Genomic DNA, 72,089 nt, shown 5'->3' on the forward strand with positions numbered 1-72,089 from the left:
ATGTGGAAACGTAGCCAAGGAATCCTTCTGATTACTATGGATGCTGCATTTAATGGCAATTTAAAATCACGATGGTCTGATAAGAGGAAGAAAAGGAAAGAGTGACATTTTGGTTAGCTTTATTGTAGGATGAATCCTGGGATAATTGATATAGTATCTCCTCTCTTTTCACATAGGACTTAACCAAGACTCTCAGTGGATCCCCAAGACTTAGTCTTACACATACTGTTTCATCCATTATGCGATAAAATGTATTAAAATGAGACAAGTTGAGGTGTTTTCTGTAACTGGTCAAAAGGAGAATAATCACAAAATCTGTTTGGTATAGTTGTTATGGGACTATGGCTGATCTCTCCTTCTATCCTCATTAGCATCACTCTGTATGTCTTATTTTCTACTGTCATCCATCCTGGGATTATTTGAAATGATGTAATGCCCGTGTGATGAGATGAAGTGGGGCTGACTTCCTGTTAGGTTACTGAGTCTTCTAGTCTGATTTTTAGTTATACTGATAAATCGCTGACTAAAACATTTTGGCGAGAAAAACTTTCCTTTAGGAGGCCAGGGCAGAAGCTCAAAGCAGAAATGTGGAGGAAGGAACTGAAGTAGAGACTGTAAAGAAACATTGCTTACCAGCTTGCTTCCTCTGACTTGCTCAGCCCCCTATCTTCTACACCCCAGGCCCACCTGCCTGGGAATGGCACTGATGACAGCCACCTGCCTCCTCCTTCCATAAGAAAATATTACATAGTCATATCCACAGAAAAATAAAGTTTCTGTATCAGGATTCCTTCTTCCAGGTATGCCAAATTAGTCACTAAAACTATGACACAAAGATGTAAGGCTTATTTGAACAGAATCTGTGTATTACTGTAAAGGCTTGATTTAGGGGTTATAACAGTTACCAATGGGTAGCTAGTATATACAATATGAATTTATTAATAAAGACACCATTAAGTTACCAGCAAGCAGAGCAGTTTAGCTGGAAATTTAATTATACTTTTGGGACTGATACTCCAATTTAAAATCTGTGAGTTGTTTGTGGAACTAAAAAAAAAATATTTTCATGTTTAAATTTATCTCAAGGGTCTGAAACCATGGAAAGGAAAATGATAAATGGGGGGGTCATTACAACCATAGCCAAAAGCAAAGGTCACCAATCATTTCCTGAGTGATTACTCTATGACTGATTTGTGCTGTGCTATGTGGCTTGGAGCTTGTCTCAGTTTTCCATGGCAACCTTGTCAGGGGAAGCAGGTGGGTTCCCCTTTGCAAATGATAAAACCAATGTTTACAGCGACTAGTTGGTGGGTCTAAGGTAAAAACCAGTAAATATTTGAACTTAAGCTTGTGCTTTTAGAATTCAAAATCTTACCATTGCATTTCAATCCTTGCCTAATTGCAGTCAAAATAGTCATTTCTTTGCTCTCTGTTTTCCTTCTTGACAATAGGTAGAAATTGCACATGCAATTAAACATTTCTTCAGCTTGCTAATTGTCTGCCCAATTGCATACTCCAACTGAAAGCACTGGCAATTAGCAGGCACTGATTAGATGCTTATACAATGTCCAAAAGGATAACGAATAGTATGCACAAAAAGGGGCCAACTTTTAACAAGTCACCTGTTGCTGGTATAAATTTGGAAGGTCCAAATGAAGAGAAAAAAAACCTGTCAATTCAAATACAGTATGAAGCTGCTTTTTCTAAAAGCATCTAAAACACTTGCACCAGTGACAGGATTCTGTGTAAATGTTTATCATATTAAAGCAAAACTATGACAGGGAAGCATTTCTACAGGAGAACAGGAGTGTCATAGTCTAGATGAGATGGCACACACGGCACTAACAAGATGAAAAACACAATGTGCCTATTACCGCAAGGATAGTTATATTGTTGTCCCTACTAGGTAAAGTATTTGAGAGCCAGTGGTTCTAGGAGAATTCTCCACACACATTATTAGATGGGTTTTAGGACTTTAAATTCTAGGTCACTGGTTTGAATCTAACCTGAGCCACTGCCATTTAAAGGCTATCCTTTCCTTTAAAGGCCATTACCATGAAACTATTTTTTCACTCTCTCTGACTCTGAGTAGTGCTAAGTTTGCACCTCTAACTTTTTTTTTAATTCAAGTTCATGTTTTCATTGCATTGACACAGAGATCAAAGATGAATGGACAGAAGGGGGAGATAGTAGATTGCAGAAAGCTGACTCTAATAAATTTTTGTTGAGCATAGAAAAGTGGGAATATACAACACAACCTCCATTACCTCCTAAATAGTCTACATGTTTTGGGTTTGATTTTCCTTTTTTTTTTCCTTTTATTGAAAATGGAATCTTTTCTCAAACAAGATATCAAGACGACAGTTTCTCCTCCCTCTACTCCTCCCAGTTCCCCTACACTTTTCCACCCTCCAGATCTGTGTCTGTTTCTCATTACAACAAAAGAAGCTTCTAAGAGATAACAACCAAACATAACATAAAAATAAGATAAAACAAAAGAAAAATGTCACATTGAAGTTAGACAAAGCAAACCAAGAGAAGGAAAAGTGCCCCAAGAGAAGGCACAAGAATAAGAGACTCATTCATTCACACACTCAGGAGTTTCAGAGAAACACTAAACTGAAAACTAAAACACATATGCAGAAGACCCTGTGCCACCCTGTGTTGGTATTGTGCCTTTTGCCTCAGTCTCTGTGAGTTCATATGAGCCTTGCTCAGTTGAGTCAGAGGGTCTTCTATCCCCTCTGGCTCTCATACTCTTTCTGCCTTGTCTTCTGTGGGGTTCCCTGAGCTCTGAGGGGAGGGATTTGAAGGAGACTCCATTTAGAGCTGTGCATTCTAAGCACTCTCCCCGTCTCTCTAATGTCTGTCTCTGGGTCTCTAAATCTGGTACCATGGGTTGTAGGAGAAAGCTTCTATGATGATGACTGAATAAAGCTCTGATCTATGAATATGACAGAGTACCATTAGGGATGATTTTATTGTTACTTTTCCCTTTGAGTCCAATAGTTACTTTGCTTTACCCTAGGACTCTGGGCTATCTATCTCTGGTACTTTGTCACTGTTGCATAGTTGGGTATGGGTTCTACCTTTTGGAGTGGGCCTTAATTCAAATCAGACATTAGTTGGCTATTCCATAAGTTCTTTGCCAATATTGCCTTAGTGTATCTTGAAGGCAGGACAGATTTGTGGTTGGGCTTTTGTTTACATTTCTCTTTTGGTAGAATGTAGGGGTGGAGGTCTATATAGGCACCAACTAAACTTCATGTTCAATGAGTTGTGTGATCATTGTCCTCATAATTGAGCATCACTGTCAGCTTTTGAACAGTAACCCATTGTCTTGGCAACAGGATGGTTTGTTTTAGGATCTTAATAGGACCCTCTTGGCTTAGAACTCTACCTACTGAGTATATTGCTTAGAAAGGAAAGAAAAAAATTAGAATTGCAATTACTCTCTCAGCATTTCATTAAAGGACTTGATTAGGCAGTGGAAATATTAAGTAGAGAAACATTTTATGTTAAAATAGGAATTATCTGCATATAATTAAGAAGTTATATGCATGCACATATATCTGCATCACATATCACGTAGCTATTGATTTTGGAAAATTATAAGGCACAGAAATAAGGGATAGATGCATTTTTCCAAAAAATACAATAATCAGAGGGCAATTTATGCAACTACTCTATAATGCCCAGAAGATAAATGTTTCCTTTCAATAACCCACCGTCTCTGGCAGTTGCAATCTTACTGGTTTCTCTACTGCAATGACCTTCAGTATAGTAAGAAATTACCAGTACGGAGTCAGGTAGAAATATAAGGGTATTTAATAGGGAAAAGCCTTACTTACAGAGCGAACCAGCCAGCCGGTGGTAGTCTGTACAGCAAGAAGCAAAGAGAAACCGAAACCGAAAACTCAGTCCCCCTACTCACTCTGACCACGCCCTCACAAGCCCTCAGGTACTCTTGTAGCCAGCCCCTAAGAAGGCGTGGCTACAGCTTCCCCTACAATTCCCCTTTTAGTCTAAAAGAGGATTAAAACTTAAGAAGATAACTATCTATTTTAACTAAACCCTAAAGTCATAAACAATAGGAAGCTATTCCTAACTAGGTATATACACTATCCTAAGTGACAACAATGGGGAAAGGGGGCGTAGCATTTTCCAAGTTACTTCCTGCTGAAATGGGACGATGATAGTCATGTGGGGTCCTGTAGAAAGAAAATGTTAGTATCCAGTCCATGTTAGATGGGATTCACTTGATTGAAGATCTCGCTTGAAATCCTCAACTTGATTGAAGTCAGTACCCGAACCTCTGGCCGGAGTGTCAGCTGAAATGGAGCAAGTTGGATCCAGTGCAGTCGAGGAGATGTGGCCCATTTTCTTTCCAGGGTGTCCAGGGATTGCTGTCAGGCAGGTCTTCATTGGCTGTGTGGGACTCAAACATAAACAGTTAGCAGAGAAATGTTTGTTTGTGTATGTACACATGCTAGGGAATGCAACCATGAGAGCATAACAATTATGAAAGGGTGTACACCTTGAGAGAAAGATCCAAGAAAAGACAAAGACAGTCCCCAAATTCTTCTTTTATTCTGTATTACATCAATTGGCTTCTTGATACAACATAGAAACACTAAAGCTTAGTTAAATAATGTGCTTGGATCTTAGAGGAGGAAAGCCAAATCCACCTCTAAGTCCAGCATTGGTTTAATTGAATAGGGACTAGGATATAGAGAGTTTTTTGAGAGACAGCTGTAAAGTTTACCGTATGGCACATTTCTTCTATTTGATGGTTATAGCTACCTTGTCTTCTTAAGTATCTACCCATGTAGTGTCCTTTGCCTTTTGAAGATGAGTTTTCCTGTGAAGATAAAAGTAAAACATTTCCCTTTCCTTTGGGAGGTTTCTATTTAGTTTATAAGATATACCTTAGTAGAATACCTGTCATTTGTCCTTGTCGAGAGGTTTTTCCTTTTCTAGTCGAATCTTGATCAACTTTGATGGTATCTAAAGTTTTTCTTCTCCTGTAGAAACCAATGCAAAACCCCTACCCCAACGTAATACATGTCCTGGTTTCCATGTAGAGGTTAGTACATCTTTGAAGTATACTGGCTGATTGAGTTTAGCAGTTTTTTTTGTAGTCCAGTGTCTTTCTGTAGCTGTTTGTCCTTTTTTATTGGCATTAAGAAAGTTTAGTGTTAATAAAGTATTATGTAACCTATGTTTGGGGGGTTTAGTCTTCCAAGCTTGTTTGTTGAGCATCTCCTTAAGTGTTCTATTAGATCTCTCAACCACTGTTTGTCCTGTAGGATTGTGTGGTATACCAGTAACATGCTTTATGTTATAATATTTGAAAAATTGTTCCAATTTCGTAGAGACATATGCTGGAGCATTGTCAGTTTTTATTTGTGCAGGTATACCCATAACTGCCATCACCTCTAGCAGGTGTATAATAACAGAATTAGCTTTTTCAGAGTTAAGAGTAGTAGCCCATTGGAACCCTGAGAATGTGTCTATGGTATGAGGGGCGTATACAGATGCACCACTAGGGTTGAACATTTCACAGTCTATTTTTCTTTCTATCTGAACCAGTTGTGAGACTCTGTGTTAATTACTATCTTCTTCAAATGGAGGCTTTTCTGAACTGAAAGATGCTCTTACCCAAGGGTTTAATGATAAGAGTTGGTTTTATTCCATGTCCATTTAGGAGAACACAAGGTTCTCCCCAGAGGTCAATGTCCTGTCAAACCACAAGTTCTTGACTCTTATAATGGTGCAATGTTTCAGATTCATCTTGTAGATACGGACTTAAATCCAAGCAGAAAATGTATGCTTACATGTATGATATTCATGCTGCAATTACACAGGTGGGAATGTCTTGTCTGTCAGGTTATTATTGTAGGTCTCAGGGTTTACTGTTGGGTAAGACTGAAGGTTGATTTTCTAACCCTGGCAGTAACCATACTACCTTCCAGAACTATGTAATCTAGTTATTAGCGATGAAGCTTCCAGGTCAGTACCTACTTGATTTCTCCATGTTCTAAAACACTATTTCACACCAATATTAATTACTTTTCTGTTGCTGGGAAAAATAACATGAATAAGGCAATTTACAAAAGGAAGTAATTTGGGGGCTTATAATTCCAGGGGACTAGGGTTCAATTGTGTGTGGTACGGAAGCATGGCACCAAGCAGGAGGCATGGCTGTAGACTATAGTGATATCTCTCATTCAAACAATGACATCTTCCTATATGGAGCCTGTCATATTTGCACACTTAATGCTTCAATAACATTACATTGAACTAGCCTTTAGTTTCCCATTTTAGATAGACCAAAATGAAAAGGTATGTTTACATGATAAGCTACAGTTTATTCACATAAAGGACTCTAGAAAATAATTCAACTTCATAGGAACAATTTTGACTTTCCAAAGATGAATATATTCTTGAGTTGTCTCCTCCACTGCTACAGCTCTTTATCAGTTTTTTTTTTTAAATAACAGCACTACTGTTCAGTTTGTTACATTTCATCAGCTGTGAGATTCAGTTAGTGCAAAGTAAAAGACAGACTTTAAAATGGATTACTAAAATCTTCTAATGATACAAAGTGAATGCCAGATGTAATTATAGAGGAGCAACAGATAAATGAAAGATTCTCAAGGACATCGGGGATTTATTATTTGGAACTACAGGCCAAGTACTTCCAAGGGAAGTCTTTTGTGATTGCACACCTCTCCATCTTTTTGTTTCTTTCCTTTCTTTGGAAAATTCAGGGAGCTCCTAACCTATGGTGATCTGATGGTCTAATGACATATTCATTAAAATCTAACATTAACAGCTCTCCAAATATAGCACCAAAATATGCACAAGAATTTTGTGGGAATCCTTGGTTCATTATGCCTATTCCATTTGGTTTGGGTGTTCAGATCATTTCATAGAGATCAAAATCTCTATGTAATTATTAAATGAAGTGAGTTGCTCAAGGTTGTCTTCTTATAACAGGACAAGTAAAAAACTGTAAAAAATGTTTATTTTTCTTTGAAAAGTTTAATTATGCTTTTTTATTTATTTTGCGTGTGCATATGTGTGGTAGCACACATGCCATGTCGTACATTGGGATTTTAGAGGAGAACTAGGAGACGTGAGCTCTGTCTCCCCACTATATGTGATCATGGGCTTGGGCTTGCACTCATGTTGTCAGTATCAGCAATGGAGAAATAGTGTTTGCATACTTAGCATCCTGTTGAGCCATCTTGGCAGCCCAATATTTGTATTTCAAATTGTTAAATCCATTTCTTATATATAATTGTACCTCTTAAATTCCAAATGGATTTTCAGTAAAGTCATGTAATGGCATTTTCGAAACACCATTTACATTTGCTTTGATTTTTGAAAAACCATAACATGAGCTATATACAAATATAAAAGTTATGAATATGGAAAGCATACAAGCTAATGTCTTACTGCTGCACAGTTTAGTTTGCTTATCAAAAAATCTTATACATGCATGCACGAATCAGCTAATAAGAATGATCACTAACTGATGAAGAGCTTGGGTTTCCTTCCTACTATAATTAGGACATGCATTAATAGTGTCTTCCTTCTTCATTTTTATGCCATCTCCTGGCAATATTTCCAAATTGGTTTGCAATAAAATGACGATACACTAATTGTTACAGATTTCAAAGTCGAACTTGTGGTGGAATACTTCTTATGACTGTTGCCACGTTATGGTGTGAGTTCACTCTGATTAGCTTCATTATAGAAAATAGCATCAAAATTAACAGTGATTGGAGTATTATTTCAAATTAGTGCTAATTGTAAATGAAACTCTTAGTTGCAAAGGTCGTGTTTCACACTGTCTTTTTGACACTGCCGTATTCCCTCTCCACTGGGAGCTGGAAATAGCATGAGAAACAAAAAACAAAGTTTCTTCTTGGTAATTTCATTAACTTAAGATATTTAGTCCTATTTCAATTTTCAGTACCTTTTAATATCTAACAGATGAACCATTTTGTGTCCTTATTCTAAAAGAATTTGTGTAACTGAGCCAGAGAGATGCCCCTGTGGGTAAAGGCACTTGCCACAAAGGCTGATTTACTGAGTTTGAATGCAGGAAACACCCGGTGAAAAGAGAAGAGTGACTATTGCACATGGCCTCTGACCTGCGCAAGCACACAATGGTACCTGTGCATGCACACACATGCACATGTACACATGGCCATGTGCACCCATGCACACATGTGCACACACACATGCACACACATGTGCACGCGCACACTCACTCAAACATACAGTAAATAAAAACATTAACACACGTAACACGAGTTGAAACAAGAAAAATCACAACTGTTGTTGCAAGAACTAAAACCAGGAATCATGCATATGAGAACTAGCAGATAGCTGTAAGTTCTAATATACTCCAGTGCTATGGTGAAACATGATAAAGATAAGTAAATGCTGCTCATGAGTTTGATGGTGCCAACTGTATCTGACATCTGACAGTGCTCAGATACTGTTTCCTGTAAGCCTTGTACTAACCTTATGGATTTAATGCATTTTAGTCATGTTTTGCATATTAGAATATTAAAGTATGGGTGATTATCTTGTTCAAGATCACTATGTAGGAAATGCTTGTCTGAGAAGTTGCCCTGGACAGTCCAAAGAGTTTAGGGTTTTAGCTAATAGCCAGATACTAGCAAATCTTCAGGACTATGAGTGTGATACATGCCAGACAAGTGCTTGACGATTAAACTATATCCTTAACCCCTTAGGCACTGCGTAAATCTGTGTCTTTGGAGAACTAAGCACAGAAATACTAACTTCTAAAGACACTGGCCTCTTGAGAAATGAGACATTTTCCTCAGTGAAAATTTCACAGTTAAGTGAGGAAATTGACAATATTGATCTCTCAGATAAATCGTATATTTCAGATGAAAACCATTAGTTAATACAATATCCACATATTTCTATGTGCTTGTTTTAGTTACATGAATTAAACTAGCTCAGATTGCAAAAGATGTTAGTTGTTTCAAGCAGTGCATTTTATAGACAAAGTTATTTGAAAAAATATATTCTATATGATAGTTCATCTTCCCAGTACAGCATTACTTTACACTTGCTGTCTATGTTACATTTGGATAGTCTTTGTGTTTTCTTTAAAACAATGCATTTTTAAAAGTTATAAATGTCATAATTATGAAAATAAATGTGCCATTTATGTCTGCATGGACGTACATTCATGGACATTATTCAATCACATATCAGAAATAGTAAAACCAATTTGTAGTCTCTCCTACATCATTAAAGTATTTTTTAAAATATATATACATTAAATTATGAGAAAATATCATATGCCAAATGTAACAAAGTACATATTTTTATTTGGATAAGACTGTAGCCAGCCCTTAAGTATGCGTGGCTATGAACTCAATCAGCCCATATACTTCAAAGATGTACTAACCTCTGTATGGAAACCAGGACATGTGTTACGTTAGGGTAGACGTTTTGCATTGGATTTTACAGGAGAAGAAAAACTTTGGATACCATCAAAGTTGATCAAGATTCGAGTGGAAAAGGAAAAACCTCTCGATGAGGTATATCTTATAAACTAAATAGAAACCTCTCAAAGGAAAGGGAAGTAAGTGTTTTGCTTTTATCTTCACAGGAAAACTCATCTCCAGAAAGCAAAGGATACTGCATGGGTAGATGCTTAAGAAGAAAAGGTAGCTATAACCATCAAACAAAAGGAACGTGCCATATGGTAAAATTTACAGCTGTCTTCTCAGAGAACTCTACTACTCTTTCATTTCCTAGTCCCTATTCAATTAAACCAATGCTGGATTTAGAGGTGGATTTGGCTTTCCTCCTCTAAAATCCAAGCACGTTAACTAAACTTTACTGTTTCTGTATTGTATCAAGAAGCCAATTGATGTAATACAGAATAAAAGAAGAATTTGGGGACTGTCTTTGTCTTTTCTTGGATCTTTCAAGGTGTACACCCTCTCATAATTGTTATGCTCCCATGGTTGCATTCCCCAGCATGTGTACATACACAAGCAAACATTTCTCTGCTAACTGTTTATGTTTGAGTCCCACACAGCCAATGAAGACCTGCCTGTCAGCAATCCCTGGACACCCTGGAAAGAAAATGGGCCACACTTTCTTTGGATCCTAGACTTCACTGGATCCAACTTGCTCCCTTTCAACTGACACTCCTGCCAGAGGTTTGGGTACTGACTTCAATCAAGTTGAGGATTTCAAGCAGGATCTTCAATCAAGCGAATCCCATCTAACATGGACTGGATACAATCCATTCAAGGCTGTCACTATACTAACATTTTCTTCCTACAGGACGCCACATGACTATCGTCCCATTTCAACAGGAAGTAACTTGGAGGATGCTATGTCCCCTTTCCCCATTGTTGTCACTTAAGATAGTGTATATACCTAGTTAGGGATAGCTTCCTATTGTTTATGGTTGGGATTGGAAAGAGGTGTTTAGGCTTGGACACCTCTTTCAGATGACTTTAGGATTTAGTTAAAATAGATAGTTAGGGTGTGACATAAGCAGATTGTTGTATCTTCTTATATTTCACCTTTATGATTGTTAATTTTGGATCTTTACACTGCTAAGTTTTAATCCTCTTTTAGACTAAAAGGGGAATTGTAGGGGAAGCTGTAGTCACGCCTACTTAGGGGCTGGTCAGGGTGACATAGAGGACACTTTCAGGGTACTGAGTTTCTCTTTCGGTTTCACTTTTGTACTTGTGGTACAGACTGCTGCCACACTGGCTTGCTAGGTTGTTCTGTAAGTAAGCTTTTCCCTATTAAATACCCTTATATTTCTACCTGACTCCGTATTGGTAATTTCCCACTATATAAGACAAAGAATAGTTTTATAACATCATTACAGGGCTATGTTATAATATTTTATGAAAAATATTACAGGAAAATATAGATTATGTAATTCAAGATACAACTCTAAAAGCATTAGAGCCAATATATTTAGGAGAACTTCACTTTAAAAGGCTATGACTGAAGTAGTGTAACCATTAAGGATCAATTTGAGCTTCTTGGTATCTCAGTCGAGTAGAAGGTAGCACTGGTAGTTCAATTTTGTTGTACAAAAGAAGAATGTGTAAAGAAAATATATCCAGTGACTAAATCCAAAGTGAAACAAGTAGTTTGGGGCATTATTTGCATGGAGATAAAGTTCAAAGCTTGACTACATGACCTGCAGTGGTAAAGACCTGGGCTACCTCCATCAAAACTTACCATGTCTGGGGGTAAAGCTTAAAGGCATTTGTGATTTATAGGCAAGGCTCCATATTATAGAGGACATTGTATTCCACAGCAGGCATTCTTATGACTCATTTATGTAAGAATGTTGCAAAGATAATAGTGCAATGATTTGTACCAAGAAATATGTGCAGTAAATTATTCTCACATGTACCTTCACTCAGTATGCATCAACTCAGATAATGTCCTGTGTACTCACACAAAGGCTACTAGTAGCCTTCACTTATTCAACCAGGGATGTTTCTCATATCCATTATAGTCTAAGCACATAGGACTCTAACTTAAGGTGAGGGGACTGAGACATGAGAGGCTAACACAGCCAATTCTCTGGTAGGGTGAGACCTTGCCCTCAGGCTGTTGTTCTCCACAGACTGAGTTCTAAATTCTAAGCTGGGTATGTTTTCCATGTCCAAGTATCTGTTTATAGCATTGTAAGGTCATTAGCCATAAAATCTTAATTTTCTCTGATCAATTTGGAAAAACATGCAGCTAGCCATGAAAAGAAATGGTGAGGTGACAGGGGACATCCTTCTGTACGATGTGAATATGTTTCTCTTATTGGTTGATGAATAAAGCTGTTTTGGCCAATTAACAGCCAGGTTGTAGGCAGGCAGGAAGTGTAGGCAACAAGACCAGACTAGGAGAAGGTTGGGAAGAGGAATCCAGAGAATGAGTGGCAGGAAAGCTGCCACATATCTGCCAAGAAAGCAAGAGGCCTGGCCATCACTGGTAAGCCAAGACCATGTGGAGATACACAAATTAATAGAAATGGGTTAATAATTAAGAGAGAGCTACTTAATAAGAAGCCTAATCCATCAGACAAACAGTTGTAATTAATATAAACCTCTGTGTGTTTATTTGGGACTAAATGGCAGAGGGACCTGGCAGGACAGAAACTTCTGTCTACAGTGAGGACAAAGCCAATCTGCAATGAAAACAATCTCCCTCAAACCAAAACTGATTCACTTCACATTTCCTGATTTTTATATTTTATTTTGTTTTTTTTTTTTCTCTAACATCTATAAAGTGTGTGCTCTGCATAGTAACAAACTCCAGGGACAGGCTGATAGCTAAGATCTGCCCTTTGAATTTCCAGAGTCATAGTCTTTCTGGCTTAGGATGAGGACATCCTAATAAGCCACATCTAAACACATCACATTAGCATAAGAAATAATTTGAGTTGAGGTCAATTAAGAAACAGTGAACCAAGGAAGTATTCTCTGCTCTATTTTTTTGCTTAAAATCTAGACGTAAGTGTCCCTTCCTGAAGGAATTCCATCTGTCAAGGTGTCTTCTGTAAGACCAGGAAGGAGACAACACAGTCTCCAAGGTGACTAGAGAAGATAGAGATTACAGAGCCAACTTCACAGGACTGTGTCCTTTTGTCCTGTTCTTCCTAGTCCCTTATGTAACTACCCCATGGTTCTCTCTTACTTTCATTTGTCATGTCTCTTCTCCATGCCTAATTATCTACTACTCTAGTATGAAAGGCCCTGTTACTTCTCACGGCCCTCTTGCTCATAATAATGAAATAAACCTCTCCCTATTTTCAAATCTACTTGAAGGCTGTTTACCTCACAGGCCCAAACAACAGTGTCCACAAATTACAGAAGCTCTTTATTTTTTTTCTTTCTTTATTTCTCTTCATCTCCTGTATGGGGTTAAGTGACTGGGAAAGTGGAAATTCAATGAAGAAAATACCAGGATATCTGATTGCTCTGTACATTGAAACACAAGGAAGGGCCCAATCCTTCCTTGAGATAACCCTGGACATGTTAAGGTCTGTGTCCATATCATAATAATCATAAATATATAAACACATGCTTGTGTGTATACAGATTCAGATGTAGTTAGATCAACAGCAAAATAGTAAGTAAACAAAAGCAAGCAAATCAGTTTGCTAAATTTGTCACAGAAAATAAAAACAGATGAGGGAAAGAGTGAGTTGGGTGGAGAGGCTGAGAGAGAAAGCCTATAAAAGCAGCTGGGCACTGGGACTGCTGCAGACCAGTTGCTTTCCATTTGTAAATGTGTCTCCATTCAGCTGCATTTTTCTACTTGAACTACATACATTAAAATCCTTTTTTAAAATGCTTTTCATATTTTTTCTTCCCTTCTAAATTACTTGCAAGCCTGTACTGACAAGAAATCTTGATTTTATTCATTAGTTCCTTTTTCCAATCTAGTTTTGCTTCAGTTCCCACAAATGAACAACCTCATTAAAAATGTAACCTTGGTGTTACTACAGTGGTTTGAGAACTTTCCTCCTAAAAGTACCACGTGCACAAAAGTAATAAAAATGGCTTGATACTTGATACTTGTCAGGCAACATGGCTTGGGTTTTTCTCATATGTATATGACTTACAGGTTTTGTCTCATAAGTGTTAATTGCTTATCTTGTCCTTTTTTTACCTTGAAATGTCAGTAAATTTTTGGTGTTGTTCTTTAGGTTTTTACTGAAAGAATAACTGAATAGTTGCTTTCCATATGCATTGTCACTCTTCAAGAGTTTATACACCGTTCCAGCCACTCTAAACACATCTATCCTTTTCTTCTCTAAACATTCTACTTTTCTTCCTGTTTTCAGTCCCTATAATATATTTCTATGGCTATATTATTTCTAATATTCCTGCCTGAAAATATGATCTACACTTCTTCCAGAATGCGATGATTTATAGATGATTGTCTCTTTCATAACTTTACCAGTAAAAAGTCCAGAATATGAGTGACTTAAAAAAGCCAAGACATATGAATGAGAAATTTCAAGTCACTTTTACTTTAACATTTCAGACATGGAGTACTGAATACTGCTAAGGAATGATGAACAGCTAATATACGTCACCGTCCCTAATAATGTTGTGTATATTTATATATTTTCTATCTGTTCTATATATTTTAATAAATAATATGAAGTTTGATTAGCCAAAATGGTGCACAATTCCAGACAATTAGACTAGTGACACAGAGAGAGGTTCCTCAGTAGATCTACAGGGAGCATAGTCTTCCAATATAACTAACACACTTAACTATTGACCTGTTAAATGGAAAATCATTTATAGAAGATCAAAATCAGAAGTTCGTTATCATCATTCAATAGAATTAATATGTTTCTTATTTTCTTTAAACCTATTTCTCTCTTTCTTTTCATTTTTTTTTTTGAGTCAATGTTCCTCTGTTTAGAATTGGCTGTCCTGAAACTAGCTCTGTAGACCAGGATGGCCTAGAACTCAAGAGATTCACCAGCCTCTGCCTCCCGAGTGTTGGGATTAAAGGCATGTGGCATCACCACCTAGCTTTAACATTTTCTTTTGCTCCATGTCAAAAACATTTCCCAAGCTATTGTTGATGGTTTTGCTCTTTCAGCTTTTTTTGTCCTTTATGAGGGGCCCGCCAACCAGCTTCCCAGTGAATCATACATGGAGGTTTATTCTTACTTATGAGTGCCTAAACTTATCTTGGCTTGCTTCTTGCCAGCTTTTCTTAACTTTAAATTAACCCATCTAACTTTTCCCTTTGGGCTTTTATCTTTCTTATTTCTGTAAACCTTATCTTTCTCCTTACTCCGTGGCTGGAGGGATGGCTGGGTAGTTTGCCCCTCCCTGATGTCCTCCTCTCCTCGTTCTCTCGTCGCTTCTCTCTGCCTCATTTCTCCACCTGCAAGTCCCACGTATACTTGCTCCTGTCTCTCTATTGGCCTTTCAGCTCTTTAACAGGATTACCAGGAGTTTTAGGCAGGTACAGTAACACAGCTTCACAGAGTTAAACAAATGCACAAAAATCACACACCTGAAAATAATATTCTACCACACCAAGCTCTTGCCAAGCAAAAAATCTGGATCACTACACCTTCCCATGGACTCCTCACTGAAAATCTCTGCAATTGTTTTCTTAAGCTTATTTGGTGTTCTGACGATTTGTTGAACTTGTCAATCATTTCTAGAAGTTTTCTTGTAGAATTTTTGAGATCTCATATATATACTACCATATCATCCTCATGTAGAGAAAATTGACTTCTTTCTGTAATTCATTTACTTTATCTATATTTTAAATCACTTTTTTTCTGGATGCTGAGGGATGAATGTACCATCCATGAGATGGTTCTTGTTTGGTATAAATAAGGTATTGTGTTCCCATGGATACGTGGGAAGTATAAACTGGGACATGGTATCCAATGGCAGAAGCTATGAACTGGTCACTTCATCACATCACCCAAGCATTTGAGCACTATACAGAGGTTCCTAACTAGATTCCTAATGGTAAATTAGTAAGGAACATTGTTTTAAAAATGAGCAAGGTAGCAAGGTAATCATGATTGATTTCTGGTGGCAAAAGAGGGTAACACAGATTAAATGAAACAAAACTTAAGAGAGACACAAAGAATCTGGAATTTACTGAATATTTCCAAGGAAAACAGTTTGTAAAAAGTGATTTTAAACACACACACACACACACACACACACACACACACACACACACACATATGTAGTGAGTCAATACCACATGTCTTTTGTCAGACTTGTGTTGCAGAGTTGTTCATATATAAAAATTACATTTCATTTATCTGCTTCACAAAACAAACAAATCTTCTATTATATTTCTGGCAAACTACTGTAGATTGTGAATGGTTCTCCTAAGTACTTTAAAGTTACCATTATACATGATATATTATTATTGAACTTTAGTTAGAACAGAAATAAGCATTGTAAAGAGAAAACATTTACAGACAAGTGGTTTGAAAACAGAACAGATGACTTACAGATTATTGGAAACAAGACAAATCAGAAGAATTCGATGAGAAGCATTAATGAATTCTAAAATGAAGTTTAAAATGTGTAAAAACCAATAAGGGTCATTTGAATATCAAAGAGACTATGCATGAATCTACAACTGAGAACTAATGTCGGAAGAAAAATTACTTCCTAGAATCTACAGCATTTAATGAAAAAATTAAGAATTAAATCAAGCAAGAAGAATTTTGATAAGAAAAAAATTACTAAGCAATAGGCAGTAACCAAAACCATAATGGTAATTTTAAGTGGAAAATCACATTTACTGCCTTAATGCATTCAGATTGCAAAATAAAATCAAAGCCCATTAATAATACGGCTCCTATCAGTATAGGAACAAGAAGAAATACCAGCAAATTATTCTAGAACAATTGAGGGATTTCCATCATAACTATCAATAATAGAAATATAGGCTTACATATTTCAAAAGTTGTGTGGTGTCAATAGTATCAAAGATTAGAGATTTTATCTTTCTAAAAGCTTATAATATTGTTTTACACTGTATTTGCTTACAAAGCCCCAACCCAATATAAATATTCCTAGGAGTCTATTTTGGCATGAGACTATAAATATTAGCAACCCTTCAGTTTCCAAAGTAGATAACCCAGGTCTTCTCATATCTCATAGTCTCTATTGCTATGATTACCCATCTTTCCCATGCAAGAAGTCTATCTTCCTGCCCCAAACTACACACATGTGTTTTCATTGTTGGACTTCCCTTTGCCACAGAAATGGATCAGGTGTAGATAGGGTGTTGAGGAATTTTCAGCCTGAGCTGTATGCACCTCTAACTTCCATTCTCACTGTTCTAATGCTCTTGTTTGTTCAGATGTGAAAAGACAGCCTTCACCACATTCATGGAAGAATTAACTCAAACTCCAAGACTCTAAATGATTAATGTTTGATTTTCATGGAAAAGTAAAGGGAAGTCATGAGGATTGTCCCAACAAAGAGAGGCTTACAGTTCCCTGTGTTTAGATGGTGATTTCTATTTGAGCAGGAATTGAGTGGCAGAAATTGTAGTGGGCTTCACATGTAGATATAACTAGATAGACACACTGAAACAGAAAATATTTTCATTAAAGCAGAGAGACAAATTACAGGACTAACTTGTAAAGTATGGCTAGTTGTATTCTCACCTCTAGGTGTGTTCCTACATTAATGGTTTTCCATATTCATCATAAGGTAATATGAGTTCCCAGTTGTTAGGTGTAACTTTGTAAGTGGGTGACATTACAGCTCAGATTGTTGAAAACTATTATTTTTATTATGGTCTGAACTCCATGTATAACTCTAATGGAGGAAGCTTTATGGAAACACTAGAAGAAATTTAATAATTTTGGTTTTACTATGAGAGAGGCACAGCATGAGAGCAGGAGCATGAAGAGATAAATTTCACAGAAGAAGGCAGTTACAAAGTTAAAGTTCAAAACTTCCCAGTCTCTCTTTCTTTTTCCTTTCTTCAGTCCAGGAACCTTCATTTTGACATATATTAAGATTGAAAAACATTCCTTGTTGCTAAAAGTTGCCTTCAGTAGAGATAATGACAAATATCCGTGAAATTTGGATAAAAGAACAATCCAATTTCTTTCATGCTTTTAAAGAAAATGTACTTAATACCAATGGGAGCTGTGGAGAGAAGGTCTTGGAGATTATCTTATACATTTGTTTTCATCATTTGTCATGTTTTGCTCAAACATTCACAGTAGGTAGAATTGATAGGAATTGGCCATGCTTGTGAACTGTGAGTCTATAGGTGGCTCTGCTCTTGAAGAAAAAGAACATCTAGTTAGGTGGACTAACAAGGGAGTATTGGTACTTCTGCTAAAGCCCTGATGCTGAATGATTCTACTCATCTGAAATAGAATGGCATGACAAGTATAGCAAGCTGGGGAGAGAGAGCCACCATGAGAAGACCCATGCTCTGCCACCCCTTTTTTACCTGGGAAAGACAGACTGCCCTTCTACAGTGTGCAGCTGCAGCAGTTCTGGGTTCTTGAATGATGGGGAATTGTGGAATTATGATGGATATCTGGGCTTTTCCCTTCATAATTTAAGAATTGAGAATGTGTCATAAGAAGACGGTTATCTATCCATCTTGCTATTCTTAAGACAGATGCTTATATTGCCACCCCAAGTTTGTAGAGCAGCCTTTATCTATTTCCTTATTCTTTAAGACAGAGGGAGTTTATTACTTCATCACCATGTGTCTCTACACCCAGGGAATTCTCTATATGCCTGGAAGTAGGTCAGGAGATTTAGACACCTTCTTTGCTAGACTTCTCACATCTAGAAGAGAGAGGTCTGGTTTGTCTACTGGGCTTCAGTTCTAGAAAAATAACTGGAGATTTTTCTGACATATCCTGCAGCACTGTCCATGAAGTAAAATAGTGTGAGTTTTAAGAGGGACCAGCAAAACTGACAGTTACCTTGCCAATTCCTCCCACAGGTGACTGTTTCTCAAAGATATGCTCAAATTTGGAGCTTTACAGTCCTGTAGCTGAACATTTGAGAAAAACCACCAGAAGAGTAAATATCTAGCCTCCCCATCTTCAGCACATGTGACCTGTTAAAGGTAAAATCTTGTAGCTCCTAGCTGGTCAGAAAAAATATTTTTTGGCCAATTAGTATCTGATTCTGCCCTGGGCTTTTCAATGAAGACAAAATTGTTGGGATGTGGCTCACTGGTGGAGCACTTATCTTTAATTAAAACAAAACTATATGGAACAAGTGCATACACTGAAGAACAGGAAGATGAAGGCAGAGGGATTTTATATCTTCTCTTTTCTCAGAACCATTGCAAGATGTGATGATGTTCAACAAAATGTGAATAAATGGGGGAGTTGGTGGCGAATGCCTTTAATCCCAGCACTCGGGAGGCAGAGGCAGGCGGATCTCTGTGAGTTCGAGGCCAGCCTGGTCTCCAGAGAGAGTGCCAGGATAGGCTCCATAGCTACACAGAGAAACCCTTTCTCAAAAAAACCAAAAAAAATGTGAATAAATGATCTTCAATTGAGATGAGGATTTGGTTCCGATACAGGGGCATTGAAAGGGGAGACCTACTAAAGAGCCATGGCCATTTCTCTTTGTCTTTTGAATTATCCAAAAAATAATGTTCAATGTAGTTAAATTAGGAAAGAACTACAAAAAATTGCAATGGAAAATGTTTCAGTGGCATTAAAGCTTAAAGGTTAAAGGCATAGTATAAATAGGAGGTGATATATATGAGGGTTCTTTGAACTCTTTTTAGTATCCACGTGTAAGTTGGAGTGAGATGCTGTATATCACACTTCAATAACTGCATGTTTGAGCACCCCTGCTCTGAGAGAGTTCATGTGTTATCTATAGCTTGCTCCCAAGCCAACATTTACAGAAACTAAATATATTGTAAATGTTTCACTGAAGATGGCATAACATCCTTTAAAATAAACAAAATAAAATCCAAAGCTAAGATAAATCTATAAATTTGATTTCGGCATACACTTCACATACCATAGTTATATTTAAGAAAATCACTTAATACCTTCTCTATTGGAAATGTTGTAAGATTGGATTAAGAAGTCCAGAATTAAACAGCATTCTTTAGAGATCAGTGTCAAAAAATACTACTGCAAAACGTGCAAGGCAGAGAGACTGGAGTTGACTAATGGCTCCACGGAATTCTGAGAGCATGCCTCCTGTTCTCCAGTCTGCCTCTAAATAAATGGAAGGTTTTGTCTATAGTAGCATACTTTTCATCTGAAATTCAAATTTCAAGAATATGCTTTTGCATCATGGGGTGTATTATGCTGCACAGTGTTTGGCTAGGTGTATCAGGCTCTGGGTTTGTATCCTGGCACTCACATAAATTGGACATGAATGCACAAGCCTATAATGCCAGTACTTGTTAGGTGTCAGCAGCAGGTTCAGAATTTCAGTGTTAGCTTCAGCTACATTGTAAGTTTTGCGACAGCCTTGGCAAATGAGCTTGACTCTAAATAAATGAAAACATAACATTTAAATTTAAAGGGTATTTGTATAATATTCAACAGCATAAAAATAAAATGTGAAGGCCTACAATCATGTCAGATGGATTATAGACTCAGAAATAGTGTTGTATAACAGTTTTCTTGGAGATTAAAACATCCCATCCTGTGTGGAAGGTTCTTAAGAAGGAAGGGGAACAATGGAGATAGCTTCAGGAAGTCCCTGAAAGTGACCAGATTCAGTAGACACCTCCTTGCTAAGATAAGCAATGAAGATGGATGAGGGTCACTCTTAGATACGCCAATCTGAAAAGAAGACTTTGAGAGCAGACTACCTTCCTGGAAGAAGCAGAAACTAGCTAAGCTCCTTGAGGGGGTTCAGATCAACTGAGCCACCTAGAAAGGAAACTTTCTTGTATAGTCATAAAACTTATGGCTTATGAAGTTTCAACTTTGGAGGTATCTGCACTTTCATCTGTCATGGAATCCCTATCTGGGGTGAATAGACATCTTGTTATCTCCACAGGAAAAGTTTTGTCATGCAACATGTTGTAACACTTCTTAAAAGAGCTGGGAGAAATTCTTTGTTTCATAAACTTGAGTAGGAGTTTCTTATATAGATCATAAAGGTAGGAACTAGTGAAGAAAATTATTAACAAAAAAAATTAAAATTGATTCTTCTTAGAAAGTACTATTCATATAATAAAAATGTAGACTAGGTGAAATATTTGTAAAACCACCTATATGATTAATCATTGGTAACACACACATTTACATACACACACACACACACACACACACACGCACACACACACAAAATGAACTCCCACAACTCTATAACTATGCAATTTAATTTAAAAAACAAACAGGAAAATTGTATGCTTTATGAAAAAGGAGATAAATTGGGAAAATATGAAAAACTATTCAACACCATTACTTGATAAGGGAATTTCAGAATGCACACACATTTGAAAAGCTATCATCTCTATTGAAATGGATTATCTCTCTTTCTCATATCTATTTGTCTGTTTTCAGTGTAAAATTGCACAGAACCATGTATTGATAAGGATTTCAAACAAGTGCTACTCATGTTTCTGTGAGAAAGACAGTCTTCTAATCATATGTTGTCAGTTCCAAACAAAATTAAACACACAAAGAATGCACTCAGATAGTACACAATAACCCTACTCTTAGGCTGCCTGTCACTATAAAAGGTGGCATACATCGTCCCAATAATCTATACATGCAAATTCATATTCAGCAGTGATGACATGAAAAGAGATCTGAAATGCTCACCCCCCATTATAAAGATAAACAAATTCCACATAAACACATCATGGAAGAAAAATGTAAATTTTACGGGGGGGGAACTTTAATATAAAAACCAACTATGACAATCAAAACCACTGTACCGATTTAAGAATAATTGGGTAAGTATGGCCTCCATGACTAAATCCTTATGATATTCCAGTAAAGAGATAACTGGATAGGCAGACATGAAGCCAAGCATGAAGGCCCATCAGACAAGTGCCAAGCATGAAGGAAGCAGTGATTTAGGCATATACAAAGATTAATTTTAATAATAGTATAGTTAGGGCTAGTTGTGCATACTGCAATCCATGTACTTGGGAGGCTAAGGCAGGAAGATTGCTAGTTTGTTGAAAACTGTATATAATAACCTGAACACCCCCCAACTAAATTAAAACAAAATAACTATAAAACCTGGAAAATTTGTTTCATTTAAAGAAACAGAGGAGAAAGTAGAACCAGGAAGACTCTGGGGTTATATGTTTAGAATTGGCCAAAGCGCAATTTAATTCAGGGTTACCTGACTAAGACCCATATTGGTATGAACCCGAATGCGTGATTTCCAGAAAGAGAGAGAATATAGAGTGCAACTTCTTTTTCAGGATAAACTTTCCCAGGAGCCCTCCTACACTGAGAAAAGAATGACAGCTTAGTGTCCCTGAAGGACAAACGCTGAAAGGTGTGACTATCACTCATCTCATCAGAAATACAGGACCTCTCCATCCAAGAAAGAAAATAGGGCTGTTCCAAACCTTCTTCTGCATCTTTGTGTGAGAAGCACTCAAGAACAATGGCTTCTCATTTCCAGCCTTAACTTCTCAGGATAGTGAGTAGACAAATTTGGAAGGAGGCAACTTGGCTATAAAATCAATGACAAAACTTTCCTTCATCAAACAGAAATAAACTACAGAGTACCTTGACCTTAGGAAGCCTCATGCCTCAGTCCCAGTGAGGCTAAAACATTCACTTCTACTGAGTGAAATTGGTTTATAAGGAAGAAAATGTCTCCAACATTTGGAGACACCTAAAAAACAAATGAAAAAATGTAGCTGTCATTTACAGAGACTGAATTATGAATATTTCTGTTAAGTTCATAACATCAGTTTAAATGAAGAAAATATCATCACTTTAAAGACCAACTCACTGGAATTAAACCAGATAGTGTGAAGTACTCAAGTACACCCAGGTATTTGTAGCACAGTTGATATCTAAAGAAGGGACCCCAAGCCCCCACACTTTTAATGTGTATCTGTGCACGACACATGCGTGTACAAGTGCATGTGCATGTGTGTAGACTCCTGGGGATGATCTCAGAGTCGTCCTAAGTGTTTCCCTGTCTCTGCTTTCCAAGCCCTGAAATTGCAAGCTTTTGTTGCCAGTCCCAATCAGCATTTACGTGACTTCTGGGGATCCTAACACTCCTCATCATATCTGTTGCTGGCAGGATAAGCATTTTACCTACTATAGATCCATTTCACTAGTCCCAAACTAGTCTCAGGGTTAGCTCAGGTAATCTTGTCTCTTAATGAGCTGCTGAGTAGGCCAAAGGAATTTCCTGTTCACACTCCAGTAGGAACCACTTGTGTGAATGTTTTATGTGTGAGAGTGTAGATGGTGACAATGTGAAAAAGCTCATGATGTTGAAAAGGGTATTATTGGCTTCCCCTTGAATGTTTACTTTTCTCTCAAGTTATTGAAATATGTTTAATGTCCTTAATTCTTTCTATTAGTTACATTTTATGCATTGTATTATTAGACCATCTACTTTTAGCTCTGTTCTTTTTCATTTTGGGTGCATTTTTTGGAAGTCACACAAGTGGGAAATTTTCAGTTTTGACCATTAGATAGCACTCTGTCCATTTATTCCACCTTACAAGAAGACTTTCAGTAACACTGCCTGGAAATGTTGCCTATTGTGTTATATGCTTCCCCTTAACTAAGAAGGAATATGTGACGTTCAGTTAGGAAGGAGATATTGTTCACATGACTGATCCCCTTATCATTTCAATCAGGAGCTCTTTGGAGCAGTACAGACATTTCTACTCTACCTTTCCAAAGGCCTTCACTTCCCAGATATGAAGTCTTGCTTAGCTTTCTAAGTTGGTTTTCTCCATCTATCATGCCCAAGGCATTGTTGCCATAGTAACCTTTCATCCTATGCTAGATGATGGTGCTAGATGATACCTAAGCTTTGCATACCCTCCTTTAATGTTCCCTGGACATTTTCCTAGAGGCTATAAAATAGAGAAATAATATGTTCCTGATCCTGTTGCCAACTTGATTTGTCATGTTTGGAGGTAAAATCAGAGAAGGAAACATTAGTTTTATCCCAGCAGCCATCTAAAAGGCCACAGACAAGATACAAGTTTGTTGCGCATACCAGGCTCCTTCCCACAGGCACAGTGTTTATGGAATGCAGGATTAGAGAACAGCTTCCTATTCTCTGTTAATGTCACCTGTCAGCTTTCTCTGTCCTCAAGTCTCCTTTGCTGTGGTCTTGATATCTTTGGTTGCCTTGACCAAATCTGCAAATTATTAAACTTTCCATCTTCTGTGGACAGTAAAGCTGTCTGTGTAAAAATAGCTACGTCATTGTTGGACTAGCCATGACACAACACTTTGCACTGGAATCATAAATGTTAACAGAGTATGCTTGTTTCTTGCCAGCTTTCATCTCTCTACCTCCAGCCTTCTTCCCATGTTGACTTAGTACTCCTCATAGTCACTGATTTCAAATATTCCCTCCTTCTTTTCCTCATTCTCCTACCTTCCCTTGCTATACCAGTGGCTCTCTAAATGTCAGATACAGACAAAAGCAGTGATACATTTTGTTCATTGGGTAAAATAAAGTTAACCTTTCCTTTATCTGAACACCCAGTTCCATTAATGAGACCATTTGTTTTCCTGTAAAAGCTACACTCCAAGTAAAACTAATTCTCAAAGTCTGTTTAAGCACCAACACTACAGATTCGCTCAGAATTGCAAACTCCTATTTCAGTCTTTTGATGGTTTGTATTTATTGCTTGCAATTTGCAAAATCAGCCTTCCCAATTCCTTCACTCACAATATGAACAGGACATAGAATGAGAGATTTCATTGCAGTTAGAAGTCAAATTCAGAAAACATGTTCCAGGACTAGTTTGTGCTCTAGCTTCCTCACAGTAGGAAACCTGTCATGTTCCTCTGCCCCTAACCCAGGAAACCAATAGTCACACAACTTGAGAAAACACAAAGTTCTCTCTCACTGGCTACTTGTAAGAGATTACTCAATGATATGTGAAAATAAATTCCTTCTGTTTTGTTTCCAGAATTTGACATGAGTCAGTAAAAATCGTGAACACTGAGCAGTTTCAGAGTCAAATGGATCATTTGAAGTATTTGCATTTAGTGATTTCTTCTTTTCATAATCCAGTGACTTTTAAGATAAAATCAATAAGAATGAGGATGGAAGACAATATTGCTTAGTTCACTTGACAGGTAAAACCATTTGGGATATTGAAATGTGTGTGTGTGTGTGTGTGTGTGTGTGTGTGTGTGTGTGTGTGTGTGTTTCTGTATGTGTGTATGTCTGTGTCTGCGTGTATCTATGCGAGTGTGTCTCTGTGTATGTCTGTGTGTCTCTCTCTGTGTATGTTTGTGTCTCTCTGTGTGTATCTGTCTGTGTGTATGTATGTCCATGTGTCTCTTTGTGTGTCTCTCTGTGTTTGTGTCCCTATGTATATTTGTGTTTATGTATGCTTGTGTATCTCTGTGTGTGTCTCTCTCTGTGTTTGTGTCCCTATATATGTCTGTGTGTATGTATCTGTGTAGGTCCTGTGCATGCAATGATCTCCACAGACAGAACAGAAAGGACAATCACAGATGAACTTTGGGCTTCAGCCAAAAGACCTTAACAACTGAGACATGCAGAATGATTGAAGGTTGTTTTGGTGTTTAACGGGGTTGTGATTTTATTCAGCAGTTTGCCTTTAGAGCAGGATACTAAATTACAAATTTCTAACTCTGCCTGTTTGCCATCTGTTTTTGAGAAATTATGTCTGATAATAGACCATACAGAAGCCTGACCTTGCTAAGCTTCAGTGGGCACCACCCAAACAAAACCTATCACATTTCTCTCCTATTTTTAGAGAGATCATGAGAAAAGACAGGGAGGAAACATTGCAAGGAAACCATCCTCACATTCAATTTTGTTGAATTTAACTACAGATTATATCACAGACTACTGCTCTTATGGGGACTATGCTTTATAATTAGCTACAATTTCATGAAATGTTTTCTCTAATTATTTTAAAATGACTTAAAAACATAAAAGAAAATCAACTAGTAGTAGATGTTCCCATACCTGCTGGACATATGTACCTACTGCATTACCGGCATCATTTGTGGAATATTTTAAGAAAATAATGGACAGATTGATCAATCATGGCTAATGGATACAATTACAGATTTTCATCACTATTTACTTTTCCAGAGATTGAGCATAACATAAAAAGGATTTACTTCCCCTGTGTATGTCAATGTAGTGTGTGTGTGTGTGTGTGTGTGTGTGTGTGTGTGTGTGTGTGTGTGTGTGTGTGTTGCATGCTGGTCTGCATGAAAAGATACACATGTATGTTCAGCTTTCTATACATGTGTGCACATGTGTGTATGGACCTGTGGATAACATAGGATGTTTTCCTCAATCCATCACTACTTTCAGTATTGAAGTAGAGTCTTTGGCTTGGATGTAGAGATTAGCAGTCAGCTAGTCTAACTAGTATCTTTTCTCTAGAGATATCTTGTGTCACTGTTTCCTGTGTATTTTGAATATAGTCAGGCTGCCCTGCTCATCAGGCCTTTGCCTGTTTGTGTGCTGGGGATTTAAACTCTGGTATTCATGCTTGAACAAAAACAGTTTCATCCACTGAGCCATTTCCTAGGTTCTGGCATTTATTTTTATGTGGAATGTTTTTCAAGGGTCCATCTGTATACTATACATTATGGTACTCCAGGGCTGGAGAGAAAGCTCAGAGATTATGAGCACTGTTTGCTCTTTAAATGTCCTGAAGCTCTCTTCATAGATCACATATCAAAAGGCATTTGACCACCTGCTCCAGAATCTGATACTTTCTTTGGGCCTTATCATGTACTTAAACTCGCATGAACGTAAACACACACACACAAACACACAACACATACCACATTTAAAGAAATAACAATGGCAGTGATCATCCATAAATTCACTTCAACTTTTCATCTAGTTCCAGGTAGTTATATAATGCTATGGCCAAATGTCTTTAAGATTTAAAGTGTTCCAGTGCTTGGGAGATACAGGCAGGTAGGAAGATGTCTGCGAGTTTGCAGCAGCCTTGTCTCTGGTGTACATATCAAGTTTCTGGACAGACTGGGCTACATAGTGAGACCATGTCTCAAAAAGAAAAAAAACATCCCAAAATGGCTTGTAATAGAAACAATTATATATATACAAAATGCCATAAATCTCCTTCCTAATACAAACCAAAGTCATTATGTCTATCATAATAATTTCAATCAAGCAAATTGTCCATTAAAAGTCAACAACATATATATTAAATTGTTTCTAAAACTATGTAAAAGATTCCATTGTGAAGAGTTCGGAAGATGTTCCTGAAATTCACTTTTTTTGTAATTCCATGTATATATGATATAATTTATTTCATTATCAATATTAATATTCATGTACTTTTTATCAAGCAACCAATCTCTTTTATTCACAGCACATCATTTATTTCTGGAAAGACGAGGTATTAGCCTACTTGTCTCTCTGTACAAAGATATACCCAATAGTGACTAACAAGTGCTACAAACCCACACAGCTCACTGTAATGATGAGGACCTGGGAAGTCACACACATTCATCAGAATAAACACAGGTGACCCTTGCATGCCAGGCCATCTATCTGCTTTGAGCTGCCATCCTGCTGAGCCTGGCTCAGCTCTCTGACAGTAAATCTTTACACCATTATTTTGTCCCCTGCACTGACAAGACATCTCATGCTGTGAGGAGCCAAATGTTTATGTGCAAGGACATGGCGTCCATTATTGTCATTAGAGGTCTGTCTCCACGCATGAGCAAGGAACATTAAAGGCCACATGGGTGAGATGAAGAGTTCCCCCGGGCCTTGGCTTTACTAACTGAGCTTGCTTTCTGCCAAACATGGAGAGGGATTTATCTCTTTAAAATATACAAAGAGCTGTTCTCAGATTCTAATTCATATCATCAGACAGTGGGAACAAACAGCTTAGGCAAGTGCAGTAATGAAGAGAGTGCTAGGCAGAGCCAAGTAATGTATTCTCGGCTTTTATCACTCCCAGGTTACAGGGCTTTAGTCCATCTTCCCCTATGGCTCTTCCTTCCCTCCTGCATGGGAGCCATTTATATATGGGCAAAATGATTAGGTACTCCCTGGCTCCTTATAGACTTTAACTATGGTTGCCTACAGGTACTAACATGATTGATCCAGATCTTAGTGTTACAAAGGGCTCACATTAAAAGTATTTATTAATTGTATGTGTCTGAGTGTTTTGTCTGCATAAATGTATGTGCACACCCTATTTGTCTATTGCTGACAGAGGAAAGATGTCCTGCAACTGGAGTTATGGTTCGATGGTTGTAAACTACCATGTGGGTGCTGGGAACCTAAGCTGGGTAGTCATAAAAACTAAGTTTTCTGAAAAGTTGAGTTATGTCCTAGGCTCCCAGATAAGTGTCATAAGTTGTAAATTTTCTAGTCATTTATCTTCATATTAGCAATCAGCTATTTATTAACTGTGCATTTTATTCAAATAATAATAATCCAATGGAGGAGATAAGCAAGTTCTCTAAATACAGTTCTCTCTCTTTTATGATCAATAATTTTTTTGGAATTTATTGTTTTTTTACATTTCATTTTACATTCTAACCACAGTTCTCCCTCCCACCTCTCCTCCAGTCCACCCCCAGTCCACTCTTCCTCCTGGGTTAGGGCTCTTATGAGGTGTAACAATCTCTGACACAACAGGTTGGGTCAGGGCAAAGACCTTCACCCATGCATTAAGGCTGAAAACAGCATCCCACTATAGGGAATGAGTTCCAATAAGCTAGCTCATGTACTAGGTTTGTAACATGGTCCTACTGCCAGGTCCTCCTCTGATAGTCCAAGTTTCACAACACACTTCAACTGCTAGCAGGGGTGCAAACTTTGCCACTTTGGAGATCAGTATGGTGGTTTCTAAGAAAACTGGGAATCAATCTACCTCAAAACCCATTGATACCAATCTTGGGCATATATCCATAGAACGCTCAATCATATCACAAGGACACTAGCTCAACAATGTTGATAGCAGCATTATTCATAATAGTCAGAACCCAGAAACAACCTAGATGCCCTCAGCTGAAGAATGGATAAGGAAAATGTGATACATTTGCACAATTAGTTACTACTCAGATGTAAAAAAATGATGAACTCCTGGAATTTGCAGGCAAATGGATGGACCTAGAAAAATCAATCAATCAAACAAAAAAACATCCTGGGTGAACCCAGACTCAGAAAGACAAACATGGTGTGTATTCACTCATAAGTGGATTAAAGCAAAAGATGGCCTGACTACAATCAACAGTTCCAGAGAAGCTAGGAAACAAGGAGAACCCTAAGAGGGACACATGGATTGTTTAGGGAAGGAAAATTAAATGAGATGTACTGGGTAAACAGGGAACTGGTGGGGTACTAAGGAAGAGGGGAAGGGATAAGAACATGAGGGAATGGATTGGTCGAGCTTGGGAGGGATGCTGTGGAAGAGCAACGAAGGAGATTTCTTAATAGAAAGAGCCACTATGGGCTTAGAGAGAAACCGAGTTCTAGAGGAATTCCCAAGAATCCACAAGGATGACCCCAAATAAGACTGCTAGAAATAGGGAAGAGGATCACCGAACTGGCCTACCCCTGTGATAAAATTGGTGAACACCCCACTGTCATCATAGACCCTTCATCCAGTTACTGATGGAACCAGACACAGAGATCAGCAAACAAGAACTAGGCCTAACTCCAGGAATGCAGTTGAAGAGAGGGAGGAGGGAATACATTAGCAAGGAGATCAAGATCATGATGGAAAAATCTACAGAGACAGCTGAACCAAGTTCATAGAAACTCATGAACTCCAGTGCATTTTTTAAAACACTTAATCTTCCTTTTCCCAGAAAACATTTTGAAATTCAATACATGGTGCAAATTGTAGTTAACACCTGTTGGCTAACTGTAATAAAAAGATGCTATTTGTTGTTGATTTCTTGTTTTGGTTTTTGTTTTTCGAGACAGGTTTTCTTTATCTATCCCTAGCTTTTCTGGAACTCTTTTTGTAGAACAGGCTGGCCTTAAACTCTGCCTCCCAAGTGCTGGGATTGAAGGTATGTACCACCACCACCCAGTTTGAAAATGTGCTTTTTTTAATGAGTAAAGGCATATCTTCAATATTTTAAATTTACAGAAAACCATAATGTCTGCTATAATATTACAATTTTAGGTAATGTGTCCAACGCAATTCCGTTTCCTATAAATATTGAAAATAGGTAACAAAGTTAAATTGCCATAGTTAAAGAAAAAGAAATGGAGTAAGAGCCAAAGAAAGAGCTGTGTGGCTCTGCCCTTTAATTGGGAGCTGGGCTTCAAACCAGTCTCTGGGGATAAACCCGAGTTGAAATTTGAACATGGACCCAAAGGGCTTCAGGCTCAGTGGGAGGGGCAGGGGGCACTTCAGGGATTGCCCTGCTGCCCTGCTGCTCTGGAGTAGCATTCCTGTCACTTAAAATCATTACTTGATATTTCAAGGATTACGAGACATCTAGTGCCTACTGAATTAAAGCTACCAGGTAGGGTCTGCTCCCAGAAAGGAAACTTTAGTCTGGTAATGGAGGTGACAGATTAGCAAAGGGTTCATCTTTCCTCACTTCATCTTCTCTTTGACTATGTCTAGGTTAAAATAACTATATATAACTATATATATATATATATATATATATATATATATATATATATATGGATATGCATATATAAAAATAGGACTATATATATACATATACATTTATATGGTGTTGTTTTTCCCTGTGCCCATCAAATTAAAGTACTCAAGAGAAGCAGCTGAGATAATTAGCTTCCCTTTCTTCCTTGTATTCCTCCACTTTTACTTATCACAAACTCTTTGGTCTGAAACTTTCCATAATTTCAAATACTCCATTCTACAACTACTTTAAACAAGATGATCTTAACTGATCTAACTTTTCAAGAAATAAATATTGGTATCTTTCTCATCTCCTCATCAAAATTGAATCAGCCACTAACAATGCCCTAACTAGCCATGTATTCACAAAAGTAAATGGATTTTTTCTTTTGGTTTTTCTGAGACGGGGTTTCTCTGTGGCTTTGGAGACTGTCCTGGAACTAGCTCTTGTAGACCAGGCTGGTCTCAAACTCACAGAGATCCTCCTGCCCCTGCCTCCCAAATCCTGGGATTAAAGGCATGTGCTCCACCACCTGGCCAAAATGGATTTTTTAAGGGCCAGTAAGACCAAAATGTTTCAGTGAAGACAAAAGTTTTTAAACTCTACTTCCTAATAATCCTTACCTGGAACTTTCCAAAACCTCCCAGAAAATCACTTAATTTATTTTGACAGTAGTCTTGTAATTTGCTTACCTAACAAATAAAAGGTGGGAAAAGAAATAGCACACCCTGGGCTAATGAGAAGGCGTATGTCTGTTTCCCCAAAGCCCCAGCACCATGTTGACTGTCTTCTTTCCACCTGTGAGAGTGGCCCCTTCTTAAGGACATGTTTTTAATAACTAAATGAACACAGATAAAATCAGAATACTTTAAAACTGGAATTAGCCTATAAGTATATCCACATCTTTCTCTTTCTAGTCATCCTTTAAATTGTAGTTAAGGATTTCCTTCTCTGTTATTGTTTATTCCATCCTTAATTATAGTTTGGATACTTGTTTTGAACCTTAAAATTCCTTCTTATATACTTTATGTTTCTCACTTTCCAATCTGCCTTCCTTCTGTTTCCTCATTTCTGCTCTGCTAGTATCTTATCAGGACATGGATTGTATGACATAAGAAATCTTTCTCCCCAAAGAACAAACTCAGACTGTAGGTGATTTTCTTGGCCATTTACCTCTTTACTTTTGCAGAAAGATGTTTTGTTGTGTCACCAACTTTGAATAAGCATTTGTGAAAACTTCAAACATGCTCTCTGGCCCAGGTAAACCATTGTACCATAAAAACTCTGACTGGATAAATTATTTATTCATCTATGTTTCAGTGGGTAGAAAGAAATGTCATGAATTCTAATAAGGAACTTTAATATGGTGCATCAGTATACCAAAGCCACAGCAAATGCAACACCAAGAAGAATTCATCCATGGTTGTAGATTAAGTCTATGTGCACAGTTGCAAGTCGTGGCTTCACTGTTTTCCAAAGCACCAATCCTGGTTCACAAGCTCTAAAGTCCCATATAGTGTTTGTCTGGGTCTTTAGCATCATAATCCTACAGTCTCTTATTTGCTGCAATGTGGTAGCCTGTTATTTATGGGATATCCACTAATATTGAATTTTACTTTCAGATAAAGACAGGGAGAGACAGAGACTCAGAGATGGAGAGACAGAGAGAGAATGTATGTGTTTAGCTACCTGGAATGAAAGTTGTGAGTTGCTCAGTGGGTGGTGAAAAACAAACTTAGATCCTCTAAAAGATCAATATGCATAGATAGCCATTAAACTGTCTTTATAGTCCACATTCTTTTTGTTTTCAAAATACATAACTTTAAGTCATTTTTTCTCAAAGTGATGTTTATTTTCCTCTCTTTTCTCTACCTAGCAGATAGCAGAATCATCAGAAAAGGGAGAGGCACTTGTTTTTGCTTATTTCCCATAAATTCAATGATGAATCATCTAAATAATATCATCAACTGTTTATAGAGCATATGGTTATGTTATAAAATTAGGGACTGTCAGAATAGTGAGTGTGCTATCCTACCAAAGCATGATCAAACAGTTTTCCTTTTCACTAAGTGGCTGTGTCTTTTCATATGATTAAATGCACGCCTTACCATGTACTCTTAAATTTTTATTGTTGAATGTGCAATAATCCCTTTTCCATATTTCCTTTAAGATATTCAATAATAAATGAGATAAGGAAATAATATAGAAAGCAATAGCATTTCAGAATGTTACTATACTAGTCTAAATGCAAGACTATGAAATTTTAGATTAAAATAACATCACTACCCACAGTGAGAAATTAGTAGAATTAAATAAAGGAAACTTTTCTGCTGAGAAGATGAAAATTATTTTAAGCTCACTTCATAGGAATAGTTTCTGAAATTAAAAATGTCTCATATCAACATGCATTCCTACTTTCTTCCGCTTAGTTTGTATTTCCTTTTAAATTTTGTTCTTTATATTTATATGCATGTACATATACACATATAACAACAATTAATAAAAATAAGAAGCTATGGATTTGAAATAAAACAAGGGATTTAAAATAGAGTATGGACAGAGGAAATGAAAAGGGAGGGAGGAAATGATGTAACTATATTATAATCTCAAAAATAAAAGAACTATTTAAAATAAAATAGGGAGACTTTTTAATTTTTTAGAAATTCTAAATATGCCTTCTCTTTCTTTCCTCCAATCCCCTGCATGCAAGCTTCCTTTGGTGTCTCTCAAATTCATGACCTTTTCCTTTAATTTTTACAGCTCCTGTTACTATTTTTCACTGAAGCTTGAATAACAGAAATATGCTACATGAAATGAACCCTTCAACACAGACCCTGCATGTAGTTAGACACAACAAAGTCTCATGACCACACACATTTACCACTCTCGAAAGATAGCATATAATCATTGTTCATTACCATTCTAAAAAGGACTAACACAGATGACCAAGGTGGGCTCTCCCTCTGCTTCAGCTAAACTTTTTCATATTTTCATGAAAATAGAAGATAAACAACATGCAAACTGGCTTCATATAGACACCTTTCAAGACATAATTAACATTCATTGAACAAGATATATTTCCATTGTCAAGTGGATTACATATGGATTTTTCTTGATTAAATCTTTGCAGTAGGAAGACTCACTTCTATTCTGTATCTTTGAGGTGGGAAGAAGATCCACCTTCAATCCAGACCCCATTTTTGGCTGGTAGCCTATATAAAGGACGTGGAAGAAGGACGCTTGCTTTCTTTGCCTGATTTGTCTCCCCCTCACTGGCAAATACATTCCTACACTGGCATTAGAGCTTACTTCTCAGGATCCTCATGTATACTGAAGACATTTGAGACATCCATCCTTATGGATGGAACAGTTACTGGATGCTTGAAACTTCTCTTCATATGCAGCCACAGCCTATAAATCATCCTAATAACCCCCCTTTCAGTATAGAGAGATTCCTTCCATCAGTTCTGTTTCTTTAGAGAATCCAGACTAATAAACAGGGGGTGTCTAAGTGATCTGTTTCTAAGTCTAACATTAATTTATTCTTAGAATTATGCTTCAGACACTCTGACCTTTCCTTTACTCTTTTTTTCTCTTTCCCCCCTCTATCATAATGCAAAGACAACATTTCCTTTAATCTGCCAGCAAATAATAGGTTTAATTTGATTAAATTGGGAATTATGTTGTGAAAGACAATCATCAGCCACTCTTCCTTCTCTGTTGATTTGATTCGTTCCTTTTGCCTATTTCCACTTTAATAATTATTTTATCATTTCATATTAATGTTCTTCCTATAAATTAAATTAAATGCATCAAAGAGCTTCAAGGCAAATTAGCTTTTTGCTATGTCAGGTCTTCAAGATCCAAAATATGATTTTGTTTTTCCTCTGTAGGTTATAAATATGCATCACACATTGAAGAAATCAGTTTAAATTAATTTTCCATTGTTTCCAAAGTATTCCAGTGTTCCTTCCATATTAATAAACACTTTCATCTCAAATTTATATAATCTAGATTTATGACCTTCAAAAGCTCTTTTTCATAAAATAATGCTTATAATTAAAAGAATTTTCACTGACAAAAATATGTGAGATGAAAGAAAGTTGCTTATCTTTTCCTGATTCTAAACATTTCCTAATTTAAAATTTTCTTCTAGAGATGGTTCTTCATGCTTTTATTCTTGGTGTAGGTATAAAGAGAAGAGTCACTTCCTTACAAAGTTATAAATAATTGAGTTTCTCCTGAGGGATATTCTTTGTGTCTCTCTTTCCCCTGTGTATTGGGAATTTAGGTACAGACATCAAGCATTTTACAAAGGAGCACTTAGAGATAATTATTTGGCACTCAGAAATCTACTTTTTAAAATAAAGCACCTTATGTAAATCCCCTTGGTACTCCTGAGGAGAAAAACAGATTACTCTTTGACACCCTGTGATTTCAGGGCCTGGATTCCCATGAGTCATGTCAGAGATTTCCCTTCCAGGTAACCCATGGACATTTTCCTGGCTCTGATCCGGGTACTGAGAGTGGGGGATCTTCTTGCAGGGAGCCATGTGCAGGGAAATGAGCACACCTAGATGTTCTTAATTTCAGTCCTTGCTCAGTACCTTCGAGGACCTATGTCTTCTGCCCTTGAACATGGCTCCTTCTCCTTCTTACATGAGAATCTTGCTCCAAATGGTTTTTGGTTAGTAAAGGACAACAGTAAGGAAACATTGTGATACAATTAGCAGATAGAGAGAGGTATGCATACTTTATAGGAGGGAACAATTGCATATAACAATTGGAATTTAGATGGGTCAAATCAGAGCTCAAACCCTGTGGTTCTATGCTGTCCTGCTTCCCAGGTGAGTCTTGTCATCTTTCTACATTCTCCTAGGTCAATTTCTCTCCCAATCCATGGCTCAACCCTTTTCATTATTCCATCATAGATAGTGGTATGCTGGTGGAGTTTGCATATTTTTGCCTGCATATTTTGTCTATATTTATTTCAAGATTAAGCAATTGATGTTTATGTCAATTATACAACAAGTAAGAAATAGGAAGGCTATGTCACAAGGCTGCGTTGAGAACATGGCCCTTTAAGAGCTGTGCACATAGGCAGAGGACTAATTTTGGCCAGGGAAACTGCAGCCACACAGGCTTCCCCAGCTCCCTGTCAGCAGCAGCTGCCAAGATGTGGCACTCCTTGTTATCCATCCCCTTATTGACCTGCAGACTCTGCCCTCAGCCAGGCCTCTGATAAGATGTAGACATATGTCAGAGAGTCCCTGTCCTCCTGAGGCCACTGATACGATGCCCTGCCTCGGAGCCTTTCTGGCTGAAGAATAATTGCACGTCGTTTATCTCCAGTGCCCTCCAGGACTCTCAGGCAGGTTTGTCCTGGGGCAAGCTGGCCTGTGTTCACTTTAATTTTGTTCTTCCTTCCTAGTCACTAACCCTGCCCCACCTTCCCAGCGTGACTTTTGCTTGTTTGATGCTCTAACTGCAGTTCACGGGAGACCATGTCCACCCGCACCTGCCTGTCATGATCAGGCTGTGCGTCAGTGACTTAGGACTCCCTAGGAGACTAGAGCCTGGGCAGACAAGCACATTTAATATGGATATAGGAGTGGCTTTAGTCATAAACCACAATACTTTGTCGCAAAATTTAGATAATATGTCAGAAAACAAGAGAACTTTAAATATATTCCTAGGAATAAAATGGCACCCTTGATTTTATTTAAATATGTTGTATAAGTTCTCACATTTGTTAACATGTTTATATAGGTGGTATACATGTTATTGTATATTATGTATTAATCTATAATTTATACTGTAAATTGTGTTATTATATTTCATACTAACTATTGGTAATAATTTTATAATTGGCTATATATTGGTTCCTCTATGAGGCCTCTGAAGAGCTTACTAAAAATAATTAAGCATAAATTACTATAAGTAAGTTAATAACATACTCACAAGCATGCACACACATATTTTAAAATGTTATGGCCTTTGAAGAGAATGGTGGACACCAAAGCTATGTGAACTTCGTTCTGGAACATATCAGCTATTATCATACATTCTTTTCTTTTCTTCCTTCAGGGTTTACTTACCATATATGTGTTTATGTGTACATGCATGTATGTGTGCATACACATATTTGCTTATGTATATGTGTTCATGAGTCAGGCTGCCTAATCAGAAAGGGGTGACGGATTCCCTGAAGTTGGAGTTCCCAGTGCTCTGAGTCACTTTGTAGATGCTTTAAATCAAGCATGGGTTCTCTTTAAGAAGTGTGCATGCTCTCAACCACTGAGGCATCTCTCTAACCCCATGTTACATTATTTGTTTGCTTGTGTTTTGGAAATAAGAGCCTTCTTGGACTAATTTTGGCAGGCTTTTTAAAGAATGTGTTGTTCCCTTTTATAAGAACAGACCAGGGGAGGCTTACTTAGCTTTGACAAAGCATGTGTAAGTTGTGAACAAAAGCTTGTAAATCACTAATGTGAGTTTAGTGTGGGAACTTTTTCACTGGGGGCTTTTATACTAGAATTCATTTGCTACCTATAGTCATGACATATGTAACTTCACACAGCTTACTGTGAAATTTCAGCCAATATCTTTAGAGAAAATATATTTGAGAGAGCTCAGCAGAGGAATGGCCAATTTTATTAACCTATTCCATCAATTTAAACAAAGAGCAATGCAGAAGTCCTGATTGTTTTGTCTCCTCACGCACTCATGCACACACACTCACTCATCACACAAGGTTTACAAGTACAAACAAACATGCACATACATGCATACCCTGAGTAGATGAAGTGAAATGTTCTTCCTCAGAACTGACCATGTTAAGACCATATTACTGGGTCAAACTGAAATCTCAGTGATTAATAGCACTTAACAAGCAAGCTTGATGAACTAATTTAACCTTTGCCATGACATTAGAACAGAACAGACTTCCCAAAGTTGTCCTCTGACCTCTCCCTCTTCATGGCACGTGGATGTCCACACTCACACAGGCAATTTACACAGACACACATGCACAATAATAATAATACTTAAGTATTATTAAACGTAATGCAGTTTTTTAACATAGTAAAAAACATTATTGAATGGTTCAGTGTAAAAGGGTCAGCTACATGCAATGTGAGTTAGAATAAGTTTAGGTTTTTCATTTACTATGCTTTGGAGTAAAACAAAGCCCAGCAAGCCCACCCACTCTCCTCATGCAAGGAGCCTCACTCTTCCATAGTCACATGGACTCAACTCTTGCTTCCTGTCAATATGTAATGCACCATGGAGGTGGAGATTCTTTACTGAAACTGTGATCCTGGAAATGCAGATTCCTTGAGCTTGGCAATGGTGAATGAGGGATCCCAGTCAAGGACTCTACCACTCCCTTCAAATTGCACTTCCTTTTGTTTCTTACCCTTTGATTCTACCAAACATCTTCACTGAGACTAATAGGGATCTGCGCATGCGATATTCCTGAATGCAGCTATCATGATGCTTTTTTTTTCCTTCAAAACATGTATTTACCTATCAGTTTGTTCATTCATTTACTACACTGCAAATGTAAAGATGAGTCAGTCAACAAGACAGCTGAAGAAGGGAGAATAGCTTTTCTGGAGTGGAAAACATCTTCATAAGTAGTAAAGTCCCAATGGTCAGCCCAAACATACATACATACAAATACAAATGAGAAACACTAAATGGACTCAACAGAGTCCATATATATGTTACATTAATACACACATATGTGTTTATATATAATACATATATATGAAGCAGTGATAATAATAGAGGAGGTCATGAAACCAAGAGAAAACAGGGGAAGAGGGAGGAGTTTGGGGTAAGTGAGAGAGTGGTAGAAATGATGTAAAAACAATGTTCTTGTGTATGGAAATCTTAAAGATAATTTTAAAAATATCATATAAAAGGCAGATGACTCCCTCTGCCTTCTAGAGCTTCCATCATTAGGTCAGGTTATTCTTTGGAGCTTTAATCAGCAATTCCTGAAGGGCATGTGTTTTCTCTTTAAGTTTCTACATTTTAAATGAGATTTGATGTACTTTTCTTTCTCTCACAGAAATAAGTATAAGCATATATGTTATAAATTCAGAGTCACAACAAAGAGTACTCTTTAACTTTGCATATTTCACTTGTATTGTTTGTCATCCACATTTTACTTCATAATATATTTTCTTGAATTTCTCATTTAAAAAGCAAGGTGATTCAGGAAAATAAATATTTTTTCTCGAATAAGCTGAATAACTGTATTTTCCACACCTAAGTTCTCAAGCAATTAAAAAAAATGCAGAAATAGATTTTAAAACTCTCACTGTTTATCAACTTGATCCCCACCTGTTGAGAATCTCTACCAGCCTTGTGATGCTCTGATTCTGTCTGAAATGTCAAAAGATAAATTAAGCCCTTTTTCCCCACTGTCTCCCAATCACCTACACAGAACTCCAGAGATTCTCCAAGGAGAATAAACTTCCAAGAGTCTAATAAACAGTAGAACGTATTTCCCCATCAACTGCATGGTGTACCCCCAGGACCAGAGAGAGAAGTGCAGAAACAAGGAAGCTGCAATGGAGATGGACAGGAAGTAAGAAAACCCAAAGAGGAAAAGGCAAAACAATTTCACTCTGCTTTCTTCTAGAAGATGACAAATGCTTAAAACAAATGTTCTTCCTTTGATTGCTAACCAAGAGCTGCCCTGCCATCCCAACTTGTCATGAAAGAGGCTTGTTTTCTCTCTTCTACAAGGCTAGGCTTAGAGCCCTTGCTTTGTTTTATACCTCATGAAGCTTTGCTTGCACGGGGTTTAGACAGTTTTTTCTTCTCCTCTCACAATGGTTAATAGATAGCCCTGCTTTTCAGCTGTTGTCTCCTCTGTGCTCACTTATTATTCTCTCCGCATTACCTCCAACACTGAGATTTATTTCCTTTTTCTTCCTCTAAGCCTATCTATTATTTTCCTGTGCAGAAAATCATCATCAATTCTTCCTTCAAACACTCACACTTAAGTTCTCCCAGTTAAGTGCTTCATCTTACAGGGGAGAAAATTCTACCAAGCAAAAACAGAATGGAACAACCATGTGGTACCAGCTGCTTCTCAGGAAGCAACTATTGTTAAGTGTCATGGATACTTGCAGTAGAGAGAAATCTTATCCTTTTTTTGGGGGGGTGATTCTCATCAATGTTTAGCACAATGCATTTGTTAAATCCATACAGAAATATTCACCAATAAACTAACTGAACAGAACCTTGTAGATAACAGTTTATACTCTTTTTGTAATTTTTTTTTGCTAATATTTTGTGTGAGAATCGAAGTTTCTATATTTTTTATTTATCTCCAAGTAACTCTAGGAATCAGATAGAGAATCAGGAATACCACACACCTGACATGACACTGCTGGGGGCCCAGGATGATGTCTTTGTGCCTTGTCCCCTCCCTAAGAAGTGCTTATGTTTAGTAGGAAAGTTTTGTGCTCCTCATCTCTTAGAGGTTACTGAAGCAGACTCTAACACCAGTCTGCTTCTCTTCCACCTCTGACACAGCCAGCTCTAGCTATACTTCTTTCAGCCATCAAAAGTCTCAGTATCCTCTTCTACTAACACTGGGATGAAAATACTATGAAGTTTACATACCAGAGGAGGTGATGTCTTAAAGTATTGACCCAAGTACTGGGCACACATAAAGTGCTCAGTGGCCACCAGGTATGATTACTAGAAATTACTCATTTCAGTCCTCCTCCCAGAGGAAGGTGTCAGGCTCCTCTGAAGATGACAATAATGCAAACTGTTAGTTGAAGGCTTTAAATGTTGGTGCTAAATGATGGGTAAATATGGGTGCACACTCAACAGAATTTTACTGACTTTCTGATGCAGCATTTCCATTGGATGATTCTTATGGGACTGCAAGTGATGAGGTAATTCTTTGAAAACTGTTAGCATGCATAGGATGTGGCACACAGTAAGTGCTCATTGAAAACAGTGGTTATAGACATTTTCTCATAATTACAGAATGATGTCATTCTCTGCATTTTTCCAGTAAAACATTTTATCCTCAAAAGAAGTTGTCACAAAAGCATAATTTTCACTGTTTTCCATTTTTCCCCTCATATTTTTATTCTTTGCATTTTAATTTTATAAATATACATCATTTAATATGAAATTTTAATACATATACAAAATATATATATTTAAAATATGATAGTTCAGAATAACCAATTTACATTTTATGAGTAACCAGAACAGTGAATCTTGAAGCTTCAAACATAAAGTAATGATGCACAGATGGAAAAGTTAATTACATTTTTATGAACAATACACACACACACACACACACACACACTTAATATCTCTGCAGAGATACACAGGTAGTAGATAGATTAATTATCAATCATATTGAATTCCAAACACACATGCAATTCCTTTATGAATCATTTTTAAATGTGTAAAATGATAGGAAAATTGGTTGGTGTATTCCAAATGGAAGTCTCTTTCTGTCTCTGTATCTCTCTCTGGAATAATTTTAAAGTTTTTCTGAGACCCAAACCTCAGGGTTGCAACCTCTCCTCCTCCAACTACATGCCTACTGGGGATCACAAATACCACCACCACCCACTGCAACTTCCCCCAGGCTCCAATACCAGTAAGTACTCCCTGTGAACACACCAGCAGGGCAGGCCAGAAAATAAGGCACCACACAGCCCACACACTCTCTGATATTCCAGAGAGGAAAGAGAAACTAAGGAACAAAGCACCCATCCAACAAAGACAAATATAGAAATCAACACCTACAACTACAATCACCCCCAAACCCCATGTTTAGATGCTAGCCTAAGAACACAATCTATAACATCCAGGACAATATGTCACTACTAGAATCCATCAACCCTCCACAGCAGGCTCTGAATATTCCAACATAGTTGACGCAAAAGAAAAAGACCTTAAAAACAAGTACATGGATATGATAGAGGTTCTTAAGGAGGAAATGAATAAATCCTCTAAAGAAAGCCAGGAAAAACCAAACAGATAGTTTAAGGAAAATAATAAAATTGTTTCAAGATCTGATAATGGAAATAGAAGCAATAAAGAAAGAACAAACTGAGGTAATTCTGGGTATTAAAAACTTAGCACTGAAAACGGGAACCATAGAGGCAAGATTCACCAACAGAATACAAGAGATGGAAGAGAGAATCTCAGGCATTGAAAAAACAATAGAAGAAAATGATATGTTGGTTAAAGAAAATGTTAAATCTAAAAAAATAGCTCCTGACTCAAAACATCCAGGGAATCTGGGACACAATGCAAAGACCAACCTAAGAATAACAGGAATAGAGCAGTCATTCCCAATCTTTCTAATGCTGAGACTCTTTAAAACAGTTCCTTATGTTGTGGTGACACGCAACCATAAGAAATATTTTTCATTGTTACTTCCTAACTGTAATTTTGTTACTTTTATATATGGTAAAGCAAATATCTGTCTTTTCTGATGGTCATAGGCAAGCCCTGTGATAGGATCATTTATCCCACATAGGGGTCATGACCCACAGGTTGAGAACCATTGGGATAGAAGAAGTAGACGAATCCCAGCTCAAAAGGCCAGAAACATTTTCTACAAAATCATAGAAGAGATTTTTCTTCACCCAAAGAAGATGTGCCTACAAAAATAGAACAAGCACACAAAACACCAAATAAGTTGAACCAGAAAAGAAAGTCCCCCTTGCCACATAAATAATCAAAACACTAAACATACAGAACAAAGAATATTAAAGGTGCAATGTAGAAAAAGAGCCAGTAACATATAAAGGCAGACCTATAAGAATAACACCTGACTTCTCATAGACTCTAAAAGCCAGAAGGTCTTGGAAAGATCTGTTGTAGACACTAATAGACTAGCCAGATTACTATACTCAACAAAACTTTCAGTCACCATAGATGGAGAAAATAAAATATTCCATGATAAATCAAACTTAAACAATATCTATGTATAAATCACTCGCTAGAGAAGGTTCTAGAAGGAAAACTCCAACCCAAAGAAGTTATATACACACAGGAAAAAAGAGGAAATAAATAATCTCATATCAGAAAAAAAGCAAAGGAAGGGGAAGCAGAAACACACACACACACACACACACACACACACACACACACACACACACACACCACCACCACCACCACCACCACCATCACCACTACTACCACCACCACCAACATCACCAATATAAAATTAACTACCAATATCAAAGTAAGAATCTTTGGTCATTGATATCTCTCACTATCAATGGTCTCAATTCCCCAATAAAAAACAACAAAGACTAACAGAGTAGATAAAAGATTATGCTCCATTCTTCTGCTCCATATAAGAAACACACCTCAACATCAAGGATAGATATGACCTAGTGTGAAGGATTGGAGAATGATACACCAAGAAAATGGACAGAAGAAGCAAGCTGGTGTAGCCATTTTTAATACCTAACAAAATACACTTCAAACCAAAGTTATCAAAAGAGAAGTGGAAGGACAATACATATTGTCAAAGGCAAAATTCCACCCAGATGACATTTCAGTTTTTAATAGCTATGCCCCACATACTGGCAGCCACGTTCGTGAAAGAAACATGATTACAGTTTAGATCACATATTGACCTTTACACACAGCTGAGAGACTTCAATATGCCATTTGCACCAATGGACAGGTGATCCAGGCAAAAACTTAAGAAAGAAATGTTGGAATTAATTGGCTTTACAAACCAAACATCCCTAACAGGTATCTGCAGAAAATTTCATACAAACATAAAATAATAAACATTCTTCTCAGCACTTCAAGAAACTTTCTAAAAACTTAACCATATATTCAGGCAAAAGGCAAATCTTAAGGGATACAGGAAAAATGAAATAACTCCCTGCATCCTTTCAGATTACAATGGACTAAAGCTGGATACCATCAACTACAGAAAAAAATGGAAAACTTACAAACTCATGGGAACTAAACAACTCTCTACTGAATGAAAAAGTGGTCAAGACAGAAATAAAGAAATTAAAGACTATATAATTCCATAAAAAATGAATAAAAAACACATCCAAATTTATGGAACACAGCAAAAGCAGTGCGAAGAGTAAAGTTGTCAGCACTAAGTGCCCTTATAAAGTAATCATAGAGATCTCATATTAGCAACTGAACTACACACCTGAAGTCTCTACAACAAAAAGAATCACACTTAAGAGTAGTAGATGGAAAGAAAAAAAATCAAATTGAGGGCTGAAATCAATAAAGTAGAAACAAAGATAACTATACAATGCATCAAAGAAACAAAGAATTGGTTCTTTAGAAAATCAGCAACGAAGACAAGCCTTTATTCAAACTAACTAAAAGACAGAGAAAGGTTATCCAGATTTAAAACAATTCAGAAATGGAAAAGGGGACATAACAACACATTTTGGAACTCTAGAGAATCATAAGGATGTACTTTAAAAGCCTGTACTCCAAAAACTTAGAAAACCCAAAAGAAGTAGGTAATTTTCTTGGTGGGTACCACTCACCAAAGTTAAATCAAGATCAGATAAGTAATTTAAATAGACCTATATTCCCTAGGAAATAGAAACTGACATTAAAATTCACCCAACACAAAAGAATCCCAGGGCCAGATAGTTTTAGCACAGAACTCTACAAAACTTTCAAAAAACTTAACCCCAATATTCTTCAATCAATTCCACAAAGTAGAAACAGAAAGAGCACTGTTCAGTTTATTTTATGAAGCCACGGTTACCTTGATACCCAAATCATGTAAGGAATCAATAAGAAAGAGAATTATAGACGAATTCCTTTCATAACATACATGCAAAAATACTCAATAAAATACTTGCAAACCAAATTTAACCACGCATCAAAAAGATCATTTACCAGGATCAAGTAGGCTTCATTCCAGAGATACATGAATGGTTCAGCATAAGTAATTTACCATATAAATAAAACAAAAAAATATAATCACCTCATTAGATACTGAAAAAGCCTTTGGCTAATTCCAATGGCACTTCCACTTCATCATAAAAGTCCTAGAGTAATTAGGGATGCAAGAGACATACCTAAACATAATAAAGGCCTATAGCCAACAAATTGAATGGAGACAAACTCAAAGCACTTTCTCTAAAATTAGTAACAAGACAAGGATGTTTGCCCTCTCCATATCTATTCAATATAGTATTTGAAGTTTTAGCTAGGCCAATAGGATAACTGAAGGAGATCAAGGGGATGAATACTTATTGAAAAGCAAGAAGTCAAAGAATAGATTTTTACATTGGTATGTTAGTGTACATAATTAATCCTAAAATTCCCACCAGGAAACACCTACAACTGATAAACACTTAAAAAAAAAACACATCTGGATACAAGATTAACCCCCCTTAAAGTTAGTATCCATCCTGTATGTAAATGAAAAATGGACTGAGAAAGAAATCAGGGAAATAGCACCCTGAACAATAGCTTCAAATAATATTGAAATATCTTGGGTAACTCTAACCAAGGAAGTGAAAAACTGTATAATAAAAACTTCAAAATTTGAAGAAGGTATCAGAAGATGGAAAGATCTTCCATGCTTATGTATCAGTAGGATAAACAATAAAAATTGCCATATGACCAAAATCAATCTACAGATTCAACTCTATCCACATCAAAATTCCAACGCAATACTTTGAAGACCTTGAAAGGACAATGCTCAATTTCATATAGCTAAAAGCATCCCGAACAATAAAGAAACTGCTGAAAGTATCACCCCACCCCGATTTAAACTTGTACTGCAGCGCTACAGTTATATAAACCACATGGTTTTGACAAAGGAAAAAAAAAAAGAAGGAATGTTGATCAATGGTATGGAATTGAAGAAGAGATAAATCCACACACCTAAGGACACCTATTAAAAAAAAAAAAACATAAAGAAAGAAAGAAGTTAGAGGGCTGGAGAGATCACTCAGTGGTTAATAGCACTGTCTGCTCTTCCAAAGGTCTTGAGTTTAATTCCCAGCAACCACATGGGGGCTCACCACCATCTATAATGAGATCTGGTGCCCTCTTGTGGCTTGAAAGGATGCACGCAGACAGAAAACTGTAGATAATAAATCTTTGTTTAAAAAAAAAAGAAGTTAGAAATACATACTAGAGAAAGTAAAGTATCTTCAACAAATGGTGCTGATCAAACTGGATGTCTACATACAGAAGATTGCAAATAGATCCATGTTTATCACAGCACAAAACCAAAGTTCAAGTGTATCAAAGTCCTCAAATTGAATCAAACACACAGAATAAGAAGGTTGGGCAGATGAGAAGGTTGGGCAGAATTTTCTGGACAGGATACTGATATCACAGGCACTAAGATAAAAAATAATAAATAGGACCTCATGAAACTGAAATGCTTCTGAAAGTCAAAGGACACAGTCAACTAGATCTAGTTGCATCCTACAGAATGGGAAACGATTTTTACTAACTTCAAATATCATAGAAAACTAATATCTAAAATATATAAATTACTCAAGAATCTTGATATAAAACCAAGTAACTCAATTAAAACTTGGATACAGATCTAAACAGAGACTTGTGAATAGATGAATCTCAAACATATAAATATTCAACCTCCTTAGCCATCAGGGAAATGCAAAACTTATAGGTGTCAGCATTGCTAAGATCAATGACAAAAGTGATACCCCATGCTGCTGAGGAGGTGGAGCAAGGGGAATATCCTGCTGGTTGGAGTGTAAACTTGTACAGTCACTATAGAAACCAATATGGTGGTTTTCCAGGACTTTGTGGAGCCATCTACCTCAAGACTCATCTTTATGACTGTTGGGCATAATCCATCCTACCTCAAAGTCTATGTTCATTGTGGCTTTATACATAATAGCTAGAAACTGGAAACAACCAAGGTGTCCTTCAAAAGAAAAATGGATAAAGAAAATGTGGTATATTTACACAATGGAGTATTACTCAGCTGTATTTTTTAAAGACATCTTTTAATCCATAGGCAAATGAATGCAACTAGAAAAAAATCCCAAGGGAGGCAACTAGGAAAAGAAAGACAAATATGGTATGAACTTACTTACAAGTGGATATTAGCTGGGAAGTAAATGATAATTAAGCTGAAGTTCACAGACCCAGAGAAGTTAGGTAAGGAGATCTCTGGTGTGGAAGTATGGATCTCCCAGGGAATGGGTGCCTTGGAAGTGGGTGGGAACAGGAGCAGGAGGGATGGATGGAGGAAGAGATTGTTGGTAGAAACAGCCTGTGTTGGGGGCATTTGTAGAACAGTGTGGAAGCCAAGTGCACTGGAAACTTTCTATAATCTCTAAGGTGATCCTAATGAGGAATCCTAGTTATGGAGGATAATGAATCTAAACTGGCATCTTTCTAGCCAAGTAAGACTTCCAGTGGTGGGCCAGGGTTGCATTCAGTTAGCTTTTGCCTGAGGGGTCCCATTGAGAGGCCAAAACCACCCAGGCTGATGTTATTACAGAGGGTTACTCTCCACAAACTGACACCAGGGCCACATTGCCAAGAACAATAACCACATAGCTCATTGACAGTAGAGATGTCAAGCTGGTACCGACGTGGAGCCTTCAACACTATGTTCTAGATTCTTCAGTGTGGGCAGGTATTCTGCAAGCTACACAAAGAGAAACCTGGACACCAACACAGTCATGAAACCTTTGACCTACAATCTGTCCTGCCTACATGTGCTAGCGAGACGGTGGCACAGAACTTGTGGGAAAGGCCAATCAATGTGTGGTTTAACTTGAGGCCCACAGCATGGGAGGGGATCCATGCCCAATACTTCCTGGATGGCCAGGAATTGGATATTCTAGAGACCTAGGGTGGAACTGAACATGACTGCACACTCCACAAAAAAACAGTAAGATGATCCCTAATTATATTATGCTATAATCATAGATTGGTGCCTTGTTCAATTGTCATCAGAGAGACTTCCTCCAGGAGCAGATGGAAGTGGACACATAGATTCATAGCTAGAAATTATGTAGAGATTCTGAGGCATAGAAATGGGTCCTAGAAATGTTTATAGGAGATTTGTACCAATCATAAATCTGTAGGCATGGGTGTCTTTCTTCCCACTAAGGTTATAGGAGACAACCTCAGACTTGCTTTTTTACAATGTTTCTGGAGGACACTTTAAAGTGGTTGCATGAGCATGGAGTTTTGTACATATTTCTGGAAGACGTGACTCTTCCCATACTTATAAAATTAAATTGTTTAAATTTAAATAATAGCCCAGATGTCTTCAAATCCATAGACTCCTTTGATATAACAACATCTTGCCCCTGACTATAGATGGTGATATTGTAAGTTGCTCTCTGTTTTTTGCTGCCAGTGTTCCATTGGCAAAATGAAAACAAAATTATTCTTTCTTGCATATATATATATACATATATATATATATGTAAATTATATTTAATTTTCTTTTTCTGGAGAGATATTCATGAAAAAAGTGATTAGAAATTCTATTTGAGGAATAAAATTGACATAATTTTTAAAATTCCACACAAAACAAAAACTTGGCATATTCACCTTTTATCTATAATAGATAAAACTCATACATGCACTTTCATTATCACACAGAATCAAGGATTTTTCAATAAGTCTAAATGGAATGCTTTAGAAAAAATATTTTCAGGTTCATGATGTATATTTTTGGGAGCTACCAAATAAACCGCAAGTGAAAAATTTCCCTGTAAAATGGAATGTGTACTTCAGGGCTGACTTTGCTCACCCACCTTGTCCAACAAAGCAGAGGTCATCTGCCATAGCTTTAGGAAATGACACTGTGAGGATACAGGGATTTCTGTGGGGATACAGGGATTTTGTATAAGAATTAATGGTTTAAGTAATTGTCAGTTCTTTCTCTTAGATATGCTATCACTTGGGAATTGCCATAAACTTCCATTTAGTTCAGTCACTGTCTAGTAACCTTGATATGAGCTTATAAGCAGAGATACAATAATGTTCTACTGAACTCAGCCATTCTTTAAGGTTGTCATACAGCCTGACCACATTGTGTAACCTAGTGCAAGAAGTATATAGATGGCCTATAATAATGTAAAATGTCTCTTTTGCCTCTATATGTTATCTCATGAGTGACTTACAGGGTGTAACTATATGATGATTTGATAAGAGAGTGAATTTCTGCAATTTGATTAATTTAAACATGAATCTGGATTGTGCTCTTAAAAGTCAAATAGAACAAATGCTGGTCACAATGATGTCAGTTGTTAATGTTCTTATAGTATCATAATTGAAGTGAGCAACATTACATCCAATTGCCTTTCTAGGCCAGTCTGGGGTACATGGAAATACTAGTTAGGAATTAGTTCTTGCTCTGTGTGATTCAGAGGTACTCTGAGCAAGTAATGTTACATACTTGTATGAGTTCAACATATAAACCCATCAAGTCCTAAGAAAGCAGACAGTGATTATGTAATTCAGATGCTATTGAGTAACTAACTTGAATGATATTTTCTGTTTCAATAGTAGTGATCCATTAAAAAGCAGGTGGTTTGTCAGGACAATACCAACAGACATTGGGCCTCTTATGAAAAAATAATTCAACTACTGGTAAAAATTTAAAAAATGAAAACATGAATGAGGGTGATGGGTTTAGGTGAGGAGACAGCTCAGTAGGTAAATTCCCCCAACAATTGGCAGACACCATCACAAGACTCCTGCTGTTTATTCAATGACTGACTTCCAAATAATTTTCACTTACATTTCATGAGAAATGTGAAGCTGAACTCAAGTATGCCTTTATGTTTCTGCAGTTTCTCTATTTTACAAGGTTCCCTGATTAATGTCTCAGGGAATATCTTGGTCATGATGACTGATGATGGTGGTACCTGAGTTTATGGAGGGTTCCTCTGATCAGTGAGAGTGTGCTACTCAGCAAAATTCTAATATTTGGCTTTTGGGAACAAACCACTCTTTCTTCAGTGGTTTGTATTTAATTAAATCTGCTGCTGGCATTATTGCCTGAATTTTAGACACTGATTATATTTTTGAAAATCAGAAATGTGCAATTTATATGTGTGGGTCTGGTGATCTTATGACAGTACATTTCTCTCCATGTACGCCTCTGGCAATGTCTGTGGGTCAATGTCAGCTTTGTATTTGGGATATAGTTAAGACTTGAGGTTATGAGAGGATTCTGAAATCACAGCTTAGGCTTGGCAAAGAGAGGCCTAACATTTTCTATACAAACAAATGAAATGCCAGAGCAGAGCCTGGATGACAGAGCTTTTGAACAAAATGTGATTTGGCTCAACCAGAGTTTGCTGTGTGTGTGGAAGACAGTTTGACCTAGAAACAAAATGATTCGTGCAAAGAACCAGTGAAGCTGAAGAGAGACTAAAGTGGCTTCAGTGGTTGACCTGACCGTAGTTGTATGTTGAACAATTAAAAGAGCAAATTAATTAGGATCTGAGCATAGATTGGGGAAATAAACCCTTTTGCTAGTATCACTATCTAAGTGAGATTTTATTTAGCTATTTAAGCACAGAACTAGAAGAGAAAAATACTGAAACTAAAGGGAAATTTAGAGCTGCATCTAGCAATTTCTTCAGATAATGAACTCAGGTCCATTTTATTAATACCCTTTCAAATATTTAGGGTCATGTGGTACATTTTTATTATATCAGAGTATAATATGCTTGTTAGAAAATTTTCCCACTTTATAGTACTGCAGGGTTTGGCAAACACAAAATCTGGGAAATGTCCAGTACCTTTAAGATAAAGATCAGTTCCCTCATCCTTCACATTCTCTTAAACACATTGATAGCTGATGTTTGCCCTATTTCTTTGTTCTGTAAAACTCTAATCTGGTCCTCACCTGTATCGTTTTATCTTTCAACTCGAGACAGAGTGGGTGAAGAGAATTCAAGTGCTCTTGGCATAAATGAATACTTCTCCAAACTAGTGCTTCAAATGCTTAGCATAGGTTAGAGGGAAGTATTACCACCTTGCTGAGGACAGTGACAAAAGGTGTTGGGGGATGGTGTTCTGCAACACAGCTCTCTTGATTTTTTTCATAATCTGTAATCAAAGATGCAGACATCAATTAACTAACAATTTTATGCTGTGAGAAGAATTGGCAGGACTTTCTTGTCCACCAGACAGCTTACCTAAGAATCTCTTGATACCTGGATGAGCAAAGGAGCTAGAGCATGCTGGAGAAACCCACAGAAACAGTTGACCTGACCTAGTGAAAGCACAGAGTTCCTAGTCTTAAACCTGGGGAACCAGCATTGTACAGAACCAAACACTCTGTGCATTCCAGCTAGCAGGCTTGGGCATTCTATGGGACCTCTAACAGTGGAACCAGTGTTTATCCCTAGAGCACAAATGGACTTTGGGAGCCCATTCCCTTTGGAGGGATACTATTGCAGCCCAGATACATGAAACAGGGCCTAGGCACTCCCCCAAATGATGTGAAGGACTTTTATGGTGCCCCATGAAGGGCCTCACTTTCCTTGGGTGTGGGTTTCGGGGGGATCAGTGGGGTCTTGGGAGGATGGAAGGGCAAGGGAATGGGGGACTGATATGTAAAATAAGATTGTTTCTAAAATAAAAAAAAGAAATATTCTTAGGGGAGGGAATAGATCTCAGTTGTTAAAATTCTTACTGTGCAGACATGAGGGCTTGAGATTCATCTCCAGGATCTATATAACAACGCCAGGTATAGTTGGCCTGCACTTGTAATCTCAACACTGGGTAGGTATATACAGACAGCTCCCTAGGTCTCACTGGCCAACCATCCTCTACTCAATGGAAAGTTCCAAGGCAATGAGCATCCCCATTTCAATAAACAAGGTGGGTGGATCCTGAGAATGACACCTACAATTGTGCCCTGGCCTCTACACATACAGAGGTATCCCTGAGTGTATTGCCTCCACAAGGTGAACCCATAAATGTGTTGTCCCCCCACATACCCACACACACTAAAGCAAAATTTTGATAAATAGCATTTTCTCTCTTTGTGATTTCAGGGATGTTTACTAATTAGTTTCCTACAGGAATTTCTAACTCATCTTTTCTCATCTTCCTACCACCTATGGAGATCATCAGGACACTACCCTTTAGGAGCATTATTTGTTTCCCTCACTGTGACCAACGTGTGTATGTGTGTGTGTGTGTGTGTGTGTGTGTGTGTGTGTGTGTGTGTGTGTGTATGTGCTGTGTGCCGGCACACATGGGCATATGTGACGTATATCAATTATTTCTTGCAGCTATGTTCCTAGGTATTGGATGGGTGGGAGGAGTGCTATGAGAGATATTCAGACTTGACTGACTCTATTGAGTCTATACACAGAAATCATGTACATTCTGGTTAGACTTTCTAATGCCATAAACCATTTTTTTTTTTATTTCTCACTTCTTCATCAATCATCTAGCACTCACTGACCAGCCCTATTCTAAAGTCCTATGGTATCCTCTGGATATTTTCTTCACCCCCAGAGAGGCCTATGTAAATGCAAATAAATTAACATCTACAACCATACTGGTGTCCTACAACTCTTTCTAATTCCCTATTGAGATCATGTGAGCAATCTATCACAAACCCTAAATTAATAATCAGTTGAGAATTAACCACATATTTAAATGAACAGCCAGTCCTCTATTGCTCATTAGTGTATCTCATTTATTTCAGATTCAATACCATTGCTTTAATTGGAGTGAAGTATATGGCAACTCATTCATAGAACTCACTATTGGATTTAGAAAAAAATTTCCTTGGTACAGATATGTGGCTGAAGGTTTCTCAAATAGAAACAAAACACTACTTATAAAGTCATATTATTTCTGTCTTCTCTATAAATTGGAAATAGAAACTTGCCACCAACATTATGTGATTGTATTTTCAACATTTGAGGTCTAATGGCTGGCATTTGACAAATATGTCATTAAAATATTCATGAATAATCAAATTAAATGTCACATATCCAAGAAAAGACCATTTGATCAAGGTAACATCAAATAATTTCTGTATTTGTTTGTACAGAAACACCTGGAAAGTAGACACAATTAGCATGAACACACCTCTTAGTAGTTGTGTGTATTGCTTGTACTTCACATGTTGTCTTCCATTTGAAATAGTGGAGAATAAGGAGAAAATATTTCCTTCAGTTTTAAGAAAAACAAAACTGAACAGTTTAAGCTAACGCTCTGGACAATTTGTTCCAATGTGTAGCTTTTACACTGACTGTCAGTATTCTCCAAGTTAAAGATTAGAGAGAGGGCACTCCTGATTTTTCAAATACTGTGAGCTGAGGGCTCTCATGTATTCTGCTGACAAGTGCATATTATGTTGGATTTCCCTGAAAGTCTGTACATAATTCAGCATATGTATAGCAAACTGCACTAGGATACAACAAATCCATACAATGTAGGTAGGTATTATGAAGCCAAGTCTGTCATCTTTTAAAAGGGTAGATGCCCTTCATTCGTAGAGAGTTAGAATATGTCTGAATTCCTAGTGACTGCTTTAGATAGGTACTAACACAAATTCATTGTAGGCATCCTGCCAGGTTGTGTATTGATAAACTGTCCATTATTTCCCTTTAAGGGGGGTCCATTATCATCACCATGGGCTCTCCTGCACATGGAGATTTACAAATATCTCTGTGTGTTTTATAGATGTAACACAGTCCCAACACTATGGCAAAAAATGAGGCACAATTCAAAGGAGGCTTGAAGAGGACCACTAGAGTTGCTCAGGGCTCACACATGGTAGAGCCTGCAGCACATTGTACCCTCACATCACTCCATTTGCAGTTATGCACACAAATCACTCTGTGCACAGATTCATCAGGGAACTTGGTGCACCATGAATTTAGGTTTTCCACTTTGGTATTTTTTCTTTGGATTTTCAATGAATACTTTCATAGTGGTGGAAACAGCTAAGGAAATCTTGAGAGTGCAAACCACTGAATGTGTCTTTCTGGGGTACCATCCACATACCAACATTTGAACAAGATTTTTTATTTGTTTTCCCTTAATGGTTACTGTTATCAAATTTGGCATGCTGTGCAGATAACAAAAGCACTTACATGTGCAATTTATTATAGAATTATAAGATGGCCAATCATGTAGCATGTGATTAACTTCAAACTAGCATCAGAGCCATATGGTATCCTAGCCATTTACTGAGCAAAGTTGTCTCCTTGATGTCATTACTGTAGGTTAATTTGTGATTTGGCAAAAATGCTGTAGAGTGGTAGTTCTCAACTATGAACTTTTCTAAGAAACAGAAATGCATTAACTTGTTAATTTTCATATTCATTCCATTGAATTCACAGTGGAGCAATGCTCCAAAGCCAAATGGCACGAGACCCTCACTCTCCTCACTTTAATAAGAGATGTAGAAGGATCTAGTAGACCATTACTTTTAGCAGAGCAGTTCCTCTGAGACACTCTCTGAGGGTGTGCTCAAGCACTCCCAGATCTTTGTTCTTCATGCAAAGGAAAGGGAAATGCTTATGCACAAAACCAGAGGCAAATTCCCAAGGAAAAGACAGGTCTGGTGGTACCGCAAGATTTTTAAGTATCATAACATGCTGAGATACAGGCACATATTGATAGACTGAAATTTTTATACTATTGGATGAAGGTTTAAAAGATATTTTTAGATTTATTTTTAAATGAAACTAAATTTTTAAAAATGATGTGAAAAGGATTTTGTAAGGAGGATACAGGATCTCATGTTACCATGATGTTGAAAATGTTTAGTTTACCAAAGAGTATTTAAACTCGGGGCAAGATCTTGTGATCAAAGAAGCTAGCTGTACGTAAGAGATTGTGAAGAACTACCAGCTAGTTTGTAGGTCCTTGGGGAAGCATTAAGAATGGTAGATCCTCAGGAACCACAGATTTTTGAGATCTGATTGTGTGGCAGGACTATACACACGCCAGTTCTTTTCAGAACTCTAGGGGTAACACCAGAGTTGGTTTACAAAGTACTGAACTGATAAATACATTCAACACACACACACACACACACACACACACACAGAGAGAGAGAGAGAGAGAGAGAGAGAGAGAGAGAGAGAGTCAAATCCACATACGTCCGCATATTCACAGTAATATGCACTCCTGGGACAACTGTGTTGCATAGAGAAACAAAGTGGTAGAAACTGTTACAGGTTCATTTTGTCAAAGAATTTCCACAGAGAGAAAAATATCATCTAAATTTTCAAAGGTAATTTCATTTCAGAGTTCTTAAACTGATAGACATAAATAGTAAAACTGGTGAGAAGATTACAGCTATGTGCTAGAATGCACAGACTGAGGATGTTACAGGTTGTATTTTTAGTTCTGTGGTTAAAAAATAAAATTTCATTCTAAATATTACCTATCTCACTAAAACTATGGATGAATAATTATTATAATCAATGTATCTCTAACTTGGGATGTAAGAATATTTACTCATATTTTTAATACATCCTAATGAAATACGTTTTTCCTTGCTATGGTATAAAATGGCTTTACTTGGCATAGTCAGTCAGCATTTGTCTGGTCTACTATGCTATTATATAAAGTAATGTATGCACATACTGTACCAAATATCCAGAATCTAATTAAGTGAATAAATAAAAACAAGCCTGGAACTTACTAAAGCAGCAAGACTCTCTTGTGTAGTTGCAAGAGACCTGAAAATTTGGTCTGCAGTGACCTTGTCATATAACTGTACTGTCTTAATAAGTATAGTGTTGTGACTTGTAAAGGTAAATATCCACACACAGGAAACTTATGCAGGTAGCAACACAATGAGACTCTTCTAACATCATATTAATGAAGATATAAAATATTTCATTAGGATCTGCAGATTTTTATGTCTTTGGTCCGTTATTATTCCTTTAGTCTTATTTTGTTATGTGTTATGAGTTCTAAATGCTGTCTGCAGGCAGGCCCTGGCCACAATGGGATTTATGATCCAGTAAATATTGACTTGTAAGTCACATACCTCTTGTAACTACATGTTAAACTGCATGATTTCATCTTCCTCTTTGTGTGCCATTTTCCATCTCCCCATGGGGGTTATATTTCCATTTTCCTTCAGTATCTATTTTACATGCTTATGTGTTTCTATGGAAATCTCTTTGATTTCCCCACCATGATCTTGTTTGATTTTTCTCACTTGTTGAATGTTTGGAACATTTAAGCTTGCTTATTTTTGTTCCCTTGAAAATCTCATTTGAGACTCTTATTTGGACTAAACTCATTATTGATTATTAACATTAAAAATATGGCATATATTTAATACAGAACCCCCTTCACTGAATAATACATAAAGCACATGTAGGTGTATACATAAAGTTCAGAGCCTACAGTCTCTTTACTCAAGACTGAAAAATACATTTACTTGAACCTAATTTTGAACACTGTCCCACAGTCCATGGATTCTCTTAGCTCTGTGACCCTGGGGCTGGTTTGACATCCCCAGAAGAAATCCTCCTTTCACCTCATCTGTCCTTACTCTTCATGTAATTCCCAGGTAATATAATTAGAGAGACACATGAAGAAGCATCCTTCATCCCAAGAATTTATAATCCTCTGACTTGCTTCATGCTTCAATACAGTGTTCAGGTGAGAAAATGCTCTGCACACAACAGAAACTTCTTCTTTTGTCAATATATTACTTAGTATTAGGATGTTTGAGTATCACTGTCCAAAATACTACAAAAGGCCCTAGAAAAAATGCAAATACCTTTGAAACTGTTCATAATTATAAAAGTGTAAGTATAGTAAAATTAGAATACTTTACTCTTTCAAGTTTCATAAAAGAGGCCAATTTAAAGATATAGTTTAGGAACAACAAATCACTATTATCTTAGCAGTCTATTATCATGTTATCATTCCTTACTCCTTCTGATATATCAGAAGACTTAAGGAATATATATATATATATATATATATATATATATATATATATATATATGCCAACCATACACAAGGAAGTCTTAGGAAAGTCCTTAATATGCTGAGTATTAGCAATAAAAGTTTGCAAGCAAGCTGAATTTTTTCTTTTTGGTATGTTTTTAATTGGGGATATGTTTATGCGTAGTGATGTTTAAGAGGATTATCTGCACATTACATATGTAAGTCACTTAAGAGCCAGATACCTAAATATCATATAGTTTTGCTACAATGGTTGAGTTTGTGAGTCCCCAATATTTTTGAAGCTCTCAGAAATCTTAGAAACTAATAGAAGCTTACTTCTAAGGCAATCTTTGATTTTTTATGAATGTCACTAATAAACTGTTGGAAAGTAATAGGTAGGGCATGAAATATAAGTATGGAAGTTCAAGCATGTGCATACCTACTCCCGTTTCTCAACAGCATCTTAAGATGATAGAGATAATGAAGGCAGAATTTATTGATAATCTATTTTGATACTGATTTTACATATAAGCACCCATATTGACTACAACAAAAAATTAGATATACTGAAGCTTAAAGTAGAGATCACAATGCTGTATGTATATTTGATAATCGTAGCATTTGAATATAGGAAATGTATTATTGGCTGTATTTTAAACTTGTGTTCTTTTTCCATTGGTTCTCATAAATTTAATGTCTCCAAGTAGAATAATAAAGTCGGGCATAAAAATTTTACTTGCAAACCAACCATTTTATAGTATAAATTCAATATTATTGTTAATTAAGATTTTTGTATATCTAACAAACAAAATACTTTGCTTAGAAACATCATGCAATTGTGCTTTTATGAATAAATGTTCATTTTTGCCAAACTGAAAACTCATGATTATCACCATGTTCAATATTAGTACCTATTGACTTCAGATATGGCGGTTCATTTGTCTCTCATTTGTGTGGATGCAAATGTTTAAGGCACTGCTTCTATTAGATAATGAGCCATAAGTTTGAAACACCAAGGCTGTGGCTCGAATTTGAAGAAAAATACAAAGATATCGCTCAGAAGAAATAAGGGATGATTCATCCATTTCCTACCTAGTACACCATAGATAAACAACCTCTCATTATTAAATACATAGCTCATAATTATGCATTGTGAATATGTCTCTGCAGCTAATAAGATAGGGCTCTTTCACTGCATAAAGTTCCCAGGAGCATTCCAGCCTTTGTGAGTGCTCTGGGAATAAATTATATCTTTGTAGGAGAATTCATTACCAGTAGTTGATGGCTCATGGCTGGGTTACTTATGGGAATTTCAGAAACCATATTTTTCTGAAATTAAAAAATATGATCTTTTCAAAACCACCCTTTTGTTTGCATGGTAACAAGCAAATAATTGTATTGGAATACTGATTGCCTCATATGTCTTTGCCAGTTTTCCCTTTCAATTGCATATTTGACTAATAACAATTATTTTTAAAAAGCCTTCTTTAATTTGGAAGAAAATATTCCTCATCTTGCTAAATGGAACTAGATCAAATAGTGAGAATTTGCCACTGTGAACATGACAATTACTGGAATTCACTATCATTACTGGATCTTAAGTGAAAACACTCCATTGCAGTGGTTCTTAACCTTCCTAAAGTCTGACCCTTTAGTACAGTTCTTCCCATTGTGGTGACCCACAACTTTCAAATTCTTTTCATTGGTACTTCATAACTGTAATTTTGCTACTGCTATGAATTATAACGTAAATATCTGTGTTTTCAGTTATTCTTTGGGGGCTCATGACTAACAGGTTCAGAACTTCTGCTTTGTCATGTACGTCACTGTTACTTTGATACTTGGTTTTATTTTTGTAGTATGTTTCAGGGAGTGTGAGTCATGTTCTTTCTTGATAATTCTATTATAATTCCACATCTTATTGCCTAAGCCATCTACATATATGTGACAATTGTGTAGCTGGGTCTACTTGTGACACTTCTAACAAAGGGAGCAACCTATTCCTCATACTTAATTGCCTTGCTCAGCCTAAATGCATGAGGAGCTGCTTAGTCTTACTGAAACTTTATTGATACCCATGGGAGGCCTATCCCTTTCTGCAAAGAAACAGAGGAGGACTAGTTAGGCAGGGGGTTGAGGAGATGTAGAAAGGGAGGGAATGAAAAGAGAGAATGAAGGGGAAACTGGTCAAAATGTAAAATGATTAAATTAAATAAAAACAAACTTTTTATCATTTAAAAATTCTTTCTCTTAAACATTCAAAACCTTCATAGATTTCCATACTTCCCAAATTAGCTTCTTTGAGAATACAAGTCCATTTTATTTGAGTTTCCAACTAGTCTCTCACTCTCCAGCATGATCTCACACATTTAACATTTTTCTTCTTTTACCATATGTAAGCATCTTCTGAATTTTAATTCCTTTATTCTTTATAATAATCAAAGTATTCTCATAATTACTTTAAGTCAAATATTTTCCTGATGAATTTCTTATATATTGTAGCTGAAATTCTAAATAAAATGATTGTATCAACATTGATGAAGACAATTTTCTTCTCCCTAAAAGCTATAAAATTTTCAGGTGTACGTAATGTATAGTAGGATTCCAGTAAACATTGACACATTTGTTTACCAATACTGAAATATCAAGACAGAGAATAACCAATATAACAGAAATAAGGATTAAAGTTGAGCAAGATGAATTTGTGGGATTTCAGCACATGGCACAAAGCTGTGAAAATCTGGCCTGTGTGGTATTGTCACAGAAGCCATTCAGTTGAGCACACTAGTGCATTTAGGAGTAAATACACTAAGAACAATTGGTCTTTGATGATCTGATCTTTCAAAAAGGCCTTGGAAGGGAGATAATATAAACATTCTTGTTTGGTGAAAGTTGAAGAATAAAATTGCACTTGGGTTCATTTATAACACAAAGCTTTCCAGATGTGGTGACACATACCACATAAGTATTAATAATAATAATAATAATAATAATAATAATAATAATAATAACAATAATCTTAATGTTTTGAGGATGGAAGAACAAGGATCTTCTGTGGTCTTTGATCATTTTGGCCTATATATTAAGGAGTCTGGAGCCAAACTTGTATATTGAAACCATGTATCCCCAAACTGTATCCATAATGAAGATACAAATAAACACTAGAACAATGATTAGGAAGAATAGGGTGAGGGATAAGGGAAAGATGAGGAAGGGAGCAGTAGTTGGAAACAGAGAAGGAAGATGATGATGAAGAAGAGTTGTTGTAGTACACATAGTAACTCAAAATGTAACACAGAACTACATGTAAAATATACCTATAGATCTATATCTGTTTATATCTCTATCTATATAGAGACCTCTCTTAGGAGTAAACCGGGAAGACAAGCTATACATTCTTGGATTTGGAGATAAGCTTTTAAACACCATCAAACCTTTAATCATGAAAATTATTCATAATTGTACAATATTGGTTTAAATTTCTGACACTTTAATTAATTGATTTATATTTATTTCTTGTGTTTGTACATGTGTGCATGCATGTGTGTGCTTATGTAAATTAGATGACAACTGTCCAGATTCAATTCATTCTATCTTCCAAGTGGTTAGTGAGATGGAACTTATTAACCAGAGTTGATGTCTAGAATGTGCACTAAACAATCTCATTGCACCAAAATTTCTGATTTTGAATGAAAACGTTATAAAGACTTACAAAGCAAAGCAAAAATGGGTGAAATTATTTGGAAGACATAATCTATCAAATACCCAAATTGAAGAAATCAAACTTCAAACTCAGCAAAAATAAACTCAAAAACTGGTTGCAACACAGAGAGAATATCTGAAAACAGTGTCAATAAAATATGAACAGATGACAAGTAAACATATGGAAAAGGGCCCGATGTCATTTGTCAATAAGTTACTTTGCGTTAAAAGAACTCTGAGATTCTGCTCCACTGTAATTATAAAAATAAAAAAAACCAAAACAACAACAACAACAACAAAACTGAGAGCATTAAATCCAGTCAGAATTCAGAGCATAAATTTACAATCATTGCTGCAGGAAATACAGAATGGGACAGTCATTCCAAAAGACTTTTGCTTATCTTCTTACAAAGCTAAACACAGTTTTATCACACCATCTAAAGACCACAATCATCACTAATGTACACAATTCATTTAAATATTGCATGCACAAGCGTCAAGAATGTCTGATCCATGTGCTGAGTCCAGGTTAAATCTTCAGGTATCAGTCCCCTTGATGATGTCAATTAACATCCTTCAGGCATTATTTCACACTAGAAGGTAGAGTGTTAATGGAGTCTCTTAGGGTTTCAAGGCTATCATTAACATTTATGCAAAGGAAGGTGAAGGAGCCAGGAAGCAATTATCAATGCATAGCCTGGCTCTGTCCTTGGCATAAACTTGGCTCTACGGATCAAGTATCATCCTGCATGGTTAACCCTGAGTTCCCACAGTCACAGACAAAGATCAAAGGTCTTATCCAGATCCAAATGGTATCAGTTATTGCAACATTAGACCGAGGGCAGGTTATTCTAGAGCATTTCCAGTATCTCCCACTGTATAAAGTCTGTGAAATGAATTTCTTTTGTGCATGTTTTGCTGCAACAATTACTAAGAATATTTTTGAGGTAGCACCCTAGAAAATAGAACTGTGAAGAAAAACAAACATATCCTTATGCAAAGCATAAGGATAATTTTCAACGATGTCAATGGCTAAGTGAAAGACGTTGGGATGTTAATTATCTGGTTGGGACAAGGTATGCTTACATTGTATTTCTAACGTGTTGTCCTTTAAATAAGGTTTGGGTATGCTTGGATACCTGTAATTTCCCAACAATCCCTGTTTTCACTTATAAAAATGAAACACTCTTAACCAAAAAGCATTATGTGCTTCTCAGATAAATAAACGGATGGCAGCAGGAATTTAGAAAATATATAAAAATGAAAAAACCCTGAAGAATAAAATTATTACTGTAGTAGCAGTCATTCCAAGTTGGTCTATGCCTATGCTATGTAACATCCTCCTCTGAGTTAACTATTCCATCCTGTAGGGAAGCAGCATTTGTGAGTCTACATCTGTGATGGGCTATATCTGATACAGCTGTTTACACCAGCCCTGCTCTTCAAGGTGGTCCCTCATCCTTACTCCCAATGAAATCTTTAGTTCACTAAGGTGCACTTTGGTGTAATTTTTACTTTGGTCTGTTGTGGGTTCTTTATTGGGAAGGAAAAGATTTTTAAGCATTGTTTCCCCAGGAAAAGTTTCATGTAAGTTTTATATAAGGGGAGGTGGGTGGGATAGATTTTCAGAAGAAAGCTCCTTACCCTAGAAAGATATTCAGTGGCTTCATGTAATTGAAGCCAGGATTACCTTAAGAGAACTGTTAAGTTGCTATGGGCAGAATTCTTTACCAAGAACATTAAATATAGTATTGCTTATGTTGCTATTTTCAGAAGGAGCTGCATATACTCTAATTATAACACAATATAATTTTATATCATTAATGATTGAATAGATTTGATTCACACAAATGGTGAATGCAAACAATGGTGTTATTCATCGTTGGATTTAATTAGGTCAAAACTGTAATTGCTCTGCCCTATAATTTTGTAAGTGAATAAATAGATCCATTACTTTAAACAGCGCACATAAATAATAATAATAATAATAATAATAATAATAATAATAAAGGATATGAATTATATTATATTTACATTAAATTCTTTTATTGTTAAAATACCTTGGAGATTAGTAAAAATCTCTGGCTGTTAAATGTAAAAATAAAAAATAATTCCAAAATTTTCCTGGTATTTTTTTATTTTAAAATATTATTTTCTTATGGAAACTCCACATAAAATTTTCTTTGATATGGTGTTTAGAACATTTATCCTGACCTCTATGGCTTTAATTATTTTGCATAAATGTTTATGAATTTTTAAAATGATTTTAATCAATATTTAAAATTATTCAATTTCTCTCAATTCAAACAACATATATGTGGGCATGATTAGTATATGTATTTGGCTTTTACTTTGGGCCACCAGCCAGCTTCTAAATAATGACAGAGACTTGTTATTAATTATGAAGTCTCAGCCCTATTTAAGGCTTGATTCTACCTAGCTCTTCTTAATTTATATCAACTCATTTCTATTAATCTATGTGCTGCCTTGAGGCTACTTCATCTATGTACTGTCCATCCTGCTTTCCTGCCTCTTCTGTGTCTTTCTGGCTGGCACTGGCTGGTGGCTGGCTGACAGCTTCCTGTACATTTTCTCTCTGCCAACCAGCCCTGCCTTGCCCTACTCTGGTTATCTTTTGGTTGTTCAGCTTTTTAATAGACCAATCCGTTACCTTAGGCACACAAGGTGAAAGAGCAACACATCTTTACATAAACAAATATTCCGCAACACAAATAATGCAACATATCTTTACGTAGTTAAATAAACATTCTATTCTGCAGAACACATAGCATCATCTTGATGGTTTTGAATAGACTATAGAGATGGGTCAATTATGTTTGGATTCTAAAGAACATTAATTCACACACAGGGGAACACTCTTCTGAAAATCTTGGCACAGTTCCTGTCTTAGACATATTTACAGTATAGGAAAGGCAAGCTGTAAGTAATCTGAGAGTATTGCCTGCAAATGAATACATATTATCAACTCATGTTAAGTTAATGAATCACTGGAGAGAAAATTCTAAAGCAAAGTTCAACAATTTAATTCATAAAAATTTCAACAGAAAAAAGTAGGTATGTATAACAACAACAATTATGTAATTTTTCTACTAGGTTGAAAGTTATTGAAACTTCCAAGCATGTCATTCTCTTGCACATTTCATACAATCTTAAGTTGATGAGAAGGTCTGTCTTCTTAGCTATAGCACTTCAAATAACTGGTCCTCCAGTGACAATGATCAGTATACAGTGCTGAGTGGGGAATTTCAAAGGATGATAGACATGCAACAAAACTTTTCACAAAGGATTTTCAATCATAATTTCATTTATAGTTTCAATTTCATATACTTTAAAGATATCCAAGAAATCAAGATAGGTACAACTTCCCCATAATGGAAATAAAGTTAATATAATTTAAAGAGTCTTAAAAACATATTTATAAAGGAGTGTCTTGCCTGCATGTATGTATGTACATCACATATAAAAAGACAATCACATAAATATAAATTTTCAAGGAATTCATTTTATTTTAGTTATTTTTATAGGCTATAGATTTTTTGTATTGCAAAATGTTAAATAGATGGATAAAGTTCAGCTCATTGTTTAAAAACACCTACCTTCTACCACTTGTTTTATATATAGTTTTATAAACTTTTTGGAGACTATAGAAGGACATTGGAGAAATTTTGTCTTCCAGAAGTGAATTTCATCAGTTTTGTAAGAGGAAGATATTACCTGCCATTGGTGGTGCACACCTTTAATCCCAGAACTCAGGAGACAGAGGCAGGTGGTTCTCTGTGAGTTTGAGGGCAGCCTGGTCTCCAGATCGAGTGCCAGGATAGGCTCCAAAGCTACACAGAGAAACCCTGTCTTGAAAAAACAAAACAAGAGGAAGATACATTTTGTTTTCTATAAACGTGATTAGAAGCCCCAATGTGCCATGTTTCTTGACATTAGAAATTACAACTTTAGTTTGTCCTCACAATTTATTCTAATTAAGTGTCAAAGACCTAAATCATCCCTATATGTGAACCTCTTGCATGAACATTTTTCAGTTTGCATAGAACATTATTTAATGGATGAGTATGTTTCAAGAAAAAAGTTCATCCACAGTTGTTGCTCAAGTAATGAGTTATTGCATCATGTATTGAGAAATTTCAAAAAAAAAAAAATAGGAGCTTCCAAGTTTCACAATTCGGCAGTTCTTAAAAGGCTTCCCACAACACTCTTTCTTGATATCCTGATTAAAATCTGTCTCTTTTCTTGAAACTATGATGACTTGGAAACCTTTGTGTTCAGTTCTAGTAAGTTTGAAACATTTCTCTGGAGTCTATTCCTAAGTCTCCTATTGGAAAGTTATAAGCATGGGTCAAACTCCCCATTGTGTAACCAGACTTTACTTTAAAAGTGAAACAGCTTTTTATAGGTAAGATATAACAAAAGCCAGATTTTCTGAAACCTGAATATTTTTCTCATTTTTGGAGCCAATATTATTATGACAAACCACTGGAAGAAAAAGTTTACAGTAATAAGACTCCCTGTATGACAAATTTTGATGTTATTCTATGGAATGAAGTGCATCTAATTTTATAGTGGAATGTTCTACTACAAATTATGGTTGTGGGACATCCTAGTCACTATGTAATGTTGGACTATCTGATTCAGGGCAGGAACTGTGCAAACCTCTTTTGTTTGTAGAGACAGGAGAGAGAGACAGACAGAGAGAGAGACAGAGAGACAGAGACAGAGAGACAGAGAGAGGGGGAAGGAGGAAGGGAGGGAGGGAGGGAGCAGGGAGGGAGGGAGAGGGAGAGGGAGAAGAGAGAGAAGGGGACACAGAGGGAGAGGGCGAGAGGGAGACAGAGAGAAAGAGAGACAGAGAGAGTTTCTGTGAGGAGACAATGTACTCAGGCCATGCTAGATAGGTCTACCTCTCCAGGAAAGGGATTTTAGCAAGGATCACCATGCATGGCTAGAATTTCTGTTGTTTATAGAGATTGATCTCTGATCCTCATTCTTGTTCAGTAAGTAAGTATATTTCTACATGAGTTATTTCTCCATTACAAGTATTTTAAATAAAGTAAATTGATCCTTTTTGACTGAATCCTGTGAAGACTGGTGAAAGTGTGTGAGGAAAGGTGTGAGATTTCAGAGAAACTGAGTGTTTCAATTTTGTACCGGAGATAAATTATTACACAGCTGTATAGACATAATCTGATTTTTAAGAAATTTCCTGCAATCATCTTAAACTTTTCTTTTTGACAAGTTAATCCATTGAGTTTCTGGACATTATAGAAAAATATATTTCATAATCATGCCCCCACAGTCTCTGGGAAACACGATACCACCTACTCATGTAAACAACTTGACTAAAGCTTGATTCATGTGAGTGCATAGAAGGTTTGGGTTAGAAAGTTCATTCTTCAAGGCCCTCTGAATAAATTGATTTAAACTTATTCAAACTCATAGACACTGAAGCAACAAACACATGGCCTACACGGGTCTTCACCAGGTCCTCTGCACATACACTATAGTTTTAGTTTAGTACTTTTTGGGGGACTCCTGAATATGTAAATGACTGGATCTCTGATTTTTTGTCTTTTCTTGGGGCTCTATCATTTTTCCATTGATTTGCCTTTTTCCACTTTGATATGGTTTTCACTTTAATCTTGTTATATTTTTATGTTTTGTTGTTTAAAAATAAATAAGAAATTTAATTCTCCAACCAAACAACAATTGTCTTTAATGCAGTTTTCACTTATTTGTTCATATTGTTTGATGTAGGCTAATAAATAAAAATCATGCCTTATGATGCTGGAGGGATGGCTCAGCAGTTGAAAGCATTTGTTACTACTGCAGAGGACTTGGTTTGATTCCCAGCACTGATACAGTGTCTCACAATCCACAACTCCAGTGCCAGGGGATCTGGTTCCCTCTTCTGACCTCTTCAGGCACCAGGCAAGGATGTGATACACATACTTACATGCAGCAACATATTTACATATTATTTTTAAAGTCCTAAAAATGAATGCAATTCAATTCAATGTAATTCTCTGCCACTCCCAGTCAGTCTCTATTTCCCACCAATGAAGGAGCTACAGTAATTGAAATTATTCTGTTGTTCAAACTACACATTTATAGAAAGTCTTGGGAAAAAAATATGGTTCCTACATACTTTCTGATCATCTTAATACTTTTATTTATTCATAACTGCTTTCATCTGTTCTGTTCCCTGGATTTTTTCTCTTTCCCTCTTTTTTTAAGTTTCTCTTCCATGGCTTTCTTTGTTGTTGGTTCATACTGGTTATTAACTGACACAACCCATGATGGACCCAAGTGAAAACTTCTGAAGAGATCTGTGTCAGGTTATATAGATTGGTTTAGCATCTAGATATGCTAAGGGATTATTTTGATCTGATTAATTGAAATGTAAAACTCATTGCAAATGTGAGCAGCATCATTTATTGGGCTTAGAGTCCTGGACTCTGGAACAAAAAAGTAATACAAACACTATTATTAACCCACTCTGCTCCCTGAATCAGATGAAATGTCACCATCTTCTTTAATACCCAAGTGCTTCTGATTTCTACCTTGACAGAGTGTACCCTTCAACTGTGAGCCAAAAGAAACCTCTCTTCCCTTAAATGGCTTTTGGCAAGTATTTTGTCACATTAGTGCAAAAAATAACACATGCTATCACTCACCTTTTCCTTACTTTTATATAATTGTGTTTCCCTCATGTGGATTCTTCAACTCCATTAAAAATTTAAATGTGTATCTTTTACAATATTAAATAAAAGGCAGAACTTGGGAGGTTAAAGTATCAACTTGAGAGCTAGAATTTCTTAAACGGTGTGGAACAAATACATATGTCTATGTATGTACGTATGCTGGAGGAACGTGTCTAAAGGAATAAGAATGAGAGGAACAATCCTCTGACATGAGAGAAGGAAGGAACTAATGTGGTTTTCTTTTCTTTCTTTTTTTTTTTTTTGCAAAAACAAAGTACTATTGTGGACATGTGGATAGCTTTGAGACCCAGTTCCAGTGGAGGAAAAACAGAGACAGTGCAGAGACAGTCTAGGTCTTGACAACAGAGGATGGAGGGGGAGACTAAGGTTATCTCTCTAAAAAAGCTGTCACCCATTGATTTAGTGCTTCTACCAGTAGATAGAATTCCTAGCCAGCTCCCTTAGCCAGAAAAAGTAGTGAGAAAAAGTCTCAGGCGCCTCCAAATGGGATATGCCACAGTGGTATGTGCTGTAGAGACAGGGGAGAGATGCTCTCAGCAACAGAGGCAAATTACCCACCCACCAAATTTATGTACAACTTTGGTTTTTGAGTCTGCCTCTATACACATGTTAGACAGCAGTAAATGTTAGGGTTATTTATGTATTGCCTCATTGAAATTAATGCTTTGCTTCTTCTCCTTTTCTCCAAAACAAACTTGTGCTCTAGTGACTCACAGGACACATGCTCATTTAAGGCATGGATGTCAAGATTCATGAGTGAAACTTCCACTCTTGCAGGACACAAAATATAATTCTCTGTGGTTATGAGGACAGAGGTTTTGAGTAATTTCAGGTAACAACTGGGCATTCCTATTAAATGTGCTTATTTGCTGGACTGTGCTCTCATCTTTTCAGAGGAACTAACGGGAAAGCTAGCTGACAGAGGTCATGTAAGATAGCATGGATGAAGAGCTGCTAATTAATAGATGCTTAAATCTGCTGGTTCCCTGCATAAACCTTCCTATTCTCATGCCATCAATGTTAGGCTTGGTCAATAAATCCATTTCAAAGGATAACATCTTGGTGATATTCCTTTATTTTTTAAAGCAAAGTAATTATAATGTCTTTCATTATATGTGCTCTTAAAATTGGTGAACTCCCAATATAGGCAGCAACCTTAATTGGATGTGTCCAGAGCTAGATCAAAAATTAAAAACAAATAGCCTAGGTTTTTAAATTTATATGATAATGATTATAATTTACTGCCTTCAGAAATGCCACCCTTTAAAACTTCAATTTTTCTAGGTCATTCAGGTTAGTGGCACTTTTGTAACATCAAAATTTTACAGTGAGTTTAATTTGAGCCTAGATGGCTTTTCCAGGATGGCCATACATTGTTGAAGACCATATTGACTCTGATGGCATTTTATGGGCATGCCGAGAAACTGATTCCAAACCAATAACTCAATAAGTCTGCCTTAATTTTTTCCCTGCATGATTGCATCTAGCTGTATTGTTATGATCACCAGGTTAATCTTGGTCCATAGACCATGGCCTTTTCTGTATCACTTCATCACTTACACCTGAGCAACCAGAGTCCCTGTGTCCTGTATTTTCTTGATGTTTCTGGAATTGCTTTTTATATCCAAACCCACCATGTAAGTGCATTCTCAATATTTACTTATCATCTTTGTCTATGACCATGTATCAGTAAAATTTAATTTTAAACACTTAATATACATCCCATCACTTGTTCTTTTGTGAAGTTCATGCTTTTAGTTTATACAAATAAATCTTGTATGAATATAGTCTATAATTGAATTAATTCTTAGTTTACCTTCTGCAAATGTGACTAGGTTTTTTTTCTTTTTTTGTTGTTGTTGTTTATCTGAGAACTCTGCACATTTGGTAGGAAATGGAAAATTAACTATAATAAAAGCATAAAACATATGAATTACTGTTAAATTACTTATGATTTAAAGGCTATCATCACAGAAGCTTAAATATGCACTAAGGCATATTGCAGGAGAATATTTGAAAGGACTGTTGTGGATTGGTGAGGCAGCTCAGTTGTTGAGAGTGCCTGCTATTTTTCCAAGGATCCAGGTTCATTTCTTAGCACCCAGCACAAGATGATGTCAGTCCAGATCCAGGGAATCTGACTGCCTTTGCTGGTCACTGAGGGAAATTACATATGTGTCATATATTCAGATACACATTTATTTTCCAAAAGAAAGAAGAATGAAAGAAGAAAGAAAGAAAAAAGAAACCTGGTTTTTGATGATATCTAACAGACTGAGGTTATATGAAAGAATCCCTATCCCCAAACAAGAAAACAGACAATAAGGATACAAATGTCGTTATTCTATACTGCTAAAGATTTTCAAGTTTCCCAATTTTACTTGATTTATGGGACAAATAGGTTAGAGGTTTAAAAGTCATCTAGATGAAAAATTCAGGAGGAGAGCACAGAAGACTGAGAAATACCATCAACCAGTAAATTTTACTGTGGAAACATTTCATTTACTTCCTAAATGTAGTCATAGCCCAGTATAACTGACAAATACTGAAGTTCAGCTACTTGAATAAATAGCTATTGCAGGCATAAGTATGTCTCAAAATGGTAAGAAAAATCTAGCAAATATCCCACTGACAAATTTTATATTTGTTTTAGATTCTAATAACATTTTGCACTAAAGTATTCTAAAATCATTCTACATTTTTATTCTTTGAAAGATATAAATACAAAAATTAAAATTTCATGTTATTTAAATTTTTATTTCTAAAGATTATTTGGTCTTGCTGCAAATGGAAGTTGTAACATTAGAAAAATGGACAAACATACATGAGGAAATTTTGAGGAGATCTTATTGTGATTTCTTCAACAAATCTGAAATAAAATACTAAATTGGAGAATTGTAGGTCAAAACACTATTATGAAATGTCAGAGAGATGTCTTCTATAGTCCACACAGCCACTATAACTATGTGTGCATGACACTTACAATTACAAAACTGTGAATTTGCCCAGCAGACATTTGAATGCTTCGTGGTTAAAACTAGGATAATGTGTCCTGCAAGTTTCTGACACTTCCCACAGAGACATCTGAAAACAGAGGAATCAGTATGGCTTGAATGTGGAATCTCCCCCACAGGCTCATATACCTGACAATTTGGTTTCAAGCATATTGCCTGTTTTGGAAGGCTATGGGACATCTAATAGGTACAACCTGGCAGAAGAAAGTGGTCCCTGGGTGCCCTGCAACTTGAGGCTTGGGAACATAGCCCCACTTCCTGTTTACCCTCTTATTGGCTGAGAAAATCCAACAAGCCTTCCTGTATAGCTGGCATAGTAGATTCTAGTCACTTGAACTGTTTGACAAAATAAACACCTATCCCTCAAAAAGGTTCTTGTCAGATATTATGACCCATAAATGAGGAAAGAAACATTATACAGACAGCACACACACACACCACACACACACACACACACACACACACACACACAGAGAGAGAGAGAGAGAGAGAGAGAGAGAGAGAGAGAGAGAGAGAGAGAGAGAGAGAGAGTTAATTAGTTAGACTGCAATAAGTCTCTTAAGTTATCCTCATGTTTAGGCTCCTTTGCAATCTAATGAAGTTTACTTGGGAAGTGGCCCACTTTTTAGATTTGTGTTTGAAGAGTCTTCCCTGCAGAGCTAAAAATAAAGCCCAGGTCTGGTGTCTGATGGGAACTTGAATTTCCATATATTCATCTAAGAAAATGTTTAATGAACATTTTCCCCCATTGCTTCATCTGTCTAGAACAGAGACTTCCTAACAGATCTGGAGAGTGACTTTGTATGAAAGGAATTTCTGTCTAGAAGAATGTGCAAATACCCTGAGATTAGCTGCGGGATTCCCCTTCCTGTTGACCAAGAAAGTACGAACATACAATACATATGGAAAGCACCTCTTTCACTTGAAAATATACTTTACACTATATATTCTTTTGTGCACTTTTCACAAAAGCTTCTTTGCTGAAGAGACAAAAAAAAAAACACAAAAGAAGATTTTTTTTTCTGTTGTGCTAAAGTATCCTAAATACATAAGAAATATGTAGAACGTGTCATAAATTGAAGCATCATACAATTACTTTTTCTGCAATGGTACTGTTTTTCCCCACAGAAAGAACTGATTCAAGGTCTCAAATATGTTTGCATAGGAAAGTACAGTAAATTATAAAATGATCTAGGGATTCTTTTGCTTCCATACCCTTTCTACAAATAACAAAACGAAATAGACTATTGTTTTGCCAAATGCATCAATGGTTTATTAAGTTTTAGAGAAAAATACAGAAATAGCTCTCCTGATCAATTCACAAAGATCATTTTAATGGCCTTTACAGTCGTGAAACATCTTAGTGGCAATTTCATTTCCATTTTTGATGCTGTTTTATTTTGTTTTAAATTCCAGATTCAAATAATAGAGCTTGCCACCTTTTCATTTGCATTAATGCACTCCCAATTTAAAGGTATAAGGTGCTGACTGAATTAATATGTAACCACATCAAGGTACCATATCTGGCTGCAGAAACGTAACCATTCTGGGCGTAGGACATTCCAGAACATTATGACCCAGAGTAGGTCTGCAGGCTAATGTGCTTAAGATGACAGCACAGCCCCCATATCTAGAATAACTAATTGAGTTAATATGGTCAGAGACCAAACTGTACACTTTGAAAAATCAAAACCATTTTAGGTTTGGATTTGCACAAAAAACTAATCATGATTGTTTTAGAAAGAAATAGTAATTAAGAGGGAAATTCCTTCATGTCTCCAAAGTAGAAATTTAAATATTATATTCTCTGCTATCAGGATATTAAAATCAACTTAACTATTTTTTATTGTTGCTGAATGCCTAAGACTGCTTATCATCAATTCTGACACTGATAGTATCTATCTAAAATGTATTCTAGTTTTTCAGTTTTGTTTACTGTATAAAATTTAACCTCCGGCTCTCCAAATCTGCATTTATACTGCTTTTAGGGTCAATAGAGTTCACCACACCCCTGGGTGTTGCTTCTATATTTCCATGCTGATTCATCCATGATGGTTCTGTCTGGGTATTCTGGACTTTCCAAACTCAGGGTACCTGTGCATGTGCGTCCTTTCCCAATATCTCCTTTCCTGCTAGATGCTAACTTGCTGGAGAATCAAATCCTGAGTGATTCCAACATATAAATCCCACATTCCTGTATTGGTTTACTACACAATTCCAACCTAAAGATAATGAGGTATTGAGTGATTGACTGGCAAGGTTTCTCAAGCTCTTGGCAAGGTGTGGGACCTATCTGGTCACAATATAGTATACATAAACAACCAGACCTCAATGTTTAGT

This window comes from Cricetulus griseus, assembly GCF_003668045.3.
Source record: "Cricetulus griseus strain 17A/GY chromosome 1 unlocalized genomic scaffold, alternate assembly CriGri-PICRH-1.0 chr1_0, whole genome shotgun sequence".
NCBI lineage: Eukaryota > Metazoa > Chordata > Mammalia > Rodentia > Cricetidae > Cricetulus > Cricetulus griseus.